At 48.0% G+C, this 71750-nt stretch overlaps 2 protein-coding genes across 2 annotated transcripts; both read right to left on the reverse strand.

Moving 5' to 3' along the window:
* Window positions 1–11989: 11989 nt before the first annotated feature.
* LEMD1 (LEM domain containing 1) lies at window positions 11990–34488 on the reverse strand (the record flags this gene model as incomplete). The annotated part of the gene is given in 5 exon segments (XM_082858242.1): window positions 11990–12250; window positions 23252–23332; window positions 30256–30329; window positions 33715–33837; window positions 34407–34488. Coding segments are annotated over 5 exon segments (621 nt in total).
* Window positions 34489–53925: 19437 nt separating this feature from the next.
* On the reverse strand, window positions 53926–54027 carry BLACAT1 (BLACAT1 overlapping LEMD1 locus; the record flags this gene model as incomplete). Its single annotated transcript, XM_082833643.1, has 1 exon — window positions 53926–54027. One exon carries the CDS (start codon window positions 54025–54027, stop codon window positions 53926–53928), a length of 102 nt encoding a protein of 33 aa, XP_082689769.1.
* Window positions 54028–71750: the final 17723 nt, after the last annotated feature.

The following is a 71750-nucleotide window of genomic DNA, read 5'->3' on the forward strand; positions in this document are numbered from 1 at the left end:
ATTTGGGGAATCTGTGTGGTAATGATTCTGAGAGGAGATGCTCCAATTTCCACTGAGCTATGGCCAGATGAGTTTTGCACAGAAGCTGCTGGGCCTTTAAGATAAGGAAGAAACATACCTCCTTACTAGGCCTAAAGGCAGCCCAGAAGGACTCTTGCTTTGTAGGCTCCTGTTAGACAGATAAGAAGACCAAACCCGGGCCCCCAGCCAGCAATCCCAGGGTCAGGCAGTGTTTAACCAGTTTAATTGTCGTGTGAACAAAATGTACCACTGCAGCACTTTGTAGAATTTGATCTCAGAGGAGCTGTCTCTCCTCCCATCCCTGCCTGATGGCCTGAGCAGTAAAGAGAGCTGATTAAGCATCCTAGCTCTCTCTCATCTGGCTCCCGTCCGACTCTCCAAGAGCAAGAAACAACTCTGCCCAGAAACAGGCCGGGAGTATCGGTGTCATTTAGGCAAACAGACAAGGAAGACATCAAAGGAGAATGACAGGAGGATGATTAGGAGCTACAGGGGACAAACACCATGTGGCTTTTCCCTTGAGTTTGTCTATTGTTTGCAAAACCCATAGTATTAAGACACTGTGCCCATCATGGGGATTGTGGAAAAGAAAAGCAGAATTTTAACATTCAGAATTTTAGTCCTCCTATTAACATTAATTGGAAGACAAAATTCACCCTCTCCTTTCCCCTTACATTGTCCACTTATGTAATAAAACCTTTTTCAATCTCAAAATCTTTTACCTAGAAGTCTCAGCTATCCAGAACAAAAATGTATGGCCTTGACTTTGTAGCAGAGGTTTAGGCCCTCACTTTGAGCCCCTTTACTTACATTTTATTTTCAATCCTTATTAAGAGCGTATTCCCACTTGAATTTATTAGATCCCATTTATTGGTTCTGCTGGCACTAGACTAGGTGTTAGAGACTGATGATTAAGACATCGTCCTCGAGCTCTAAGAGGCCACAGTCTAGTTGAAAGCTGCCCATCTACAACTTACCATGAGACGAGTAGACAGGCCAAGAAATTTAATAAAATAATAATAATAACCCAGTCAATTCTAATAAGTCTGGTTAGAGGTTTTCTCCAATCTATAGCAGATTAGTCAGAAAATTCAAATGCAGAAAAGAACTGTTCAAGATAGTTGACAGCCTGGGGCAGAGGAAAAACAGACAAAGCCAACAACTCAGAGAGCACAGCAGTCTGGGACCATGTAGTGTGGGGCAAGCTGTCTTATAGGCCTATTAAGTGTCCCTATTTTACTAGAGAAGTAAAATATTAGTAGTAATAACAGTATGATTTACTGCTAGGTGCTGCACCATGTGCTTCAGCATAGATTATTTCATTAGTCCTCACAACAATGCTGAGATAGATATCACTTCCCATTCAGCAGAGGATGGAAGGCTCAGCAAGGCCAAGCAGCTTGCAAGGACCCTCAGCTGTTAGGTGTGGGGTCAGAATTTGAACCCAGGTCTCTCTCTTTCCACTTCATCCCCAAAGTGATGCTTGTAGTTACAAAGTCAAAGACACATAAGATTTCGCAGAGAGAGCATCTCATTCAATGTCCTCATTTTACTGAGGAAACATAAGGGGAAGTCATTCCAAAATATGCAAAATTATACTTATATATATTTTACCGAGGCATAATTTAACCTATATTAATTTCAGGTGTACAGCATAATGATCAATATTTGTGTATATTGTGAAATGACCACCACAGTAAGTCTGTTCCTATATAGTTATAAAAAAATGTTTTTTCCTGTGATGAGTGCTTTTAAAAACTACTCTCTTAACAACTTTCAAATATGCAATATAGTATTGTTAACTATAGTCACCATGCCCATGACATTTATTTTATAACTGGTAGTTGTACATTTTGACCCTCTTCACCCATTTTGCCCACCATGCACCCCCACACACACACACAACTCTGGTAATGACCAATCGGTTCTCCATATTTATGAACTTGGTTTTTTTGTTTTGTTTTTAAAATTCTACATATAAGTGAGATAATATTTGTCTTTCTCTGTCTGACTTATTTCACTTAGCATAATGCCTTCTAGGTTCATCCATGTTGTTGCAGATGGCAAGATTTCATTCTTTATTACGGCTGAACAGTACTCCATTGTATATATATATACCACATTTTCTTTATCCAGTCATCCACCAATGGAGATGTAGGCTGTTTCCATATCTTGGCTATTGTAAATAAGGCTGCATGAACATAGGGGTGCATGTATCTTTCCAAATTAGTGTTTTTGTTTCTTCAGATAAATACTTAGAGGTGGTTTGCTGGATCATATGGTAGCTCTATTTTTAATATTTTGAGGAATCTCCACACTGTTTTCCATAGTCACTGCACTTATTTACATTGCCACCAATAGTGCACAAGGATTCCCTTTTCTCCACATACTTGCCAACACTTGTTATTGCTTGTCTTTTTGATAGTAGCCATTTTAACAGGGGTGAAGTTATATTTCGTTGTGGTTTTGGTTTGCATTTCCCTGATGGTTAGTGATGTTGAGCATCTTTTCATGTTCTTCTTGGCCATCTGTGTGACTTCTTTGGAAAAATATCTATTCAGGCGCTCTGCCTATTTTTTAGTCATATTGATTTTGTTTTTTTGCTGTTGGGTTCTATTAGCTCTTTATATATTTTGGATATTAACCCCTTATCAGATATGTGATTCACAAATATTTTCTCCTGAAAAATTGTATACTCAGATTCTTTGCTTAAAAAGTGAAGAAAGGTATAACATTTCATGAAGATTCCTATAAAATATCGTCTTCATAACCCTGTCACAGGTTGGGTTTCCTAGAAGCAGAGTCTGAGGCCTGTAACTTATTGCAGAAGTGCTCTTCAGAAAACCTGTAAGGGTCTGAAGCAGGATAAGGGGAAAGAGCCACGTGGAACTTAAGCTCCTGTGGTCTCAGGTACAATCAAGCCCTGGCCTGATCCAAGGTGGATGGGTGGGAAGTGGAGCGCTCTGGAACACAATTAACATCACAGAGGTGTCTTCTCCCCACCTTGATGCCGCAGGGCTGGCCTTTTGTCTTTCCCAATCAGTTAGTCTTTGGCTGCGGGCTACCCTGGGTGGGTCTGACTGGTCAGGAGAAGCAGCCCCCATCAGCTGAGGACAATGCTTAGGAGGAGAGTGGTACCCATGAGCCTTTGGCAGCCAACCCACACAGCAGGCGTGGGTACACTGGGCAAGGGAAGGGGACCCGGACAGAGCACCAAAGCAGCATCCACTCACACAGACTCCGGACAAGTTATAATCCTCTGTTTATGACTCTGCTTCTCCCACTAGATCGTCCTTATAGCCCAGCTCCTAGTACAGGGCCTGGGACATAGTAAGCCCTTCATAAATGTCAACAAAAAGACACACCATTAGGAAGGAAATTGCCACCGCTCCCAAAGAGGCAAACGGAAGTTATCTGGAAAAAGTTGCAGCTGAATGAGGAATCACTGGGCATAAGGCCATGCTGGACCACAGGAGTAGACAGTGTGGGACTCGAGGGACATTGTTCCAGCTAATGATTAAGAACTCTCCAGACAATAGGGGCTTCTTAGACAATGGGTGAATTTCCAGGATGTCCGGCCCCCTTCCGAGAAGGAGGGAGATAACAAAATGTAAAAAAGGTGTCTGTCAAAGACCAATCAGGCAGCTGGGGACAAGTTCCCTCTCTGGTCCGAGCCTAAGCCGGGACCAATCAGCAGGAGAACACAACCAAATCTATAATTTACATACGGGGAAGTGGGAACCTATAAAACTGACATATTCGCGCCCAAAAGGGTTCCTTCTTCGACCTCCTACGTGAGGACCAAGGAACCCCGGTGCACCGGCCTTCAATAAACCTCTTGCGTTTTGCATCGGCTTCCGACTCTTGTTGTTTCCTGGGCGAGTCGAAACTCCTAGGAGACCGCGCAGGTCTAACAACAGGCAGAAAGACTCACTGAGTACAGAGCCACAACCTTCCCATCACCAGCAGGATTTGCTGAGAATGCAGATCTGTTCATCTAAGCAATACTTCTGCTTCCCCACTTTGGGAGAGCACATCACATCAAAAAGAACCTTCTGATGGCTTCTCACAAGCGGGAGACATCTGTGCTGTCACTGAGAATTAATTGTAGAAAACCTCGCCTAAGGAAATGCCCAGATTTCTCCTTTTTTTTGCTACCAGTTTTGGTATAAGCAAGAAATAGACTGGCAGGTGATTAACGATGTATTCCCTACACCTCTCCAAATGGCCTACTTTTGCAAGCAATGTCCCACCTTTAAATAAAGCTGCTAGCAAATGCAGAAAACTGCCTATGTTCTTCTGCCAAGTTGCAATATCGGGCTTATAAGTGAAATAGAGTACAGGAAACCTCTACCATCTACATGGCTGTTACTACTCTGATAACATAAAATCCCTTTACCCTGAGGTCTCACGTACTGGGATGTATCGATATTTTCCACAGTCGTCAAAAATCAAGAAATATGCATGATATCATCTGACTTCTGAATATGCTAAGGACAATGGACACCAGATATAGCGAGGAAGTTGATCATTTTCAAAACAGAAATGAAGAGATGGAAGGCATCAAGTGTGATGGGAGAGTCAGGGACTATTTCACTAGGTCTCCATTAAGGAAAGTAAACAAAAAAATGATAGAGTTAGTGGAGTTTGGAGCTAGAATATGTACATAAGTGCCCCCCACATCTCTGATGGACCCTGTTAGGACCACCACAATGTTGACGCCAGCATACACGCCTGTTACAGGTGGAGTATATCCTGCCTGTTCTGGCATATTCTGGTTGGGTTTCCGTGGGCACACAGTGGAAAGTCAAGGGACTTATCCAGATACAGCTTGTCTTGGCCACAATGTGGTATTGAGGGAGAAGCGGGGAATGGGATGCAAAGAAGAAAGGAAACCAGATGATACAGATGGGCTATCCACATGGAGGGAGAAAATTAGAGGCCTGCAAGCAGAATAGAATTTGTCTGGCCCACAGTTTTGTGGGTTTAAAAACTTTTTTTAGATTAGTTGCCAATTTGAAGAATTCAGAGATTTCACCTAAGTATCCAGAATTTTCACTCTTCTTGAAAAATCTACCCACATTCCTACATGGCCAGTCTCGGCTGGGCTGGGGAGCTGCTGCTGCCTCCAGTGTGATGTGCATCCTGCAAGTCACAGGGCTCGCTCACTCATTTACACAATTGGCCTGGGCCTGTGGATGTTTGAGTTTGAGAACCCCTGATATTGTGCATTAATGCTGCGAAAAATTGCCTCGTTTCTTTCTTATTCTTTTAAATGGTGGCAAAATATACATAACACAAAATGCACCACTTGAACCATGTTTAGCTGTGTGGCTCAGTGAACCTAAACACCCATACTGCTGTGCAACCGTCACCACCATCCAGCTCTGGAACTTCTTTTATCCTCCCAGACTGAACCTCTGTACGCATCCAACAGCAACTCTCCAGTCCGCCTCCCTCCAGACACTGGCAACCATCATTCTGCTTTCAGTCTCTATGAATCTGATTAGCCTAGGTAACTCATAGAAGTGGAATCGTACAGCATTCGCCCTTTTGTGACTGGATTATTTTACTTAGCACACTGTCTTTAAGCTTCATCCATGTAGTTTCTAACTTAGAATTCTTGTGCTCATTTTACAGGGGAGGAAACTGAGGTCCCAGGAAAGCCCTACATGTCCACAGGTAGCTGGGGGCAGAGGTGGGATTGGAACTCGGATCCCCTGAGTTCCTGGCCAGTCACCTTCCCCTGTGTTGTCCTCCTTAGACTAGGTTTCAACTCTCCAGCACCATCAGTTAGAAAGACGTGCTCTTCGTGGCAGCAGAGCCATCCTTACCCGGGCAGGTTGCAAACTTGCCCTTCTTTTTCGCTTGACATCAGTCTTACGAAAAGCAAAAGAGCTGCCCTCTAATCAGAACAGTAGTGGACATTAGTAACCCATTTTCCACAAGAGGCCAAAAAACCCTAGTCGAAACAACAAGAACCAAAAGGCAAACTCATCCTGTCCCCTCAACATATTTTCAGCTAATCCCTCAACTCCAAAGAGGATTTTAACAGTGGCTCTCTAGGAACTGGAGTCGTCACAGCATTCTCCCGTTGCCAGGAAATGAGGAGACGCGTCCTCACCCACATCGGCAGTATACCTAGAATAGCCCCCTTCTGGCTCTCCAGAGAGTGATTCATTAGGCAGGGTTGTGTTTAGGTTACACCCCCACACGAGAACATTCACGGGAGTCATCATTCTTCAGTGAACATGGTCCTGTAACGCCGGAGGGCCCGTGAAAGCAATGCTGCTTGGTGCGTAGCTACAACACCTCTGCATGTTTTTTCCTGCTCTCCACTCACCTGCTTTGCCAGCAGGAAATGGACAGGAAGCTGTCTGTGTGCACCAGGCAGGAAGAAGCCTGGATGGCAGTTGTGCTTACTTTTGTGTACTTTCTTAATGGGTGCATTTCTTCTGGAGCGAAGCTAGTTCAAAGCTAGCATGGCTTCACACAAGCTAATTGGCTTCCCTTTCATTTTCTGCCATCCAAGTTTCTTGGGGGAATCTTCCTCAGAATCAAATGCTAAGTTGCTTTGCCACTTTCTTATTTTAGTCTTGAGATTATTTCTTGATTCGGGAAAGAGTAAAGTTTAATTTTACTTCAAAGATCAGCCTCTTCACTTTAATCAACAAGACTTTTCTTGGCTGGGGGGTACGGGTGGGGTTTGAGGACAGAAGGAAAAAAAAGCAAAAAAAGACAACCTCCCAAACATCAGTAATCCTTTTTCTTGCATGTAAGAATCATTATCAATATTCTAGATGTGAATAATGTGGTCTAGCACTTCTTTATTTATGACTGTGGCAATGAATATAACTTGGTGCTTAACCAATTATTTTTAAGAGGTGGTAGCACACTGTTTCTTTGAATGTTGAAAACCAGAAATAGAGACTTTAAGAATTTCTTCCATCTGCCAGCCTGAATTTTGGCTGGGTAGAGATTTCAACAGCACACGTGATAGAATAGGCCTCGTTGCCCCATATGCAGAACACATGCCCACAAAATCCAATGCCCCGCGGGACGTGCAATTAGCTGAATCCTGTTTCGCCAGCCAGCACTTCCCTTAACTGCTTGGCAATCAGAGGGAGAACATCCTCTCTGGGTGGCAGGTCTTAACCCGAGGTAAATAGTGACATTTACCCGCATGAACACTACCCATGCCCAGGAAGGACAGACTGTTAAGGGATAAACACACATAATGAGGTTGACGGGGACGCCTTTCAGCAGCAGTTTGCTCATTTTAGGAACTTCTCCTCATAGGAATAAGTAGGAGGTGATATCTAGGTTATTGGTTTTGTGGTTTCAAATGTCTATTTGGGTTGGAAATGGCTTGAAAAGGAAGTGGGCTCATTCTGGATGGAGTTAAGACTTTGAGAAGAGATTCAGAGATGATTAAGATACAGTCCCCAACCCAAGGAGCTCCAGAATTTGTAGGGAAGGCAGACAAGTAGTTAGAACTGGAAAAATAAAACACCCTGATGGCTGGGAGTTTGCCCTTGACGAGGGAATAAATCACTATACCAATTCCCTTCCTATTGCTGAGACTAGTGGGGGAGGGAGCCCTGCCTGGGAATTTGATTTGGCCCAAAGTCAAGAAAATCTCAGGGTTTCCCTGATGGCGCAGTGGTTAATAATCCACGTGCCAATGCAGGGCACACGGGTTTGAGCCCTAGTCCGGGAAGATCCCACATGCCGCGGAGCAACTAAGCCTGTGCGCCACAACTACTGAGCCTGCGCTCCAGAGCCTGTGCTCTAGAGCCTGTGAGCCACAACTACTGAGGCCCTCTGCCACAACTACTGAAGCCCATGTGCCTAGAGTCCGTGCTCCACAACAAGAGAGGCCACTGCAATGAGAAGGCTGTGCACTGCAATGAAGACTAGCCCCCGCTCGCCACAACTAGAGAAAACCTGCCTGCAGCAATGAAGACCCAACGCAGCCAAAAATAAAATAACTTAATTAATTTTTTTTAAAAAAAGAAAATCTCAGTGTCATGGCTTCTGCTTCATCAGTGGGTAGCTGAAGGTGGAGTGGGAGTGGGTAGATGACTATGTGTTGGGAAAGGCACCAAAGTAGGCCCAGTTCTTTCCTCCCCACATTTCAGTTTCCTCATTATGTCTAAAATTTCAGAAAAGCCTGTTACACACCCAGCTTCCCTGCATCAACCCTCTGCTGAGGTCAGCTTGGTGGCAGCAGCTTCTGAGAGATGGAGGACAGTGGTCCTGGGAGGACAGTAGCCCCACTCCCCATACACACTTTCCCCAGATTACCAGGGAAAAGTGAGCCTTAAAGAAAGGGTCAAGAAATACTTGCGTCACATCATGAATATTCACAAGACATGGCAGTGCAGTTTTAGAGTTCTCTATGCAGAGGGGTTTCAACAGCTCGCCTTCACTCCCCCCCACAACCCGATTTGCACGGGGCAGCTGCAGCTACTCCTTCCTTCCCTCTCCGGGAGTCCCATAAATGTGCTTCATGTCGGCTCACCAACACCGGGGAGCATCTCCCGACTTCCCCTCTGCTGCCTTTGCTCCTGTAGCATTGCTACATTTGCTGCCCTTGTCAAGGGCACACATGTTGAAGAGCATGTCAGAGTGTGCTCCCTCCCTCCCACGGATGCTGAGCTACCCACTCCTGTTGCTGCCAGGGCCCAACACAGAGAACTGCCCTGCGCGCCCAACGTCCCTCAGGGGGCTGGGCCACCAGCTCCTTAGGTTTGGTACCTCTTCAGAAGCCCTCTCTCCCCAGCTCTCGGGGGAAGCTGTGGAAATTGATGCGGAAGACAATCAGTGAGGCAGGGACGGTCAGTTCTTAGGAGAGTTCCTCTTCTGCGTTAGCCTCGGGATTAAAGTTAGGACTCTTTAATATGGCCCCCAAGACCTGCCATGATTTGAACCCTGCCTTCATTTCCAGCCCTATCCCTCACCACCACCTTCATTTTCCCTAGTGGTTCCAAACTCGCCTGTTCTCTTTCACATACCAATCTCTGTAAACACTGTGCCCTTGGCCTGGAGACAGTCCCTTCACCTTTAGCCTCACCCACTTTCCTCCCCCTTCTGTTGACTGAACCCTACTCATTCTGCTGGATTCAGCTATGATAACACTTGCTCTAGGAAGCCACCCATGTCCACTCCCAACATCTGAGAAAGTTGCCCTCTTTTGCTCCCAGGGCCCCCTGTCCTACCATCAAGGAGATCACTTAACACTGCAATGTCTGTTGGCATCTCCATCTACCCTACCAGTTCTTTAAGAGCAGGGATTTTCTCTTATATTGATTTTATTTACCATTCTATTGAGGGTACACAGGAGACAAATTATTGGACGGATGAATAGTGAAACATTTACTGTTTACAAACAAACTTGTATGCCTGAGTGTCTTCCTTTAAGACACACTTTTCTCAAAGAGGGAAGCAGTCCCCAGTGTGCATAGACCCCTGATGGACCTACCCTACTTGTCCTCTGGCCTGACACTCCTAAGTGGACTCCAGGTCCTCAGGCTGGCTTAGGCTTGAGCTAGGATTCCTCCTACATAAGCATCTGATGGGCAGGGACCACAGCAGTGCTTCTCAAGCTTTTATACATACAGGAATCCTGGGATCCTGTTAAAATATAGACTCCAGCTTGGTAGGTTGGGGTAGGGCCCGAAATGCTAATACTACCGGTTGGGGGACCCACACATTGAGTGGTAAGGCACTAACTAGAAGTCTTGTGCAGTCTCTTTAAACTGATTCCAGGATTCTGATTTAAAAGAACTAATTGGCAAAAATTCAAAGTACTGAAGAACCCTGTCTAGGAGGTTTATTTATTTTTTATAATGCTTGATCTTATTAACAACTGAACATGTGGCTGTCACTATAGGTTGCTTTCTCCTATTCTTATGCCCAGTCCTCTTCTCCCTTGTCTGAAATAGATGCTGCAAAAGCTCGAGTGCCCACTCTTCCAGGCTCTCTTACTGTTCTGGATGAAATACGTAACACAGAGCTGGTGATGGGATGTGGTGAGCCCTTAAGTTCTGCCTTAAATGCTAATGCAATGGCCTGAGTTGCAGAACTAATTTCAGGAGTTCAAAGATAGCAGGCCAGGGAATTCCCTGGTGGCCCAGTGGTTGAGATTCCGTGCTTTCATTGCCGAGGGCCTAGGTTCAATCCCTGGTCAGGGAACTAGGATCCCACAAGCCTCGCGGCATGGCCAAAAACAAAAAACAGAACAAAGATAGCAGGCCAATGTCTTTGTGATTCTCTTTGCCTTCCTCTTATGCTTTTTAACTCATGGTCACAGAATAGCTGCTGATGCTCAATGAGATCCAGCATCTCTAAATATCACCAAATATCTAGTCAGTTTCAAATTTTCTTGAACATAATTTTTCTACAGTTCGTTTATTTGAATCAGGCTCATATTACATTTAGTTATTTTTAACAATATTATATGCTTAAACCCCAAATTTCTTTTTATGAGATAAAAATAAATCCCTGTTTGTTTAAGCCAGTTTTCCCAGAGTTTTTACGTTCCCTGCAGCCAAACTGTAATACGGTATACAATTTGTTAAAATTAAAATTTCCTCACATTAGCAAATTAACACACCCTGCTTATAGAAATCTTTAAAAACATGGAAACATAGAAATAAGGAAAAGAAAATCAGAGTCCCATCATTGAAGTATTGTTAACATCTTGACATATTTTCTTCCAGTGTTGTTTGTATAGTTGCGATAATACAGTAGTAACAAATTTCTGTCCCTTTTTGCTTACCATTAAAAAAAAGCATTTTAGGTGTGATGAAAATATTCTAAAATTGATTGTGGTGGTGGTTGTACAACCCTACGAATATTCTAAAAATCATTGAATTGTACACTTTAGTTGAATTGTATGGCATGTAAATTACATCTCAATAAAGTTGCTATAAAATTTTTTATATAAGCATTTTCTGTCATGATAAACTAATATTTTTAATTCTTGCATAGTCATCTACCAAGAGGCTATACTTCAACTTATTAAAGCATTCCCCTATTGTTGGATGTTTGGGTTGGTTCTACATTTTGGCTGCCATGAAAATTGCTACAGTCAACTTCCTGGTACCTAAGACTTCTCTGTATCTAGAATTAGCTCCTCCCAGAAGCCAAAATATTATGCCAAAGTGTAACATTGCTTAAGCATTTATTGAGCATTTATTGAGGGTTTACTACCAGTCAGGTGTGGACCAAACTAAGTACTTTATATGCATATCATTTCTTCAAATTCTTCATCACCCTAAGAGGCCTATTTTATCCCTATTTTCAGAAGTTGAACTGAAGCTCAGAGAAGAAACGAATTCACCCAAGGTCACAAAGCCAATAAACAGAGGAGCTCAGGTGCCTACTCAGCTCTACCTGCTCCCAGGGGCCATGATCATTACACTCCCTCACCAGGCCTCAATTTTTTCAAACCTTGCTAAGTTTCAACGGCAAATATGTGATCTGGTTCTAAGTGGTTTTCCTTTCATTACTGGTGATGTTGGCTAGTTCTTTGTGTTTGCCAAACCAGACAATTCCTTTTTTGTTAATTACCTGTTGTGGCCTTTCCCATAATTGACTATACAATTTGATGAGTGAATAAAATGTGATCCACGGCTTATTGCCATGGTTAAAGAGAAAAACTCCAGGCACAGTTTCCTTTCTAGAGGTCTGCACAAACATGAAAGTACCTTTAATGGTAGCCAACCTGACTCGGGGAATTTCCTACTATCAAGCCCTTTGACACAAGTGCCTTGTTCTCTCCCTCATTGCTTCTACCTGTCTGAGCCTGGCTACAGATCCTTGAGAGCAACACAGTGCAAGGGAAGACTACCTGGCTATGGGGCTGGGCCCACCCCGTTAAGAGTAGCCTCTCTTCTTTCCTGAAGCAAGAGGGCTTGGAGCAGTTCTCAGGCATGCGCTCATCACTCTGCTTCTAAAGCACTTAACCAAAGAGTGGCTTCCCTCCCACAGTTATGTAGACAAATATCACAGTGATGAAGATGCCAAACACAGCAAGTTTCAAGCCTGCTGGAAACGTTTCTATGTTCCTGCTCCCAGCGCTCCTGTTCACTATGCAGCAGGCGTTCTCTCTGATGTTATTCCATGCTTTGAATCTGACGTTTGATGCTCTCGCAGCACAACTGTGAAAACAGTAGTGGCTCTTAGGATTGTGTACAACTGCTACTTGAGCACCCCTTAAAATCTGTGGGCCTTTGGGCCCAAGGGAGTAACCACAGTGGGGCTTTAGGGAAGAGTGCCACTCATTTAAAACCTGTGCTAATTTCAATGAGTAATGTTAACAGGGTATCACCAGGATGTGAGATCTCTAAAATCCCACAGAGCATTTATTTATCACCTACTGTGTAACGTCTTTCAATGCTGGTGCAAGGCCACCTTAGGGACTTACAGATCCCCTGGTCCCCAGTGGGGATGGGTACAAGCTGATGGGGGGCATCAGTTCACTGGCCCTCTTCCTTCTCTCTCCACAGGTATAAGCACTGCCTTTCAGGGTGGAGATGGGAACTTTTTTTTTTAAATTTTTTTTAATTTATTTATTTTTATTTTTGGCTGTGCTGGGTCTTCGTTTCTATGCGAGGGCTTTCTCTAGTTGCGGCGAGCGGGGGCCACTCTTCATCGCGGTGCGCGGGCCTTTCACTGTCGCGGTCTCTCTTGTTGCGGGGCACAGGCTCCAGACGTGCAGGCTCAGTAGTTGTGGCTCACGGGCCCAGTTGCTCTGCGGCATGTGGGATCTTCCCAGACCAGGGCTCGAACCCGTGTCCCCTGCATTGGCAGGCAGATTCTCAACCACTGCGCCACCAGGGAAGCCCGGAACTATTTTTGAAATCTGTTTATTTTGCATTTAAAAGGGCAAGGGGGTACTTTCTGATCTGCTAGTCAAATCCTGGAAATCGGCCCAAGTTTATTCAGAAGTAAGGGAACTTTCCAGAAGGCTTTACTCTCTGACCCATAAAATGTCCTGTCTACTTGCTCTTTTGTTTTTTCTTCTCTTTTCCCTTTACCACAAATAGGAATAAATGTCTCTAAATGACTACAAATCAAGAAACTTGGGATGGTCTCAGCTCACCGTGATTTATGGCATCCTCCTCAGCCTCTCTGGCCTGTTTGCTTATCTCTAAACATGGGTGGTGAACTGGACAGTAAGTAAGGCCCCTTCGGCTTCGAAATTGTGAGATATCACCAATCTTTCTTCTTTCTCAACACGTTCTTTACAGACTCAAACCCTTCACAGAAATCTGAATAATGAATTTTGTTCCCAGAGTTACATAAGACAATAATATCTCCTCATATGTTAAGAAAAGCATTACCTTCTTCCCTCAGAACGCTTAGAATCCAGGCAGAAGCCTCCTAGGGATTTTGGTTTACTGGTGGGAGCCTTGGGTCTCTAATGAATCAAAAAAAAAAAAAAAAATATATATATATATATATATATATATATCAAGAAGAATTTATTGTTTCCAATGTCTTGTACAAAGAATCTTTTTTTTTCTAGAAAAAGTCATATACTCTGAGAACTGATAAGTTTTTGGTATATCAGGTTGTTTAGTACTTCAGAGCACAGACTGTCACTTTGCCTTCTTTTATTCAGTAATTAGTAAAAACATCCAAGTTCCGCAGAGTAATATTTTACCTCAGTGATTCACACACAATAGACATGCCAGTGACGAAGGTCACATGATGCCAGCAGCATTCTGTTCTTAAATAACTCTTTCTTTTGCTCTCTTATTTGTACTTTTTTATTGCTTGGAACTTATTTTATGAGCCTGCACCATTCTTATATAAAGAATAAAGTTATTTTAAAAACAAGTTGGCCAAAAAAAACAAAAAACAAGCTGGCGATGAACGAGGACTAGAAAATAATTTAAGAAAGTGAAAATGTTCTGTACGAGGGGTAGAAGGAGAGACAGTCGTGGCTTTTTTCTTTTTTCCTTTTCCCCCAAATTTCTTTCATGATGGTATTTTTTTCAGTAAAGTGAAAAGGTATAGCTCTTTAGGCCTTTGTTTCCTCCCTGTGAAATACAGTTGCAAAGATTAAATGATTTAATATATGCAAAGTGATGAAAACATCTCCTGGCACATAGTAAGCATTCAATAAACATTAGTCATAATGATTGTAATAATGATAATTGTTATTAATTTCATGTTGCTGTTTCTCCTCATATGTCTGGTTTTCCTTGACAGTCCATTCATATTTAAGATTCAGACCTTATCATCCTCGAATGTCTGCAGTGTCCAGGGTGACCCCTAAGAATGTAAAGATGTGGTATCAGATGATGTTGCTGACTGCTGTTTATCAAGTTCCAGGTCCCATTTCCCATGAATTCACTGAGCCTCCTAGACCACCCTGCCCCCATCTGGTAGGCACTCTCATTGCTCCATTTTGAAGATGATGTTTGAGGCACAGAAAGGTTAAGTAACTTGTCTAAGGTCATACAGTATTATCAATGGAACTCTACACTAGACTCCTCTCCACCCTTCAGTTTCTAAAAATAATTTCCCTCCTACAAGAAGTCTTCTTTATTACTCTATCCACTCAGATCACTCATCTGGTCTATATTTCTTTGGCACTCATATACATGTTCTGTACCTGACTTTATTGACCTGAAGTTTTATTTATTCATTCAACAAACATTTGTACCGTGCTGCTGAGTACCAGTCCCCACGCTGGCAGTGAGGATTTCTGAAGGGACCACCACACCATCCCTGTCCTAAACAGCTGACCATTGAGCATGGGGATTTTGTTAAGTATTCTGCACTGACTTCCTTCTCCCCAATCAGACCATCTGTTGGATCTCACAGAGCTGTTTTCTATTTCTCTTTTTCCCCCTGTTTGATTGAAGTAATTGACACACGTCACTGTATAAATTTAAAGTGTACAACATGATGGTTTGATTTTCCATTTCTCTTTAATCAACCCATAATATCTACCACTGGGTGTAGATATTTGCGCCCCTCCCAGGGGCTCAGGACCCCTAAACACAACAGGAGCCTCTGACACCTGCCGTGCTGCCAGAGGCCTCATGATACTGCCAGAGGCTGAGGGCAAAGGAGACAGGCACCAAGAACTCTCAGATATACAGGAGCATGATGGGACTTGCCTCAGACAGGGAAAGGACTGACCGACACTAGCATAGAACAAGAACAGAAGGAAAATCAAAAGGAGACATTTTTTTAATGTAATTTAAAAATATATTTTTATTTATTTATGTTTGGCTGCATTGGGTCTTAGTTGCAGCACGTGGGATCTTTCGTTGCAGTGCGAGGGGTTCTCTCTAGTTGTGGTGTGTGGGCTCCAGAGGGCCTGGGCTCAGTAGTTGCAGCACACGGGCTTAGTTGCCCATTAGCATGTGGGATCTTAGTTCCCTGACCAGGGATTGAACCCACATCCCCTGCGTTGTAAGGCGGATTCTTAACCACTGGACCACCAGGGAAGTCCCAAAAGGAGATGTTCTGACAGCAATATTGAGAAAGACTGACTAGGGTGTGATGGAGGGTAAGACAGGACAGGGGGCACCTGGGCATTCATGTGAGTCACAGAGTTACCAGGAGAAACGAGAGCCCTGGTCTTAGCAAGTGTGTCATCAGGACACCCCAAAAGAGCATGTAACTCTAATGAGTCTGGACAATCACCTCCAGGGTGTGTTGTATCAGCAGGTGTGATGGTCTCAGCCCAAGGTGGGGTAGAGAGGGCATGGCCTGCTCTACAACCATTTACTACCGGTCACCCCTTCCCAGCCTAGGCCAGCAATGATGAGTCAGCTACTGCCTTCACCCCTTCCCCTCTACTCCCTGCCCCACCCTCTTAAAGATGTTCTCAACGGTGGTTTAGTGATACCCGGGCAGGGTCTCTGCAGATGGTGGGAGCTGTGCCAGGCACAAGAGTGCCACATCTGAGGGAGCACTGTTCCCAGCATGGACATCTCTGCACATACACTATATCAATTTCCTGGAAGAAGGAAGCAAAGACTCTTGAGGTAGAAAGACTTTGAAAATTCCCACATGCGTGGGCTGTGGGGATCTGCTCACCAAGAGACACCTCAAATGATTTCCAAGGGTGTCGGAAAAATCCTTTATAAGCACATGCTTTTCTTTAAAGCTTGTAAATTACAGAAAGTCTCAAACATATACAAAAGTAGACAGTAGTAAAATGAACCTCCACGTACCTGTCACATGCAACTTCTTTTTAATTCTCTTAAATTTAAAAATAGATATGTTAAGTAAGGCATTAGGGTAGAAATCTGTTGCAAAATCAAATTATAGGATTTCACAGCTCTTAGGCAATCAGATACTCCCTCCCTCTCTTTCCTCTTGCCATAAGGATGTATAGGTCTTTGATTTCCTCTTCTTCTATAATTTATTGCCCTTACTAACATTGCTAGAGCTCTCCTACAGTATGTAAAAGGTAGACATTTTGATTTTCAAAAAAAGAGTAATTATGGCCTATCAACATGACTCTGCAGCCAATAATAATAATTATAAGGGCTTCCCTGGTGGCGCAGTGGTTAAGAATCCGCCTGCCAATGCAGGGGACACGGGTTCGAGCCCTGGTCTGGGAAGATCCCACATGCCGCGGAGCAAATAAGCCCGTGCGCCACAACTACTGAGCCTGGGCTCTAGAGCCCGCGAGCCACAACTACTGAAGCCCGTGTGCCACAACTACTGAAGCCCATGCGCCTAGAGCCTGTTCTCTGCAACAAGAGAAGCCACCACAATGAGAAGCCTGCGCCCCGCAACAAAGAGTAGCCCCTGCTCACTGCAACTAGAGAAAGCCCGCGTGCAGCAGCGAAGACCCAATGCAGCCAAAAATAAAATAAATGAATAAACAAATAAATTTATATGAAAAATAATTATTATAATGACTATTTAACAGGGAAAAGGTTATCGATTAATGTTAAACACAGTAAACAGTATAAAATTGTATGTACACAGTGATGGCAACTGTGTAAATACATACTGCATATGCACATAAACAAAACCTAGAGAGAAAAAAATTAAATCAGAAAAAATTAAATCAGTTTTTGCGTCAGGTGGCATATTTGTAGCTGACTTATTTTTCATCTTTAAACAATTCCTTTAATGTTGTTGTAATATGATTTTCACTATAAACACCATTTACAATGGCACTAAAAAATATTGGCGTTCATTAAAGCAGTGGCTTAGTGAGAGTAAATGGCACCCATGGGGAAATGGAATTCTTCTGCTCCTTTCTCCCCATGCTCAGAGCTAGATTCTGCAAACATAGCTGTTTTTTTTGTTTTTGTTTTTGTTTTTTTGCGGTACGCGGGCCTCTCACTGTTGTGGCCTCTCCCATTGCGGAGCACAGGCTCCGGACGCGCAGGCCCAGCGGCTATGGCTCATGGGCCCAACCTCTCCGCGGCACGTGGGATCCTCCCGGACCGGGGCACGAACCCGCGTCCCCTGCATCGGCAGGTGGACTCTCAACCACTGCGCCACCAGGGAAGCCCTCCAACCTGAATTTTTTATGGAACTTGATAAACATTCTAAAATTTATGTGGAAGAACAAAGGGACAAGTAAAATAAAGACACCATTTAAAAACAACGACAAGGTGGGGGAAGGGGTGCTACGGGAATTAAGACATTCTGCTCTCAGCACAGGCTAGATGAATTAATCAGAGACCCTATTGTATTAATCATAGTTTTTATTTTCTGTATTTTATGCTTTGACATCTTGGGACCTTGCTAATCCTTGAGAGACTGCCTCTCAAAGGGCTAGCTAGGGCCTCCCTGGTGGCGCAGTGGTTGAGAGTCCGCCTGCCGATGCAGGGGACGCGGGTTCGTGCCCCGGTCCGGGAGGATCCCACGTGCCGCGGAGTGGTTGGGCCCATGAGCCATGACTGCTGAGCCTGCGCGTCCGGAGCCTGTGCTCCCCAACGGGAGAGGCCACAACAGTGAGAGGCCCGTGTACTGCAAAAAAAAAAAAAAAAAAAGGGCTAGCTAATTCCTAGAGATAGTAAAGCAAGCCTTTCATATGCAAACCAAACAATCCAAAACGCATACCCCAAACACCTTCCTACCTAACTCTCACACACCAAGCCATTATTTCTCCTAGTTGGCCAGATATTGGACAACTAGGGACCACACTTATAGCCCAGAGCCCACTAAAATTATTCAAACTAGCTAATCCTAAAATGTTTGCCTTGCTTGACCCACTCCTTCCTGCAAACATCACACTAAAGGCGTGAGCCCATGCTTTCTTTCACTCCTACCTCCTGCCTGACCCTGATACTTCCCCATGTGGCCCTGCATGGCATGATGTGCGGGTTCCTCTTGGGAGCTGTAGGTAATAAACTCTTCTTTCAAAGGCAGTTGTCTCCATGTCTATCACCTTACCATACTTGATTTAAACAAATCCTAGGTACGTATTAAAACACCCATGTATGTATAGAAATTTGATATATGACAAGAGTTAACACTGCAGATAAGAAGAGAAAGGACAGACTGCTCAAAAATGGTTTTGGGAACAAGATGGCTTAGATGTGCTTCTCCCAGTTTCTTTTGCTAAGTACAGCCAAAAACCTGGATGTTATATACAAAGCAAACATAAAAAGACTCTGAAAGATGGAGAGAAGCAGATGGGCTAGGGACCTTGGGACCCGAGGGATGACATGTGGTGAGTGCTCTGAGCTTTCTTTTTACCTCACAAATCCTGGACTGGGTGCTGGAGAAGCCGTAACCTGGAAACATCAATGGGTTCAGACAAAAAAGCCCCCCAAAAAGCCAAAGGACAAAGAAAGGGAAAAGGAGCGGCCTAGCAAGACAGAAAACTTTTTGACAGTAACTGCTCTACTTCAGCCAAATGGCACACTCCACCCCCAACATAAAGGCACATGGGAAGCTTGGATTTCCACTTCCATGTGTCAGAAGCCCCCTCCCCAGCTGGGTGGTGTCAGTGGAGGCCGCGTGGGAGCCCCTGCAGCAGCCCAGCAATGATAAGGCACACATACACACACCAGGGCATCAGTGGAGGCCCAGTGGGGGAACTGGACTTCTACCCCCACGTGAGAGCAAAGAGTTGGTACCCCTCTTCCCCACCAGTGTGGAGTATGAGGAGGTCAGCTAAAGCAAAAGATTTAAGTAAGATCTGGAGTCTCATAACTCAAGTGAGAAAAAACAATAACAGATGCCAACACCACGATGACAAAAATATTAAAATCATCTGACCAGGATTTTAGAGCAACCACCATAAAATGATTCAAGGAGCAATATGAGACATGTTTGAAACAAAGGAAAAGTATTAATTCTCTGCAGATAGTACAATATATACAGAAAAACCAAATGTAAATGTTAGAATTGAAAAAAATTCAACAACCAAAACAAAAAATTTATTTAGATGGGTTTGACAGCAGAATGTAGAAAACAGAGGAAAGAATCAATGTCCTTGGAGATAGACGTATATAAATCATCCAAACCAAACAAGAGAGAGAAAATAGACTAAAACCAAAACAAAAACAGAGTCTCAGAGTCTTAAGGGATTAGAAGATCTAATGTATGTAATCAGAGTTCCTAAAGCAGACGAAGATGGTCAGGCTGAAGAAGGTATTTGGAGGGCTTCCCTGGTGGCGCAGTGGTTGAGAGTCCGCCTGCCGATGCAGGGGACACGGGTTCGTGCCCTGGTCCGGGAAGATCCCACATGCCGCGGAGCGGCTGTGCCCGTGAGCCATGGCCGCTGAGCCTGCGCGTCCGGAGCCTGGGATCCGCAACGGGAGAGGCCACAATAGTGAGAGGCCCGTGTACCGCAAAAAAAAAACCCAAACAAACAACAACAACAACAAAAGATATTTGGAGAAATAATGGCTGACAACGTTCCAAATTTGGCAAAAAGCAGTAATCTACAGATTCAAGAAGCTGAATGAATTCCAAACAGGATAAACCTAAAGAAATCTATGCCAAGACTTGTCATAGACAAACTTCTGAAAACTTTTGTGATCTCAAAGGACATCATCAAGAAAGGCAACATACAGAATGGGAAAAAAAATATTGCTAAATCATATAGCTGATAACAGTCTAGTATTCAGAATATATAAAGAACTCTTACAAGTCAACAACAAAAAGACAAGCTAACTTGTTAAAATATAGGCATATGGCTTGAATAAACGTTTCTGCAAAGAAGATACACAAAAGGGGAATAAGCACATGAAAAGATGTTCAATATCATTAATCATTAAGGAAATGCAAAGCAAAACCACAATGAGATACTACTTTACACCCACCAGGCTGACTTTTAAAAAAAAGTTGGAGTGGAATAAGAAGTGTTGGCAAGGATATGAGAAATTAGAATCCTCATATATAGGTAGTAGGAATGTAAAATGCTGTAGCCACTGTGGAAAACAACTAGCCATTACTAAAAAAGTTAAACATAGAATTACCATAAGACCTAGCAATTCCACTCCTAAGTATATATCCAAAAGAACTGAAAACACGTACTCAAATATTTGTATGTGAATATTCAAGGTAGCACTATTCCCAATATCCAAGAGGTGGAAAGAATCCACATGTCCATCAATGAATGAATGAATAGCAAATTGTGGTATATCCATACAATGAACTGTTAGTCATAAAAAGATACAGATACATGCTGCAACATGGATGAACCTTGAAAACCTTAAGCTAAGTGAAAGAAGTCAGTCATAAAACATCACATACTGAATGATTCCATTCAAATGAAAAATCCAAAAGTAAATTGACTGAAATAGAAAGTAGATTAATAGTTGCCAGAAGGGAATTGGGGAATAACTGCTTAATGGGTACTGAGTTTTATTTTGGGGTGATGAAAATGTTTTGAAACTAGATAGAGGTAGTAGTTTCACAGCATTATGAATGTCCTAAATGCCGCTAAAGTGTTCGTTTTAAAATAGTCAATTTTATGTTATGTGAATTTAATCTCAATTAAATTTTTTTCTGATTCCTGTCATTGTACTGTGAAGGTCCTTATGTCTTTAGTCTAAGGAAATACATACTAAAGTTTTGGGGAGGGAGTAAAAGGTCATGATGTCTACAATTTAGTTTGAGAAAAAAATAATAGATAAAATTACAAAAAAAATGTGGTAAAAAGTTAAGACTTGGTAAACCTAGGTTAAGGCCACACAGGAACATTTTGTTGGAATCTTTCTGTAAGTTTGAAATCATTTTTTTAAATTACATTAAAAAAAAAAAAAGACACCAAGGGGGAGTTCCCTGGTTGCCTAGTGGTTAGGATTCTGGGCTCTCAATGCAAAAAAAAAAAAAAGTCACCAAGAAAAGAGTGAAAAGATAAGCCCACTGGTGAGGGTTGTTAGTAATGGGAGAGACTCTGCATGTGTGGGGGGCAGGGGTTATATGGGAAATCTCTGTACCTTCCTCTCCATTTTGCTATGAACCTAAGACTACTGCAAAAAATTCTTTTTCTCAAAAAAAAAAAAAAATCCCAAGCTACTAGAAGATATGTTCTATACTTAATGACTAACAAAGGATTAGTATCCAAAATATATAGAGCTCTTATAAATTAACAAGAAAAGGGTAAACAATAGAAAAATGGGCAAGAGAAATGAACAGGCATTTCACAGATGAGAAAACACAAATGACCAACAAACATGTGAAAAGATGCTCAACTTATTAATAATAAGAAAAATACAAATTTTAATCATAATGAACTACCGTCCTCCAACCACTACATTGACAAAAATGAAATCTGGCAATACTAAATTTTGAAGAAGATTTAGAACAATGGAGCTCTTAATGTATTGCTGGTAGGAACATAAAATGCTGCAGCTTCTTTTCAGAGCAATTTAGCATGCTATGTTAAGTTGAAGAGAGATATATCCTTTGATTCTACTACTAGTGGAGCAGTTCCACTCCTAGATCATTCATTCAATCAAAAGAAGATTTCTTGTACATTTACACAATGGATCATTTGTCACAATGTTTGTAGCAGCATTGCTTGTATTAGAAAAACTTGGAAATGATCCAGATGTCCAATAAATAAAGAATGGATAGATATATTTTCATAATAAGTATATAGCAATAAAAATGAATGAACTAGAGCTACAAATATGGGATGAAGCTCACAACATAATACTGAATGATAAAGGAAAGTTACAGAAGAATACTTACATTACATTATAATTTAAATAAAGTCCCAAATCATGAGAAACTAATGTCTGTGGATACTGTAAAGAAAAGGGAAAGAATGAAAACTAGAAAATTGAGATCAGTGGTTACCTTGGGGGAAAGGAAGGAAGGGAATATGATCAGGGAGGGATACATTGGGATCTTCAACTGAATTAGCAATGATTTTTTTTAAATCTCTGGAGTGGGACTCTACTCATTCTGTGATTCTTTATAAATTTTTGGATGCGTAAGATATGTTATAATAAAATGTCAAAAAAAGTTTTTCAGGTTTGAGATTTTTTTTGGTCCACTTGGGAGAATTCCAGGTACCCATATGCATATGTGTCAGCCCATTTTAACTCTCATTATTTCTGTAGCATGGTTTAATGTGTGAATGGAAGAGTCACCAACGAGTGCCTCGCAAGGACTTTCTTTGCAAAGCAATCATCAGAAAGAAAGTCTTTGCTTCCATGGGTGAACAGATGTTCTGGAGTCCTTCTGCGATATAAAAAAAAGGGACACTGGGGGGAGCTGTTTCACTACTCAGGTGCCTGGTTGTTTTTCCGCCCCTCTGGCAGCTTGATATACTGGAAAGGGCAATAGAATGGAAACTGGGAGACTGGAATTCGATTCCAATTTTTCTTCTAACTCTCTGTGCTTTGGGCAAGTCATATGCCCTCTCTGCTTGTTTCCTCATCTATAAGATGAACCATATAGCCTCCTCCAAGAAGGCTTTCAGATAGTAAATTCCATAATCAATAATTATCTATAGTAAATCATGGCTGGACCCATGAATTGCGACGAATAGTGCCTGGTGCTCACAAAGCCCTAACAAGTCCCAAGAGATTAAAATAACTCAGGGGTCCTCATGTGAGAGGTACAACAGGAAATTCCTCTCCCTAAAATGGATACATGTGTCTATACTCATAATGCAAATTATAAATTAGCTAAAGTCAGTAATGGTTATATTAGATGAAAGGGAAAGGAAAGCTGTGTTTCCTAAACAAATTAATATTTTTCCTACAGAAAAAGACCACCACTGCTCATAATTCAGTTTTATGAAAATAAATAAGTTTACCTTTATTATCATCTTAGAATCATTGTAATCAGAATTTGGTTTCACTATCTCTTCCTGCTGCTCTTGTATTTCAAAGCTGGGTTCTACTACACAGAAAGAATCAGCATGTAATCAATAAGATAAAGGTATATTGATCATTAGGCATATTTAAGCATATCTACCAGGAGGTCAGTATTTTTACAAGAAGAATGTTAAATTACATTCCTTGTAAGGATGGCATTTAGCTCCCATTAGCACATGTCATAGGTAAGAACAAAGGGCTTATTAAGTAGTTATAGAATATGTAATTTACTCTTCACTTTGATCCAACTGTAATATATAACTACTGTTGGGAATAAAGATGCTTTTCAATTAATTAAGAAACTATTGTAGAGATGTTTAACCTGATCAGGTCTCCTAAAATCTTGACATGCAACTCAAACCACACATTTAATGGTAGTCTTAATGGTAGTATATTCCCTTGGTACATTGGGCCTTCTGATTGCAGCACTTGAGGTAGGCCCTGCACATGATAATTATAGGCCTACAAGGTATATTATCAGCAACAATAGCAACTGAGACACAGAGAGTAAAAATCCTATTAAAGTCCTGGCACAAATACAATGAAACAGACCTCAGAACTGGAAATGAAAAAGAGACATGAAGCTTTCTTTCTCTTCCTTTTCCTTCCCTGGAATGTCAGTGTGTCCTGCACTGGAAGTGTGGCAGAGGGGACATGGACTCAGAGTGTCAGCATGCCTGCAGGACAATGAAATGGGGTAGGGAGCTATGGATATGGAGGGGACTTTGGGGCGCCTGGTGGTTGAAGAACAAGAGCAGTAGGGGAGGGGACCGCATGGAGGCTTTAGTGTGCGCTTTGTCCAAGGAGGACAGTAAGGGGAGGGCCACATAGAGGTGCTGGCATGTCCAGGGGTCAAGGAAGTGATGATGGGGACCATGCAGAGGAGAAGCAGGCTACTATGATTGTGAGATTGGTTACACTGAGAAAATTAGAAAATTGAGCAAAAATGTAAACATATTGAGGCTAATGGAAGGCAGGTTTCTCACTGTCAGAGAAGTGACTTACAAACACAGAAAGGGGAAAGGTTAGAAAGAACACTGCAACGCTGGATTGTAATTGGAGGTCAATATGGACTCATGGTTTAAAAATACATAGAGAGAGAGATATAAAAATAGTGATAGATGCATATGTGTATGTGTACATATACACAAACATTTATTTTCTAGCTCTGTCCACTGAGAGGGCCTAGAAGCAACAACTCTCCAGCAACCAGGAGCTCACTGAAGGCCTAGATCTTGGTTTCTGAATTGATATCCTGCAGTAAAAGGAACCAGCGTTCCTGCGGCAGAAAAAGCCCAAGATGGGTCTGAAACATCTTGTTGGGCCAGAAATTAAGGAAATGCTCAAGGAATGATGAGGACACGTCAAAAGGACACAGTATCCATCTTTTTTTTTTTTTTTTTTTTTTTTTTTGCCGCATGGCATGTGGCATCTTAGTTCCCTGACCAGGGATTGAACCCACTCCCCCTTCAGTGGAAGCGTGGAGTCTTCACCACTGGACTGCCAGGGCTCCCACTAGCCAAATCTGGGACAAATAAGCATTAGGATAAATAATCATATCAACAGATACAACCACTGAAATGAAGAGTCAACGAACTCATACTAGTATGAATGAATGAATGAATGAACAGACATATGAACAAACCAACCAACCAATCAACCAACAAATAAATAAATAAATGAGGGTGAAGGGAAAGTCTTCCTCACAATAGAATACCAACTAATAAACTTAGAAGAAATAATAGAAATAGAAACTTCCAATGGGCCATCATGATGATGGAAGTTGAATTAGGCAGTCACTTATGGGTACTGGGCTAATGGATAAGGTTTGATGAGGTGTCATTTCAGAATATCTCCCCACAAAATACTGTTCCGTTCCAAAGGGGAAAATGATGACTTTATGGAGGAATCTGAGAGACACCAACTTTTCCAGGTGATTAAGGCTGGCATTACCAGCAGTGAAACAGAATGAGAAGAGCACAGCATCATTTCTGAGGAATTCCTGCCTGGATGCATGGCCTCTATGAATAGTCAAAAGAAAAATCAGAAAAATCACCTGCAGAATGAAGGGCCTATGCTCTTTAAAACAGTCAAGGGCATTTGACAGGGAAAGACTGAGGCACTGTTGTTCCAGACTGAAGGAGGCTGAAAAGACCTGACAATTAAAGGCAACACATGTTCCTGGATTGGCCTTGGACCAGAAAGCGAAAGATATTATTGGAACAGTTGATGAAATCTGAATGGGGTCTGAATATCGGATGTTAGCATTGAATCAATGTAAATTTCATTATTTGGAGTGTTATACGGTGGTTATGTGGGAAAGTATCCTTTGGGGGTAGCAGAATACATGCTGGAAGGCTGAGGGGCTTCATGTCTACAGTTTGCTCTCAGTGGTTCAGAAAGACATAATGGTAGGGTACCTGCATGCGTGCACACACACACAAACACACACACACTAGGGACCTACTGTATAGCACAGGGAACTATACTCAATATTTTGTAATAACCTATAAGGGAAAAGAAGCTGAAAAAGAATATATATATATATATATATATGTATAACTGAATCACTGTGCTGTACACCTGAAACTAACACAACATTGTAAATCAACTGTAGTCCAATAAAAAAAAAAGTGTGGTAAAAGGTAACAATTAGATTATCTGGGATATGGGAATTCTATGTACTATTCTGGCAACTTTCCCTAAGTTTGAACTTATCTCAAAATAAATTGTTCAAAAAAGTGTTTAAAGGGGCACAGGATGGATTTAAACCTAAGATTGAGAAGAAGGAATCCTATATACTGGGAGGGCACATATGACTTTTTTTAAATGCTTGGTCTGCCTCATTCAACACACGGCGCCCACAGAGAACAATCTTTAGTTACATCTGTATATTTAACTATATAAACATATTTGTAGGCACCTGTAAATCACATTCTATGGCACTTGGGAGTTCAGTACTAAAGATTCAGTTTCCATTATATTATTTTTCACTAATTATATTGCTTTGTATTGCAGATAATTAAAGATCATGCTTTTTATATAATAATAATATTAATGATAGAATAATACTTATTGCACTTATACAACTCTTATTATATGTCATCACTACTCTATTTTACATATTTCTACTGAATCCTCACAACACTCTAGGAAGTTGAGACTATTATTATCCGTATTTATAGATGACGAAACTAAGACACAGAGAGGCCAAGTGTCTTGTCAAAGTTAGTGGCAGAACTGGGATTTGAACCCAGGCAGTCAGACTCTAGAGTCCATATTTTTGGTACACATATTCTTTGTTTCCAGAGCTCTATTTAAATTTCTTCAGGACAGAAACTACAGCTCCTTTGGCTCCTATTTTCTTCCTGAAGAAGGTCTAGCACAACGCCCTGTACACAATAAATTGTTGTTAACTCACAGGCTGAGATCCAGGAGTGGAAGCTCTGCTACAACCATTCCCTGGATGGTCATCAATTTGTGATGACCTAAGCATCGTCTCTCAAGAGAATACAACAAGGTATGTCCAGGAGATGCCACAGACTAGGAAGTCAGAAAGCGAGCTCTTCAACATCAGTGTAGGGTAAAGTTTCCTTTCAGTTTGGCCAACAGGGACTGAGTAACTCCCTCTCCCCCCATATGTTGAATTAAACATAGAGGATTCAGACATAGGTTTTTACCCTCAAAAGTTTACAGCCTAGAGCAAAAGCTCCTGGGCCGAGGGTGGAAGTAGGGGTTGATTGAAAAGGCAGATTCCTAGAACCAGACCCACAGAATCCATTTTGAGAAACTCCTAGTGGAATGTAGTATAGGACAGGTGGCAAGATGAGAAGAAGGCATTCCAGGATGGGAGAACAGAATGAACAGAGGTTCTGGCAGGAAACAGCATGCTCTGTCTGGGAGAGAATAAGGAAACACCCAGATGGGGCCAGGAGCACACACCTGCCCGGGTCAGCTGCCCTCTGGGTATTGCCTGCATCAGTCCCCCACAACCAGCATGCACGTCCAAACACTTCACCCTTTGGAACCACTCCGAAACCCGGGGTGACAATATGCCCTGTTTTGCCAGGACAGTACTGCTTTACTTCTGTTATTCCAGAGTCCCTTCTGGCTAGTCTCCCCTTTCATTCTCAAAAGTATCCTGTTTGGGATGATAAATTATATGGTCCCTACTGCCCCCAAACCCTATTTTCTTTCCTCTTTAGGGGAAGGGGACTTAGAGCCTGAGTTATACACATTGGCTTAACTCCCTCCTCCATCAGTGGAAACATAAGCTGTGTTTAGAGTCTATCTGATGAAAAAAAAAAAACAATTAAAAAAAATAATGACCTGGCTTTCCGGTGGTCTTAATCACCAAATCAAATGGGCCATATATGTGACTTGATAAAACACACAGAATATGAAAAAGTGTCCACAAGTCGACATAATCCAAATCTCAAAGTGGTTTGTATTCCACTAGAAACCTACTAAAATGAGAGGAAAATGTGTGTTCATTGGTGTTTCAAAGAAATGCAAATACTACCTTTGCAGGTACTTAGAGGACTGTTAGGTACAGACCACTGCTTTTAAGTAATTAAGGTCTATGGTGTTCGACAAGTGTCTCAATAAACACATGTTCTACCACCTTTTACATGGAAATTTAAGTGCTTATTTACATTTACTTTCAGATTTAAAGTTGAACAGATGTCTTGGGGCCCTTCTGAGAATCAAAATGGCTTATGTAAATCCTTCAGATCAAAACATTTTACGCCATCACAAACTTTCTATTAAATTCTATTGCCAATTCAAAATATTGATGTGGTTTTATTTCGGGCTTATGTAAAGCAAAGACTGAAGGGCACTGGTCCCACCTGATGCATTTTTAAATACTCAGGCTGCTGTTTCTCCTGTAAATGTCTTTGCAGGAACTATACAAAAGGGTTTTCTGTGGAAACAAGGTTTAATGAACGGAAAGGATTCCTTTAATGAGCCATTTAGAAGATTTTTAAAAACCTTTTAGAAAATTTATAAGATATCTGAATTCCTTCATCTAATTTGAATTATGTTTAAACGGGAAGTTAAAGCTAGAGCGTACTGCAGGAGTGTTTACTTGGGGGCTCCTTCTCATTTGGTATTTAAACTCAGCAGGTAGTTTAAATACTAGATCACATTTGTAAAGTTAACCTATTTGTCACTAGAGTGTTTGATGAGGTGAGCTTTGGGATCCTACTATGTGCAAGAGCCCGTGACAGCCAATGAAGGGAATAAAAGGCAACTGTAAAGGGATGCACAGGATTGGCCTTTGAGACGTTCCTTAAATGATCACAATATTTTAACAGGAAGAAAAATGGGGAGGGGGTGGGAAAATGAAAGGAATTCCAGGCATAAAGAACAGTTGAGGCAAAGGCACGTGGGAAGAAAGTGTGAGAGATGCAGAAACAAGTAATTATGGTTTGGATCCGACGATGAGGGAGATAAAGTTACAGGAGACATTGGTGTCTCCTCATGGTGCATAGTAAGTTTGCCTCTTGTTGTAAAGTCTCCAGGCAAATTAATAATGTGATTCAATCTCTGCTAATAGATTTGGACCTGAATTGGGAAAAGTTGGAGGAAGAGGCCAGTTAGGAGGATTTTGCAATTGTTAAAAAAAAAAATTTGTTTTTAAGTAGCTGAATGCAAGCTAAAATAGCAGCAGTGGGAAGAGAAGGGGGGATAATTTTTTAAAAACTCGTAATTCTAATCCATGGAACTTGGCAATTGTTTATACCTAAGGGGCTGAGGGGAGGCTTTGAGCCTGGACAGTGGGAAGGCAGTAAAGCCATCAGGATAAACAGAGGCCACAAATGCAGGTTGGGGTGAGTGAAAATGAGCTTGATCCTGGATACCCTGAATGTGAGGTGCTAGAATATAACCACAGGGGGAAGTATAAATACATATATCTAATCTTTGAAATGTTCATGATGACAAACATTTGTTGGGTGAATGCGGGAAGGAGGGAAAGCAGGAGGGGAAGAGGAGGAGAAGGAAGGAGTTCTCCAGGACAGAAAGCAACTGGATATGCAGGCCTAAGCCTAGGAGGGGTGTCCTGTGTGGAGGTTCTATGTGGAGTCACGACATAGAGGCGGGAAGTGAGGAGACAGCAAGGGAAACGATGCAGAGCGGAAGGAAAGAGGGCTGAAGACAGACCTCAGGCACAAGCTTCTTTAGGGGCCAAAAGACAAAGACTCAGCACAGAACAGGAAGAGGGTAGAACCAAGAGAGCACAGAGCTGCCCAAATCGAAGAAAGCAGGTGTCTCTAAATAAGGAGGGACAGTGGTCAGAAGACTGAGAAAGGCTCCCTGGAGTTGATGACCTGGAGTTCATTATGTGAGCTAATGATGCGCCAGGTCCAGGGCGAAGAGCGTTCCCGGCCTTTCCCTTCCCAGCCACCCTGTAAGCGGGCGCTGCTATTAAGCGCTGCACTAGGGGAGGCTTAGATCTGTTAAGGTCGCACAACTAGCAAGTGGAAGGGCAGGGTCTCTAAGCCAGCTGGGCTTACCCAAACCTGTTACTCTCACACACCTGGTCTTGTGCTTCAATGACTGCAGTGTCCGGGGGAGAGAGAGAGAGAGAGAGAGAGAGACGGGAACAGGAACTCACAGTTATTCCATGCTCACTGTGGGTCTATACGAGACCACGGGTGGCAAAAGGAGAGAGAGGGGACAACAGCTGGAGGGGAGAGAGGGTGGCTATCTCAGGGTGAGGAGATGGCGCAGGAGGACACTGTGACTCTGGGTCCTATGCTAGAACGTGGAAATAGTTTCAGAAAACAGAAATCTTCATTAAAATGAGCTGTTTTAAACCAGGATTTTACCATTGTAACGGAATGTAGTGACTCTCTATTTCCCTTCTTAATACACATGAAAAGTGCTATTTTCTATATTTAATATATGTGTAAAAGTATTCATGCATTAGAATTGTACATACTTTTTTGGGTCCCTTGTTTTTTTCTGATGAGAATATGATATTTCCTTTCGAAATGATAGTGGCATTAAGCTCTGGATCACGGGAAACAAAAGGAAAATAGGCCATGAGAACATACGAGCTAGCAAAGGGAATACGCACCAATGGTAGGAGTGAATTCTCTTAACTGTAGGGCAAAGATTTTTGTGAGGGGAAGAAAATTCACTTTGCCTTTCTGAGGGAAAAGAGCATTTCTGCAGTGGCCTTTGTGGAACACACAGGCCTTCCCCTGGGGGCACAGGGAGGGCTCCTACCCGGGAGGCTGTCACATTTGTGCGCCTCCGCGAGAAATACATTGCAGAGCGTGAGCTGGCTGCTCATCTGGGAGCGTTTTTAGTCTAGTCATTGCCCCTTCAAAGCAGCTGTAAGCCTCATGCATCCCTGACTGTCAAGATAGGGAAGGAGGATTTCTTCTGTATCCCAAGAAGCATGCAGGGGAGGGCAGGCCAAACCTGTGCAAAAAGGCTTTAAAATCAGGGGAACCACCAGGAGCAGAGAAGGTTGTTAATCAACCCTCGGCTTCAGTCTGTGAAGAAGCATTTTGATAAACTTGGAGCAGTTGTGTGCTGTTGGACATTCAGCAGAGGTTTTAATGCAGGGGATTTTATTAATTTATTTTTATTTTTTGCTGCATTGGGTCCTCTTTGCTGCGCACAGGCTTTCTCCAGTTGTGGTGAGCAGGGGCCACTGTTCCTTGCGGTGCACAGGCCTCTCATTGCGGTGGCTTCTCCTGAAGCGTGGGCTTCAGTTATTGTGGCACGCGTGCTCGGTAGTTGTGGCATGTGGGCTCTGGAGCGCAGGCTCAGCAGTTGTGGCGCATGGGCCTAGCTGCTCCGTGGCATGTGGGATCCTCCCGGACCAGGGCTCGAACCCATGTCTCCTGCATTGGCAGGCAGATTCCCAACCACTGCGCCACCAGAGAAGCCCTAATGCAGGGGATTTTAAATGAGGTCTCCATGTCACAGATATTTGGGAAGTTTGAAAAGAGGTGAGATCATTAACGCTATGTCCACCTAGTGACAAAACAATGAGTGAAAATGAGAAAAATCGAATCCACCCATTGTTTGGATGACCTAATGCTCAGCCTCAGGTCTGGAACTGCCCTGCCTCTCCACCACAACCCCACCCCAGGCCTGGATGTCTCTGTGAAATGCCCAAGGCTGAATTCCACAAGATCCCATGAGTTCCATGACAACCCCTCCATTCTAAAGGCACTAGGGTCTTACTGAGGGTCCTCAGCGGGCAGATTCAAACATCCAATTCAGACCTGACCTTGAGAAGCAGGTTTTCTGTTTGTATTAACCACCGGCCATTGACGTTGCAGAATAGCATTACAAGAGTAGGACTGAACCAGAGCTTCCCCTCTGACCTGACTGCCCGCAGTTGGCTAGCATCAGGTAGACTGTCTAAAGCAAACCGAAGGACCAGCTTTCTCCTAGCCCTCGCATAAATGCACCTCTTCGGAGGGCTACATGCTGGGAACTGGGATGGCTTGAGACCACAACAGCTTGCTTGTGCAGGTCTGACCTGCAGTCCTGGGCAGTCGTGAGCAGTGAGTGTACAAGCCTTCCTCTCTGGAATCTTCTAGTCTGACACTGCTTTTCATCAGAGGGCTGGTCTAGTCCCCTCAGCTCGTATCTTTGGCAGGGAACAGAGGCAGCCCCAGGTCTGGGTCAAGACTTTGAAGGCATCCCACATCCAGAAAGGGTCTGGGGTCGTCACTTGCCTTGAGGTACCCCCATGCTAACTGTTCTGCTCAGGGGCCAGTGGGGTCTGTCCCCAAACTCTGCTGCCATTTCCAAATGAGGCCATGCCAGAATCTCGGGGAAAGCTCTCAGTGCCTGCGCCACCACCAATACCAGGCGTTACAGGGGACTTTTCAGAGGGCCCCAGGCACTTACATTGTTTGTTGAGCTCTTAATTTGAACTATATGAAACTGCCATTTTTTGTCCAGACATGGACAAAAATGTCATCTGTTCATCCTCATAATAGAAATTATGAGAAAAGTGTAGAGTATGTGGTTGAAAGAGCACAATTATGACAGCCAGACCCGGGTTCAAATCTCAGTTTTGTCACAGTATATTCAATATATGCGAATTCCTGCTGTGTGCCTAGTACTGTTCTAGGACCTGGACACGTGATGGTAATGAAGACAGATGGGCCTCACTCTTCATGGCACATTCTAATGGAAGCTTATCTTTGGGGGCTACTTCCTAGCTATATGATGTTGGGCCAGTCACCTGGCCTGTCTGAACTTCACCTAAGTATTGTGAAGGTTAAATGAGATAATGCCTGTTAGGCCAGAAATGCACTGATGGCCTTCAGTAAGTGATAGTTTCTGTTATTTTACTGTGGCTCACATAGGACTCCTAATAAATATTTATTGGATGAAAGAGCCTCGGAATGCATTGTGGGAATCTTCAAGCCCACCCCTAAGAGCCCAAACTGGACACCCCTGCAGGAGAACGGTGCACCTGGGGCAGGGGCCACTTAAAGGGAAACCCACGGATCCCAGAGTTCACCACTCCCGCCCTCCCTGGGACCTGGAAGAGACCAGCTGTGGTCAGCCCAGATTAAATCAGGAAGGCAGTAGGCACAGGAGGAGTTTGGGGAGGTGCAACCTAGTTCATATTTCTTTTTTTTTTAATTTTTTAAAAAATTTATTTATATTTTATTTTTGGCTGTGTTGGGTCTTTGTTGCTGTGTGCGAGCTTTCTCTAGTTGCGGCGAGCGGGGGCTGCACTTCGTTGCGGTGCGCGGGCTACTCAGTGCAGTGGCTTCTCTTGTTGCAGAGCATGGGCTTTAGGCGCGCAGCAGGCTTCAGTAGTTGTGGTACGTGGGCTCAGTAGTTGTGGCTCACGGGCTCTAGAGCGCAGACTCATTAGTTGTGGCGCACAGGCTTAGTTGCTCCATGGCATGTGGGATCTTCCCGGACCAGGGCTCGAACCGGTGTCACCTGCATTGGCAGGCGGATTCTTAACCACTGCGCCACCAGGGAAGTCCCTAGTTCATATTTCTTAATGGATGTGCGATTGTTTAATCTGAAGAAAATAATTGTCAAATTTATTGATTGAGGCAAAGCAGAGGTTGAGACCTCAAAAGAGACCTGGAAATCACCTGTAGGAACTTCCGGTTTTAGAAATCAAACACAGAGTTGGCTCTGTTTAGTAAGAGAACGTGCAGAATGACCAGTCCTTCCCCTGACAGTCTACCCTACTGAGGCACTGGCATGAATGTAGACATGGAGTTAACAGATTCCTTTTGCAGCCCAAGGGCCTATTTTCCAGGCTCTGTGTGCAAAGAGCCCGTAGGGATATTTCACAGGTCACCCTGCCTACCATTTAAAGCTGCACAGATCATGCCGGACAAGGTATGAGTAAGCGCACAGCTGCTATCTACAGTACAGCTTCTGATGGTACCTTCACTGTCATCACAGTCCTGAGCTCTGTCCAGTTCTCTGGGTCCGTTCATCTCGGGTGATGCACAGGGAGTTGAGACCAACAATTGCACTAACTTCTTTTCCTTCACTTTTCTGGTGGAAGCTGAGGAGGAACGTGGAGAGCAGTTAAGTTGCTCTGTTTGTGTATGTGATCTCACTGGATTCAAAATATTTCACAGTTCAGGTCCTTATTCTTGTATCTTACATTATTGGCTAATTATGGCTTTTACAATAAGGTAGACCCCACAACTACTCAACTCACTCCTTTCCTTCCACCATCACTTAAGGTGGGGCCTCTGTGGATTGGTCACGGAGTCAGGCATTGGGTACATTGGGGAACAAGACAGACGAAGTTGTACATCCTATGTGCGGGAAATATGGACAGTAAGTACATAAACAGTTAACACAGTGCACATGCTAGAAATGCATAAAGAGCCCAGGGTGATATAATCAAGAGTAACTGGTGTTTCACTACTGTAAAAAAAAACAATCCTTCCTCTTTGGCACCAAATTTACTAATCTGTGAGTAAGAGCTGGGTTTTAAATTTTTTTCCTATTTCTATTTTAATGGTTTTTATTGCATAGGTTCCTTCCACTGTAAATAATTCTCAATCTTTGGAGGTAGCTTATAGGTAATCATTGAGTAGTCTCTAATACTTGCTGCATACATACATAGTATTGGGCCAGGTGAAAATCCAAACTTGTCAAGTTCGTTCTGTAATTCATCGTCACTCAGACACTTCACATCCACCATGGTGATAAAAGTTTGGTCTCTTTTCTGACAGTGGAATCCTTGAAATAACAAAACATTAAGTTCCTTAAGACAGACTTACAAATGAGAACTAAAACTTGACCGGTCCACAGAAGTGTTTACGACCCCAGCTCCCCAATCTTGGAAGCACACAAGCAGTAAAGCAAAAATCACCACTTTCTGCCATTTTTCTGTCATAAATCTCTTCTGGATTTAGTGGCCTCAATGAAAATCTTTGGATGGGTGTCACTTTCCCCAGCGTCTTTGGGGTTCAATTATTTCTAACTTTTCTACTCAACTAATGGAAGAAAAATCTTCTGCACGAAATGAACAAATATTTCCATTACTGCTTAGGAACTCTAAGTTAAGACCCAAGCTCTGGGAAGAAGTTAATTAAACATGAAAGAACTGAGAGAGATTTTTCAGTGAGTTAAATAAAAGTTATTTATCCCTGCCCTCCTTTTGATGAGAGCACAGAGAGTACAGAGCATTCAGTTATTGCAAACAGTAGTCTTTTCACACTTGTAATTTAACTCTGAACATAATGAGATGGTAGTTTTTAATTAACCACCAGCAGACTTTGTAATTGCTGAATTGGCATTTGAAAAAAGTCAGCTCTTCATTCTCTGGCACACAAATTGATTTATATAGATTTAGGCAAGTCTTGATATGGCTTTCCAAATCTGCACAGCCTCAAGTTCAATCAGTTTTATTCCGTTGATCCCTTTATCCCCTAAAAGTGACCCCTCCACCTACTTAACAAGATCCTAAAAAGACAGACGCATTTGTCCAACCTTTTAACAAACCTTTTAATTCAGGAGTTTATTTATTGTACCTCGTTTCTATTACGTTTCCAGTCTTTTAATCTTGCAGTGAAAATGACTGCAAGACAACTACTCAGCATAGGAGGATCTGGACCAATTTTAAGTGCTGACTTTGCCTTTATTGGTGGTCAGTCAATGTCCGATTAGGAAGAACATTGTATACAAGCTGGGAAAAGCTGCGAATTGTCGTGTATAACAGGGTTGTTCAAGAACACCTAGCTTACCAGTTCTCCACCTTAAAGCTATACTTTGACCAGAGTCACATTCTGGCACACAGTAGGTTCTTAGTAAATGTAAGTTTCCTTCTTTCCTAGGTGTTTGGGAAGCTGAACTGACACTTTCAGGCCACTAGTAAACAACCTAATGTTATGAAGGAAAAGGACACTGCACCTCAGACTTTTTTTTAACTGGAAGCTAGCTTAGGCAGATCCTGTGACACTTGTTCCCAAGAACAGCTGTCTGTTGTTTCACCACCTTCCCAAAAATAACCTCCAAAAGAGCCCTCATCAGTTTCAAGTGACACTAGACGATTGCTTAAAGGGAACACACATATGGAAGAACAATATTCACATGGCATCCAACTGAATGATTAATCCACTTACCCATTTACATGGTTGTCTAAAGTCTATGAAGTTGGGTTGATTACTAAAACTGTGTGAGTTTCACCCAAGGGTTTCCACTAGCAACCAATCCCTTTTTGCCTGTTAGGTATTATGGTAATCATAATACTGACAGTGTGACATCAGAAGCCCCATGGCAACAGACTGATGTGAAAGTCAGATGACTCATTTAACCTGAGTTCAAACAGAAGGAGGCACTGGTCGACTTCACAGGCAGACTGCCATGGTAAAATGTCAAGAGACACAGAGAAGTTATCATTATGCACAGGGAGTAAGAAGGAGCTGCTACCAGACCAAATGGTGCCAAGAAACTGGGAAGATAAAGGAGAAATCAAACAGACTCAAGTGACTAGGCCGTTATCAAAAGACTTACAGTAGTAGTTGGGTAATTTGGCCATATTACTCTAGGGGACAAAAGAAAGTGGCAGAAACCCGTATTGACTTGTTAAGGAACTGCTCATGTAGGAATAAGAATCAGTATAGACTATAGATAAATAATAATATGGCACAGAATTTTGATGGCTTTGGCCTTTTCAAAGCACTCTCATATCTTCTCATTTCATCCTCTGCACACTCCTGTAAGACCCCCAGCACAGATATTATTATCCATATTGTTTCTGTTATTGCTGCTTTATTTTGTTTAAGGAAATTCCCTCAGACAATTAGCTTGGGTATTTCAAAAAAGACTGCTAAGACTTTAAAAACAATTATGCAAGACAATATAACTTTGTGAAAACACAATGCTTTCATTAAATACCAGAGATAGGAGGAAATCACTGGAAGGGGTGAAGGGGACAGTGGAGCCAGCCTGGCTAGAGTCAAATCCCAGCTCTGTCTCTTACCGCTGGGTGACATTGGGTGGGGTAAGTTACTAACCTCACTGTGTCTCCTTTTCTTCGTCTGTAATGGGGATGAAAACTGTACCTATCTCACAGGGCTGTTATAATACATATAAAGTGCTTGGCACATAGTAAGTACCATATAGATGTTTTCCGCTGTTCTAATTTTTCATGAGCCCTACCCTCAGAAAAATTCTACATCCAGTCTCTTTCTTAGGAGGCTCCATCCCACTTACACTTGCCCATGGGAGTCTATCATTTCAACACTTTCCAGATACTGGGAAAGGACGGACCATCTTTGCATGCATAGTCAGGGAGGCTCCTTGGGTGATCCCAGGCTGTGGTTCCAAGGGCTATGGCTCTAGAGTTTCTGAATAGAGCATCCGTTTCCAAACAAACATGCAACTCGAACATTTGCCAACATCTGAACACTGGATTTACCAAACAAAGACTTTGAAAATTGACACATTTGTTTCAATCAAAGCAAACAAATGATAGGCTTGGGTTATTAGGATGCACAAGCGTTCTATCCACATTTCCCAGAACTGCTTTCAACAAAAAAGCAGCCAGCAGGTGGGACTGCTTCCATTTAAACAGACTATTGGGATGAAACTGGCATTTCTAAAATATTTTCTTGGTCAGGCCTGTGGGGTTTAAAACGAAGCTGGGTTGACAAAGGATTCAATCAGATGATCTGATTGGGTTGAGCCCCCTATTATTTGCAAACCATTCTATCTGAAGTTATTCTCTTGAGGATCCCACTGGCATATCCACGATTCTATTCTCAGTGTTATTCTGTTTAAGAATTCCTGTACTCTGCAGTATCCTGAAATACTTGGTTTTGACGTTTATAGCACCCGTTTTCCTTGGTTTTATCTGTGAAGTCCTGGTCATTAGCTTGTTTTTTGTTTTATCCTCTCCACGGCTGCAAAGATGTTTTGTTCCATTTCTCCAGGGAAACAAGTTTTAATTGCCAATTGACTAGGTATTCAACATGATAAGGTATCTAAACCCTGAGAGCTTCCTCCTTTCATTAAAATGTAGATCCAATTTCTTTTCCCTTAATGCCACATGCTGTTATTAAACTGAAATAACGGAAATAGTAAAAGCCAGATGTCACTTCAGTCTCAGGTTTGACATGGGGCACAATTTCCTCTCCTCAAGTTTAATCTGCTGTTATTTACTAACCCCATCCTTTGGAAGAATGAACAATTTAAATGTAAATGCAATTTACATAGGGGAGCAGATAGTAGATTTGCAGTTTCAATTGCCAATAACCATTTGCAAAGGGGGAAAACTGCAAAGACCAGCAGCTGTCAGGCTGAAGTCTGCATCGCTGGCAGAGTCTCCTGCAACTTTCCTCCCGAATCCACCGGGACCTCTGAACCTCAGCTGGGCAGGTACAAGGAAATGGAGAACTGAGGCATTTCCCCAGATATTTCAAGCTGGACTTACTATTGACTGGGGGAGAAAGAAGGAAGTTTGAGTTTCAGTGAGCTAATCCAGTTGGCATCATTGTTGAAACCATCAACTGACCAATTTATTTCAACAAATATTTATTGATCATCTCCTATGGGACAGACTTTATGCTTGGCCTAAATTAGGGGAGAAAGAAGAGAATACAAAGATACAAAAGCTACAGTCCTTCTTTTAAGGAGCTCATTTCCTTAAAGAGAAAAGAAAGCAAATAACTACAAGAAAATAAGCTGTAGTGCTCCAGGAACCCAGAATTGGAAGGTTCTAAGGGTTGAAAGTTTCATTTGGGCTTAGACTTCTAGAATGAACAGTAATTTGCCCTGTAACAAGGGGGCTGGGGACAGTCATCCTAGGATGTGGTGAGCGAGATGGAAATCAACCAGGTGGACAGGTCTGGCCACTTTATGAAGAGTTCTGTGGGCCAGGCTAAGGACTTAATCACCTCTAGGCACATTTGGACGTTTGTAAGTGGCACATGGCATGACCAAATTTATGTTTGACACTAGGTAGAGGACGATGTGTTTATGTGTTTGATACAATTTCAGTTTGATTCTGAGTGGAGAACGAGTTGGTAGGGCAGAGTCTGGAGGCTACCTGGGGGAGTTATTGCAATAGTCCAGAAAAGAGTTGACTCCGACCTGGACCAGGCCAGTCTGTGGGAGGACAAGAGAGGAAGACACATGATTCGTGAATGATTTAGGAGCTGGAACAGCCCAGACAGGATGTCTGACTGGAGGTTTCCTCTTTGTCTCACTTGCACAGGCACCACCTGCGTCTAAATCTTTTGCCTCAGCCATGAGCCCGCTTCAAGGAACTATCTGGAGTTTAGTCGACACAGCACTGACACTTAAAAAATTATTCTGTGCTCATTTAGTCAGCCCTTGATTCTCCACACTCCTTTAAGGCAGCAGCAATGCAGATAAGCCGTAGCTCTCTTCTCTTTGGCTTTGGAATTAATTACACTTTTAAGAGCAAATTTGCCTTCCTAATTAATCTTTCTTAGGCTAATATTAAAATTAACTAATATTCTCAGAGCCCGTGACAGTCGGGCAGGGGAAGAGGGGAGCAGGGGAGGGGAGGGGAGTGTGGCTCAGCTCAGTCAGGCTGAGCAGCAGGAGGAAGCTACGCCACACTGAGATCCCACGTGGACCTTCCACGGAGGCCACGAGCTGGGCCTGGCTCGTTGAGAGGTGGCTGTGTAGCTAGAGAGTCAGATCCCTTGGGAGTTCAGTGACTGAGCACCTACTACACACCCGGCACCCTGCTAAGACTGAAGATGAGCAGTTGGATAAAGCGGAGTGTCTGCTTTCAAGGAGCCGCCTGTTTAATGGGGACAACAGAGGAGCGAACAGATTGTTTAATGAAATGCAGTGAGGGCTCTGGCAGAAGCATCCTCTCAAGAGAATAAGGCATGAACAAGGTTAATGGAAAAACAAAACCAAATTTGTGTGAAACAAAGAGAAGAAAGTCGCTTAATTGCCATTTTATAAACACAACAGCAAATATGCTTTCAATAAGATTGAGTGCATACAGTTTCTTCTTTCAGCACCCAAATTAGTAAATGCTGCTTATGTGAAGTACAGTAAGACATGATCTTCCCTAGTGGTTTTCAAGCTATGATACTCCAGCCCCAAGATTTCCTCTAACCTGCTATGGAGGGGTGGGGGGCACAGGACAGCCCCACTCCAGGGCAGCCAGAACTACTCCACCCGTGCCAGCTTTACATATTGGGCTCCTACGAGGATTGCCTTTAAAGGCAGAATTTCACTGCTACTCAAAGTTAGGAAGCTACCCATCTACCCTGTTCTCTGTGCTGCTTCTTAAAACCAAAATGGATCTATCTTCTAGTCCTGTTATGAAGACAAACCAACCCTTAGGTGCTGACAAATTATTATCTTGAGGGCTCCCTTTCTGGTATCCTATAGGTCCTGTACAGGGAGATTTATTGTGCATAACCCAAGTGCAAGAAACTTTGGGTAATCTGTGGCCAATAGAAAGACATCTAAAATGTGGTTTTTGTTCTCAAAGGGATTACGTTCTAAATGGAGAAACAAACAAAAAACACGTAAGATAAAAGGTAAGAAGTCAAAGTTCATAATCAGATACCAACACAGTACCCAAAAACGCTGTAGAAGTTCAGAAGCAGAGAAAAAAAATCACCCCTGGTGAGGGGTGGGAGGTGTTCCGGGAGAGCTTCCTGGAGGAGGTGGAACTCGGAGTGGGACATACCGAACAAGTAAAGTCTGGATATGCAGAAGTAGGAGGATGGGCATTACAGGCAAGGACAGACACATCATGAACAAAGACCTGGAGTAGTGATGGGGATGAGAGCAGTCTAGCTTCAGCAAAGGATTCGCTTTACATAAGTGGATGGACACGCTTGGCCCAGATGAGGCCTAGGATTTCCTACGAGGGTGTAGGGCCTCAGGTCCCTTATGCCTCCAGGATCCTCCCATTCTGGGGCCCTCTGATGCCAATGATGGGTTGCCCCTAGAGGCCTCTGACAGGGTGCTCAGTGATGACAGCAGGGCCATCAGAAAGACTAATCTGACAGTGCAGGGCAAGGTGCACTGCAGGGGAAGAGAGGCCAGTAGGGAGCGAGACGCGGGGGTCCTTCACCCTAGTCTCCCCATGGAATGATAATAAGCAGTAGTAGAAGGAATTCAGGGAGGCTGTGGACTGCCAGAGTCTCAACGAGGAGCTCAGGACCCTCCAGAGGACCTCAGAAGCAAATGCAGAGTGGTTCAGTGCAGACTCTGGGGCCAGACTGCCTCTGTCCCTATCCTGGACCTGCCACTCACTATAAGCTCTGTTACCCTGGGCCTTGGCTTTCACATCTGTGAAATGGAAATATAATAATAGTGTACTCTTCATAGAATGACTGAGGACTGAGTTAATGCACCTCAAGTGCTTAATACACTATTTTCAGTAGTGCCCATAGTAAGGCCTCAAAAGTGCGGGCTGTGAGTAAAACCCCATTATTCTGCCGTGGCACCAGTGTCCTATCCCAGGGTTCTTGGTGGGGAGGGGACACAGGTGTGATAGGGCATCCCTCAACCTTATTTAGTATCATAGCCTACCTTTCCCTGTGAACTAGGGGAAGCTGAAAGTATATAGCTTGTCCTCCTATAAAGACCAGTCAGGGATCTGCTTTTCCTCTAAGGACATTTGAGAGAGAGAGAATGCACTGGAGGGAATGGGCTCACACCGCAGGAGGAGAACAACCCACAAAAGAACAGTCAAATTTAATAAAAGATGACAAGCCAAGATGGAGAGGGCATGGTGGGACATCCATTTCTGCCCTTAAAACCCAGGAGAAGTGAATTCCCACGGCTTAAAGGAAAGTCTGTACCAGCAAGGGTTTGAAGACAGGCACAGAAAGATCACCAAGGAGAAGCAGAAGAAGAAAGAACAAGCAGGAGCATAAAATGGAGCCAAGAACGAGGCTAAGAGAGACGGAGACTCCAATGGCCTAAATGTACATTTACTGTCCTTGCAGGAGGAGCTCCAAGCTGACCCAGCTTTCCAGCAGCCACATGCACACAAATCTACAATTCTATACTCATAAAATGAAAACAAAACTACTGTTCCGGAGAATTCTAACTGTTCCTGGTACCAAGAAGTGTGGATGGGGACTTCCTTGGCGGTCCAGTGGTTAAGACTCCGCGCTTCCACTGCAGGGGGCGCGGGTTCGATCCCTGGTCGGGGAACAAGGATCCCACATGCCGTGGGGCATGGCCAAAAAAAAAAGAAGTGTGGATGTTTCACGGGGATCCTCTCAGTGTGCAAAGCAATGAGGTGACCGGCAAAGGGTGAGGCTGGAAGACTCAGGGGCTGGTGAGTGAAGGGCACGAGAAGAAGGACCTCCAAGGCTTTACCCTGAGGACAGTGGAAGCCACTGAAGGTTTTATGATGTGTTTTTGCTTCCACAGTTTTCAAATTCAATTTATTTTAAAGGGTTTCCAGCAGAAATAAATTACAAGCAAGTAGAGCGAAAGTATAATGAAATCCACACATACCCTTCACTCTGCTTCAACAGTTGCCAACATTTTGCCTGTCACCGAAGGGCTTTGAGCCGGGGAGTGGCATGAGGACATCTGTTTGAGGAAGATGCCTCTAGATGCGATGGAGACAATGACAGGAGTGGCGCAGGGACAGGGTACCATTAGCTTGTGGCAACCCATTCATTCATTTACTCGTTCATTCCTTCAACGAATATTTCCTGAGTCCTGCCACGTGCCTGGCACAGTTCTTGGTGCTGTGGACTTAAGGGTAAATAAAGCAGAAGGGGTTCCTGCCCTGCTAGAGCTTATGCCTCTTAAGGGGAAAGCACATAGACAAGCAAATGAAGTGAACAAGAGAATTTCAGAGTGTGATAATGAGACTGACATGGGACAGAGAAGGACTTGGGAGGGAGGGGTCTAATTTTTAGAATGGGTGGTCAGGGAGGGTCATCTGTACCTGGAACAGCAAGAAAGTCAGGGTGGCTCGAGCAGCATCAGTGAGAGGGTGGTAGAGATGAGACCGGAGGGCAAGGTGAGAAGGGATGACAGCTTGGACTAAGGTGGTAGCCGTGGAGATGGAAGCAAGTAGATTTGAGGGAGATTTAGGAGGGAGAGCCAACAGGATGTGGTGATGGATCGAATGGGGAGGTGGAGAGTGGGGGGGGGGTGTCAAGATGACTCTTTGGCTTGAATTGAAGGATGATTTCTGGCTCGAATATCTAGGTGGTCAAGGGTGCTGTTCACTGAGTCAGGGAAGAGGAGTAATGGGAAGGGTCCAGACCCCCAGGTGGCCCCCTCACAGCCTTTCAAAATGAGGGCCTGGCAAAGTGAAGCCACTCCTACCACCAGCCCCAGTCAAGACACCAACTAGCTGTGTAACTTTTGGATGAGACAGTTCCTCGGGCAATTCTGAATGATCATCACCTCCACCCCTCACCCTCCAAAGCAGGACCAACCCACCTTCCCCTCCAACACACAGACAAGTACAGAAGGACGCTTGTGAGCCCAGCTTAACCTGCTTGGCCAGTAAAGGAGACGCCACAGCGATGATATAACACAGCCGCAGGGGAAGGGGGAGCACTGAGCCCACCCAGTGAAATACGGTACCCGTGGTGATGTTTCTATCACGAGAGCAGGGGTCCTCTGAAGCCTGCCATTCTGAGGCTTGGCTCATTTCAGTGTCCCCTGTCTCAGGAGGATATTAGGGCTGCGGCTTAAAGGGAGCAGGATTTTGCTGGGAGGCAATATACAGGTCTGCCTAGAGGAAGTCTGGAATTAGAACAGTGTTACACCCACACCCTGTGACTTTGCATGGTGCATCGATTTACCAGAAGGGACATAAAAAGTGGCCTGTGAAGACAGCTGGGTGGGGGAGGGGAAGACCCTAAAGTGCAATCTGGACAGGAGACCACGGGGGCTAGGGCAGGTGTCTGTTTCTGGAAATGACTCCTCCACTCTCTTTTGCCTGCTTTTTAGCTATTATCTATCCTTGCCGCACCTTGCCCTAGAAGGGCATTTTTCCCAGCTGTCTCTTGGGGGAGGGGGCCGGCAGGGACGGGCATTCGGGGTCATTGTCTGGGAACGAATCCTGGACAGCAGGAGGCCGCTGTTCTCACTCCTCATCCCGTCATCTGTCACCCAGCGAGGGCAGCCGGCCGCCAGGCTGCGGATTGCCTAATGAAGACAGAGAGGTGGCTCCGGCTGTGTGCAGGTGCCGCTTCCCCATTAACAGAGGTGACATTCCGAAACAGTACTCATTACAGAGCAGACATTGGACAGGGCTGGGACACATACTGATGGCAGCAGAGCCAGCCAGCGTCTGTCTCAAATCCCACTGCCCCTGAGAGAGCGAGCGAGAGCCAGAAAGAAGCGTCACAAGCGTCAAACCCACAGGCCCTTCACTTTGCAGAGAAAAATGAATTCTTGCCTTCCCTGACATTTAACGCTAAGTCATTCTCTCCACTGCTTGCAGACCCAGGGGGCCTTAGCTTCAGGCCCACCCAAACGTTGACCAGTCCTGATGAATGCCCCAGCCCCTTCCTTCCTGGGAAGGGCTCTGGTATGGATGGCTGTGTGTGGATGGGGGAACTGGTCCTCAAAATGATACCTGGATCCGGAGCCCGTGAGGTCTTGCTTTAGAGTTGGAATGGGCCCAAGGTGTAGCTAGGAGAGCTGATGGCTAGGCTAGGGAGAAGAACTTCCAGGCTGAGGTTATCAGGGACTGGGGAGGGTGGACAAGCAAAGCCGTGGAATCTCCTTCCCACTGAACCGTAAGAGCAGGACAGATCTCCATCCTGGCTACGATAGGATGCGCGGTTTCCCTTGAGACTGGGGGAGCCTTCCCATCAGCTCCGGAGAGGCAGAAATGGCAGATTTAGGTTTCCGCGCCTACCAAAGCTCGGTGCAAAGTGGCGAAAGGAAGAGGCTGCACCCACGCACGCACCGCCTCATGTACAAGCATCGTCAGGGAGCCCCAGCACCCCGAGCCGCTCTGCGCGAGCGCACTAGGCCCGCTGCGCCCGCCGCCCCCGCTCCCCAGCAGGGCGCCCCCGCCCCCGCCCTGCTTGATTTTAAACCCGCAGCAGACGGAACTCGACTTAAAATAACTATTTTGACAGTTCAGATGTAAATATGTGAGCGATGCGTGGGGCTGTTTTTCCTTCACACTTCCCCTCACCCCTCGCTCCCTACGGCAGCCCCAACTCTGTTGAGGCGGAAATGATGGGAGAGCGCCGCCTGCAGGATGCTCCCCAAAACGTGGCCAGGGAAGTGACTCGTCCTAGACCGCTCTGCCCTGGGGGGACGGGGAGAGTCAGAAGTTAGAGGAACCCTTGCTGACTTTCACCACACCACACTACTGTGCTAGAGTCAGTACGATATGTGAGATATGCAAAATCTCCTGCCACTTTTAATTCTTTCAACTAACCCCTTCACTTAACTCACTGAACTCCTGCTTTGTGCCAGGCACTAAGTAAGCATTTTAGCACATGCTGTCTTATTTGATCCTCAAAAAACATGGGGCGAGCATTATTATCTGTATTTTACATATGGAAAACAGAGGTTTGGGGAGATTGAGTTGTCTAGGCTGCCGTAGCTAGCGAAGAGAATTGAGATCAGAACCCATGTCCTGTGCTCTTCCCCACCATAGCCAGTCGAGAGGAAGGAAGGTGGAGGCAGAGATCCACCCATTCTATAAGGAGGGAAACCAGAGTTTAGACAGACGAAGTCACACGTCTTTCTGGCCACTAACAAGCATCTTAGCTGGGGCAGATCCAGGACAGAAACACAGCATCTTTAGGACCGCCAGCCCATGCCTCTCTCCCCAGTCTGGACCCAGGCTGTGTGTTGGGACATGATGGGACATCCTTTGGAAAGAGGGTAGGAGAAAAGGTACTTGGAGAAAGAAAAGAGGAGGAAGGGAAAAGGAGGGAGGAGGTCTAGAGAGTGAAGGAGCTTAAGTAGGCATAGACTGCATAGCCTGGCCAGGCAGAGCTGTGAAGTAGGGGAAGTTCATTGTCAGAGCTCCCAGCTACCCCTTTCTTTGCCCCCTTTTCCCCACCAGGTGCCCTCTCCCCCCACCAACCCATGCCGCCCTGGGGCCAGATGCCCACTGATACTCCCATGCTTTTCTCCCATCCTAATGAAACCTGCTCCGGGAGGGAATCCAATGTATTCTTTGATGCTGTGGGGCAAATGCCTGATAACTGCCCAGTGTTCACCATCCTCCTGGATGACAAGCCCCAGGGAATCAAATCCTGAAGTAAAAGAAAGGAAGCACTACTGAAATGTCAGACTCCTGGAGAGAAAAGGAATTTGGGAGCAATAGGGCCCACCTGTGACAGGAGAGGCTACGTATAGCACCTGTTTGCAAGGTGATTGCTGGCTTTGCATGTGCATACAGCTATGGGCAAATGTCGTAGAGGTTAGCAAAGTGGAGAGAGAGGTCCTGGGATCTGTGCTTTGAACATGCCTTCTGCTCCATCCTTCAAGTCTCAGCTTAAATTCCACCTCACTGCGAAACCTTCCCTGATCCCTCCCCACTCTCCAAACACTTTGCTTGTACTCTACATCTTGCATGTCACATCCTTCAAGCCTTTGCATGTTGCTTTTTATTAAATCGTGAGTTCCTCAAGGGGCAGGGCAATGTCTGATTTCCCTGTGTTTCTCCTACAGCTCTTCCCAGAGGGCTTTGCACAGTCAGGACTCAATATTGATGGGACGGATTGAACTGACAGGCGTGCACAGCACACATTTCCCCACACAAGGGGTAAGGACTGGGATACTGACAGCAGAAGGGCCAGGGGCAGGCACCCCAGCTGACTCCTGGAGACTGAAAGGTGTGGGGCACTTATTTGTCCCAGACCATCAGCGACCACTATTGAGTGCTTATGTCCTAGCACTGTGGTGGCTGCTCCGGGAGAAGGGGCAGCCCCTCCCAGGAGCAGTCAATCCACCCTCTAAACTATGGAGCAGCATGTGACACTTCAGCCTCATCCTGCCCCGGCTACTCCATGCCTTACAGGATGCTGGCTCTGGGGTTAAACCTGATGGCTCTAGCTCTCTGGCCCCCTCAGAGCCTCTTGCTTCAGTGATAATTTGGATTTGCTGGCCCTCCAGTCAAAGTGGAGTTATGATATAATAATTCTTTTAAAAGATAGTTTTTAGGGGTAAGACAGGAATAAAGACACAGACCTACTGGAGCACAGACTTGAGGATATGGGGAGGGGGAAGGGAGAGCTGTGACAGGGCGAGAGAGAGTCATGGACATGTACACACTAACAAACGTAAGGTAGATAGCTAGTGGGAAGCAGCCGCATGGCACAGGGATATCAGCTCGGTGCTTTGTGACCGCCTGGAGGGGTGGGATAGGGAGGGTGGGAGGGAGGGAGACGCAAGAGGGAAGAGATATGGGAACATATGTATATGTATAACTGATTCACTTTGTTATAAAGCAGAAACTAACACACCATTGTAAAGCAATTATACTCCAATAAAGATGTAAAAAAAATTTTTTTAAAAGATAGTTTTATTGATATATAATTCACATACTGTATGATATAATCATTCTTGTTCCTAATATTATGGCGTCTTACAGCATCTGTCTCTCCTTTAAGTCTGAAAATTCCCATTTGTTACATCACTAGTCTTGAGAAGTACAACTAAAGGTCTTTATTCTCCTGAAAAAATAAAAGCATCTTTATATCTGTGTGGTCATATTGTAGTGCTGAACCACCTTCCCTGTTCTCCACCTCACCTCCTCCAGCCAGCTTTATCCCACTATTTCTGTGAGGTGCTAGGAGGCAGGAGGCCAGCCTTCCCCAGTTTCTAGATAGCACAAGTGAGGCTCACAGCCCCAGGGGCTCAGCGTATCTCCTGAAGCCACCTCCTAGGCCCCATCACCTCACTTTATGTTCACACTCTGCTTCCTCCCAGTCTCCCTTCTCCACAACAGAGCTGGTGGAAATAAATGTTTAGCTTCTGCTGCTGCCGTGTATCACAGTGCAAAATAAACACTAGGGTAGATGCCCCATCTACTCTGACAACATAATTCATTTACTGCAGAGGGATATAATAAAGTCTTTATTACAGCAATTAACAGAGCAGCATTTGCCAGCATGCTTTTCAGAGGCAACCAGAAAAGCTCTTACTCCAGGTGCATAGATTTCGGAAACCATGTATCTTGGGCCAAAATGAAACCAGTTAGAGGCTTGGTGAATGGGTCCCAGCCCCTCTAGAAAAATTAGCCATCCAGGAGTCAGTTCACCTCAATGCAGGAGCCCGACACAATATGATTGTACTTTACTGGGTGAAGACCTGGATCTGTCTCCAGGTTCATGGTCTTAAGGACATGCATGAAATGCTCCCTCCAAACCCACCCACCCCAGCTGTTGGGCTCAAATCTCACTGACCATCAAAGCATATAGGTGGGGAAGGTTAGCACCACTGGCTCTCAGGGGTACCTTGCCACTGAGGTGGGTGGTGCATAGGGAGAGGACCAGAGGCTGGGCCAGGGAGGGAGGCTAAGAAATCCTTTCATTAAACCCTGCTTCAAGAGCATCATCAAAGTTTAAGACCTCAAGCCTCTGGAAAGAAATGGCTGTTGGGGGGTGGGGGGAGGGAAGGAGAGAAACTCATGAGTCTGCTCTCCGGCCTGGAGAATATATGCTAACTGGCTTTGGGCATAAAAACTGGACAAAGGCATGAAGGAAGCCCAGTTGCCCCAGTTCTTTGGTGGAGGGGCAAAGGAAAGGGAGGTACCGCTTTAGATTCCTTAGTGATGTTAAGTACATCTGATTACTAATAAACCAAACTTAGCTCTCCAGCCCCCTTCAAGGGGCCAGGGGTTGGCTTGTACCAACAGGACATTCTTCCAGAATGTCCTGTTGGTACAAAACCAGAACCAGCTCTGGTTTTCCCAAGAAGGGCAGCAGCCCCAGTGTCATAGCTTTGTGGGAAAAACTCATTGCAAGCAGCAGCTCTTCCTTTTTTCTCTGGAACAGACTATCAGGAAGACGATGGGGAGTTTTGATCTCCTTAAAAACATAAAACTGAGCACCTAAGCCACTAGAAAACCAAAGGCTCAAAAGTGCAGAGGCAAACCACTGTCAGACAGTTCCCCTGGTTGAGGGGTGACCCAGTGGGTTCCCGTCTCCTCCGTTACTCTTTTCCCCTCTCAGGCCTCTGGGAGAAGGTACTGCATTGAAGGATGAGGGCAGAAGCCAGCCTGGCCTCTCTGGAACAGAGAAAGTCAGACCTTTGAGCAACATGAACAATGGGATAAAAATAGCAGTGTTGCCATGGCAACGAAGGCTGGGAGAGTCCTGAGGATCTCTGGGTCCTGCCATCTTCCCCTTCAGCCTTCCTCCCGCCTCTCGGATGGAACACAGGAATAAGCTGAGGGAGAAGGGAAGACTGCCCAAGGGGAAGGAGACAGACCAGTAACCCACTAGGAAACCCTTAAACTCCAAAGCCTGAGGCTTCTGCCAGAGCCTGGGCTCCCAAGTCTTGGGACTCCTGGGTTTTAGAATTTCTTCCTCAGTATAACAAGTTCATCCAGGGATGTCCAGGGTACCCCCCACACTGCACCCTCCTGGTGGATGGTCCTGACATCCTGGGCTCCCCTGTGAACAGCCAAGGTCACTGTTTAGTCTTCATGGTCTGTGGTTCTGATCCCAGATAGGACTGGCCACAACAGCCCAGCACAGGGCGCACTGACTTGGGAGTATGGCCTGAGGCATAGAGGATTAACTCCCACGACCCTCCATTGTTCACAACTTGGCCTTAGGGAGCAGTTTGTATTGGGAACAGGGTTATGGCGGGGACAGCTATCTCTTGCTCTTGCTTTTGTGTCCGGGGATGGAGCATTCACTCTTTGGGAACAGCTTCTGGTTCTTGGTTCTCGTGGTGTCAGCCCCATCACCAGCTGGACACAGCAGCCACCTTCAGGGTGAACACCACGCTTTCTGGGCCAGCGTGCAAGGAGCCCACCAAACACAGCAGCCCGAGATTTTCTTCTCTCGTGCAATCGCATCTTCATGGTTGTGGAAGACACTTGTGTCTGTCTCCAAAAGTTCAAGCCACACCTGGGCACATCTGATCCAATGTACCCTTGCAATGTATGCCTTCCTGTGAGGTAGGGAGGAAATGGGTCTTGTCGCCACCTTTTACAGGGGCTGGGAGAGAGGAAGCAAGTTGCCGAGGTCAGGAGTCAGCCATGGGGGAGCTCTGGGAGACTGGGGGCTGCAGCTCTCTATCCAAAGACGGTCATCAGCCCATCCCACCCCCGGCACATCCCAGACCCCCGGGCAAAATGCACATTCAGTCTGTAGATAGCAGATTGCAGCCTGAGGCACTTCCCCTTGCAGAAGGCAAGGTAATAAGGTGGGGTGGGTCAGTCAGCTTGGAGATGGGCTCACCAGCAGCTGTGCAAAAGGGTTACGTAAACTGGGGCAGCGAGCGGGTCCTTGAGTTCCATCTGCAAGGTGTGTGTGTATAAGAGAGACCGTGCACAAAAGTGGCACTTGGCATGGCCCCAACAGGGCCTGGAATTGGAGTCCTGGCTACAAGAAGGAGAGACAGAACTTCAGGGCATCCTGGTTCCCTGAGCGGGGAGTGCTGGGTAGGATTCTAGCAGGAGAGGCTCTGGGTGCCTTGGCTTTCCTTCTCACTCCTCCCACCCTTTCCTGGATCTACCATATCACTCCCATCCACCCTCCCCGCACATTTGCTGCATGCACAAAGCACACCAGCTGGGGCACAGGAAACCTGCAACCCCTCTGGTTCCATAGCCTTGAGCCCCACTGAGGTTCAACTTCCCAGACCCACAGAGCCCTGGACTCTGGAGGGGACTTAGAGGACATTAGTGCAGTCCCTTCTTTATAGTTGAGGAAATTGAATCCCAGAAATAGGATATAATTAGCCTAAGGTTACGCCATCAGTGACGAAGCAGGGCTAGAACCCAGGAGAGCTGGTTCCCGGCTCAATGCTCTTTTCATCCCACTGTGCTACTTTGTGCATAGTTCGGTTGGTTAAATTATTGCTGTTGTTTTTTTTTTTTCCAAAAATAAATCTTCCTATATATTCCCATTGACCCATATGCTACATGCAGAAAGCCCTTCTCTGGGAATGGAGAAGGAAATGACATTCTAATAAAAAAAGACCTGAGACAAGAAGTTCCTCGGGATCCCTCCGGCCAGGGTCCCAGACAACACTCAAGTCGTAAGAGCCTCAAGCACCCTTCACGTCTCTTTATCCCGCCACACAACAGCCCACATAACTAGAGAGGAAATGAGCCGGCGGCGTTCTCCCTTTTATAGATGGGAAAGCGAAGCCCTCTCACCTGTCTGCGAGGAGGACTCAGTGCCACGCAGCAAGACTGGGAGGCCAGACCCCTCCTCGGAATCGTCTACTCATGTTGCCACCTGCCTCACCCCTGGAGCTCTTCGTCCCCACCTCAAGGCAGGGTCTGGGAGAGAACATTGGAGTGGAGGAAATTAGAAACAGGGAGGACAAAACAGTGCAACCTGACCTCTGGGAAGGCGTGAGACTCAGGGCAGGAAACGAGGCAGCCAGACCCCACCCCCAGCCCCTAAAAGGAACAGGAGGAAGAAAAGCCTGGGCTACAAGTCAGGTGCTTGGGGCACGTGGTCTGTGGATGCGGGGGCTGCTTCTGCCTTTTTGGGTTAAACTTCTCCCCTGGGCTCCCCTTCGAGATGCTGAGAGGGGCCAAGTCCCCATTTCCCTGAGAAGGAAACTGAGGGACGATAGATTGTGGGGTGAGTTGGCTAGAAGCTGCTGCCGCCTCCTACTCAGCTGCAGTGTTGGCCTCAAACTTCGCCCTGGATGAAAAAGGGGCCACAGCTTGGAGGCCAAGGGCAGCTGTCTGCAGATACAGCTGGGCCTTGACCTTGGGACCTCTCCATGTTCCCATAGCAGGGGCTCAAGATATCCAGTATCCCTCCGGAGCCAATGGAGTTCCCCTGGGGGAAGCAGCTCTCTGAGCTGGCTCACTGCCAAACCCCTGCAGCTGAAATGCCTGCCAAGCCTGAGAGCACAGGGGAAAGCTCTCATTCACCACCCCTCCCGCATATGTTTCCCACTCTCCTGACCTTTCCTCCAGGTGAGCCCATGTGGTCAGGACAGAACACCCAACACCTCTGTCTCCAGGGATACAATTTCATCCTCCACCACAGGAGTGACTTCGCTGGGGCTGCAGCCTCGCAGGCAACTGCTAGAGACGTACCTGGCCTCCAGGTGGGCTCTCCCGCCCGTCAAGGAACCCTTGAAAGCGTTTCTGCCCATCTCTTTGCCTCACCGAGGCCTCTGCTGTCCAAGAGGCTGAAGAACCAGGGGGTTTTTCTTCTGTCCCTTGTGACCCCACTGGCCTTTACTGCTCCTTCCTCGAGGGAAGGACTTCTGTTTATAATTCTTTGGATATAAAAGGAAATAACAGATTGCAGAAGGTTGGGGCTGGGCAGTAAGGGCAAAGGAGGGGGTTGGAGGATGGGAGGAGAGAAATCTTAAGCTGTGCTCTAGCTTTGCAAAGAGGACCTGGATACCACCAAATCCGCCAAAAGCCCAGGAAATGCCCCTGCGTGTGGGACTTGAGGGAGACCGGCAAAGGCTGCCAGGATAGAATGTGCCCTTGCTTCTGCATGAAACAGTGGAGGAGGTGTCCTGTCCTCCCTAACTACCCAGAGAGGTCCACATTCCAAGGAGAGGGGTACACAGCCCCTCCTGTCCTGGGGCCCTGACCTCCTCTACCCAGGTCACTTGTTATGTTTCAGAAAGGTTATTCTGTCCCTGGATGGCAGAGGGGCTGTGACTTTGTTCCTGGGTTGAATTGTTCCTGTGATGAAGTAGAGGGCAGACTTGCTAAAGCTACAGAATCTGCCTAAAGTGTCTCGGCCGCTGGCGTTGCTGCGTGACCCTCTAGCACCTGAGAGGTCCAGGCACAGTGACAGAAGGCCGAGTTTCATCAAAATGGGAGGCAAGGAAGGAAGCGAATGGTTTTTTGTTTGCTTCCTACCTCCTGGAAATAGGCTGGGAGTGGAGACAGATTCTGACCCTGAAGGTTGCTGGAGGTAAGGAGATTAGGGGACAAGTCAAGGAAGGTCTTAGAGGGCCCCCTCCTCCCAGAGCGTCCCCTAAAGGCACCACATGCCAGCATTTCCCCCTCTAGGGCTTCTGAGAAGAGAAGGCAGGGGCAGGTGAGTGAGGCAGGAGATGGGAGAACAAAGGGAGGGCTCAGTTTAGTTCAGGAAAGGGATCACCCGGTCTGGCCCCGGAAGGCAGTCCCTGAGGAGGGGAGTCAGGGCCTGGGAAGGAGGCCGCCCACATCTGAGCTGCTGCCGAGGAGACATAGTGGAGATGAGTGGGCAGAGAGGCCGGGCTGGAGGGAAGGCTGCTTTCTGGAGTGTGGGAGAGAGCAGTGCGGAGGGAGACGCAGAGCCTGCTGTGAGCTGGGGCAAGGTGAGGACAGACATCTGCCCAGCCCCTCACTGGCCCTGCACAGCCACGCCGCTCACAGCCAGGCGGCCTCCCTCAGGCCTGGCCCAAAGGGACGCTGGGAGGGGACAGACGGTAAAGGACTCATCTCCTGGCCACATTCCTGTGGACTCGGCTCTGGGCTCTGGAGGCTCGCGCCTCAGGTCCTGGCATCCTGGGAGAGACTCCATCCTGGGCTTGGAGCAGGTCTGTCTCACACATCTACCTGCCTGAGGCCTCTCCCACGGTCAAGGCTGCTGGGAGTTTCTCTGGCAGAGCAGCCAGTTTCCCATTTAGCAACAGCTCCCCTGGCCCAAGGCAGCATGTCCCTCATGGGAGTGGTTACCCTGAGCAGAGTCCCAGAGCCCTCGGGACCTCAGGACAGAAAGAAGCTCCGTTCCTGGGGCCTCCCTGGGGCTTCTCAGTCTCTGGAAGGCACACGGCAGGTCCTGGGCTTCCCCTGGTGTGACTGGGGCCTCTCTTCAGGGAGGTCTCAGGATTGGAAACCCAGGGGCAGGAGGAGGCCAGGGCACACAGGAGGCTGATGCTCACAGGTTAGACGGGGTCAGGTGGTCGGGTCGCCTGAGAAGAGCCCTGGCCAGATGGAAACTTCCTGCTCCAAGCCTCAGACAGAAGCAGGCGCCTCAGGCCTAGGACCTGCTGGGGGCTGAAGAAGGGGCCCTGGCTCCGCTCACACCGCCGTTTCCCGCTCTCTGTGAACTTCCTCCTTCTTCCTCTTCATCTTGCAGAAACCGTGGAGGCCACAGAAGCAAGCGAAAGTGAACTGGGGCATGCCCTGGGCCAGGCTGGGCGCTGCTCACCAGAGAAGATCTGCAGGGAAAGGCAGAGGAGGAAGAGGGGGCAGGAGAAAGGCAGGAGAGAGAAGCAAGCTGGGGTTAACATCCTGGAGCCCTCCTGATGCTGCCCAGGCCCCGCTAGACCTCTCACACCGCTGGCGGACGGGGCGCGCCACCAAACAAAGGCCTCTTTGAAACCTCAGTGTTTCCCGGTCGGTGGAGTTGATGTCATTCCTCAAATTGGAGCCTGGGTGAGTCCAGGGTAGAGAAGAGAAGGCCCCAGCTGCAGCTACCTTTGTCCCCCTCCCGCCCCTCTGCCTCCCCTCGTCACCACACACCTATGCTTGGGAACAGGAATCAAGCCAGCTCAAAATAACTCTGTCTTGTGCCACCTTGCACAGGTTAGAGGTGGCGGGGGGGGGGGTTCCCACTGGATCCTTTAGATCACACAGTCCGATAATCCAAGTGTGGGACTTTGGGGACCTTGAAGGAAGTCCCTCATCCAGCACAGCCTCTACCCTGACACCTGGAACTGAGTCTCAGATTCCTCCCTTCCCTAACGGCCCCAATTTGTCTGAAACCCTTAGGGAAATCTATAGGGAACATAAGGCACTTGCTTTAACCACTCCGGGCAATACAAATCCCCATCCTCCTCAGTAGAGAACAGACAGCACAGAGTTCTTTTAGCCAACAGGCTATTTTATTGAGCACCTATGCTGGGCAAAGGGCTTGGGAGGTAAGAATGTAAGGGTAAGGGTATGCCTTCTTCCCTGGCACAAAAGTCAGTCTGAGGTAGGGGCTGAGGCTGGATTTACCCCAGCTGGGCATGTTGTCCCCCACCTCTGGCTGACACGACCCTCATCACAGGCAGCAGGGGCCCCTCTGGTATCTGCTGCATGGGAGGGGGCTTCAGAAGACCAGCTCTCAATCTGTGAAAGTATCCCTTTCTCCAAACACTCACTGAGGTCTCCTTGGCCTCAGCCATCCGCAGATGCCTCCAGCTCACTTCTCTGCCCTTCCTCTGCCCCTGGGCCTGCCCTGGAGGGAGCAGAAATACATTCAAGTCAGCTCCAGCAGGGCAGCCGGGACCAAAGAAAGCACACCACATTGAGGTCATGCCTGCATCCTGGGCCTGGTTTGATCACTTGTCTTTCTGGGAAGAACACCAGGGACAGCCCAGATGCTGAGAGGAAGGGGTTTGGAATAAGGAAGCATGAGCCATAACCCGGGCCCAGCCCCTCCCACAATAGAGATTGCATAGAATGTCCAATGCCCCAGATGCTAGGCACACCTGCAAAGCGTTTCCATTGTCTTTGAGGAACTTGGCAGGGCCCGGCTGGTGGCTCTCTGAATAGTTCCACAGGCTTGGCCAACCTGGCTCCTTTGGACAAACTTCCTTCATGTTTCTCCAGGCAGAGCAGAGGGCCCAGCTGGTAGGCCCTCACCAAGCACAGTGCCCACAGCGGAGTGGGTCCTGTCAGGATTCTCCCCTCCCTCCCCCTCTCAGTGTCCTGGTAATCCAGCTAATGACTGTAATTAATAGGTGCAATGCATTTCCAACGGCCAGCTGGGTGGGCAGGAAGCCCAGCTTGAGTCAGCATGGGTAGGTAGACTGGTTATTTAAATACCCGCTTTCTAGCACCATCCACACACCCACTCTCCTGGAGTATATATAGAGAGCAGAGAGCAATCTCCGGGATATATATAGACAGAGCCAAGACACAACTACTATATTTCTAGATCTATCCACTGCAGCTGTCTCTGGATCCCTCCCGTGACAAACCCAGAGCAAGACCGGGATCTGAATGGGGGCTTAGGTGGCCTGGGTTCTATCCTTGGCTCTGACGCCGGCATGCTGTGTCACCCTAGGCAAGTGACTGTGCCTCTCTGGGCCTTCATTTCCTCATTTCAGTGTTCCAGGAGATTAATCAAGGTTTAACACTTAGACCCCAAAGCTAAGGCGCTGAAAGGGCACTAGGAATCCTAGCCTGATTAGGAAGAAGGGAGGGAGGGCTGTGGGTTTCCTTGTGATCAGTAATTGTTAATGCATACACTTCCTTTGCTGCAGCAGGTGGGGTATATCAAGGGTACTATCGACAAAGCATTCCCACAAGTACAGGAAAAGTATTTGGGGAGGAATCAGTAAGCACAGCACGTTTGATCTGGGGAAGGAATTCACAACTAAAACAAGTCCAGCAGGTAGCTGTGACCATCAGGCCCCCATCACCACCCTCACAGTCTCTGGTCCCAGGGTTCAGAGATCGTCTTCCGTCCCCACCCTACTTCCCATCCAATGCCTGCTTTCTTAAAAACAGCAAAACGTACACAAAAACACCCCCTACATTCCCCTCCCCCTTGCCAGGCCAGTGACTGTGCCTCCCAGGGATCCTTCGGGAAAGATGAGAACGTGCCGAGTTTTCTGTTCACTGTGACGACAGTGGGGGCTGGGAGAAGGAACCAGGACCTACACATCAGAGGAAAGGACGGTCAAGTGAAGCCGCTCAAAGCTGGGCTAGGGGCTGCAACCTGGCTCCCGAGGTGTATCTGAGAGGTGTGTCTGAAAGCCAACTGCTCACTGGCAGCGCTGGGTCCTCGTTTCTAAGGGCAGAGAGTATACCCAGGGAAGCTCAGGTCTTTGACCTGAAGTGCCTGGCTATCCTCCCACTCTCTACCAGGGAGTGATGGGAGTGACAGGGTCTTCACTGCAAGGTGCACGACTCCAAGCCCTGGTGGCCCACAGGTCCCCGGGTCAGCCCCTGCACTGGACAGACCTGGGGCAGAGAGCCCCATCCCACTTTCAGGCCTGCTGTGAGCCCCCTTCCTTCTCCCTCAGAATCCCTCTGCCCTACCAGCAGGAACCTGGGGACCCCCTTTGCCTGGGCTGTGGTCTCTGCTCCTCTCTCTGCTCTGGGCCCTCTGCCTTATGCTCTTCACACTAGCTGGGGGGGCTCCCTGGAGAAGTCAGATCCTGAAGAACCTCCTCTAACTGTTTCTACTTGAGGGGAAAGGGGTCTGAATGTCTGAAATGAACAGTCTGGGAGTCTCAGTGAAGCCAGTGGACTGACTGGGGGCACTCCCCACTCGCCCCCCCGCCCCCCGCTCATCCGTGGTCCATGCTCGCTATGGAAACTTCCCCTCCCACTCTGCAGCTTTCTCCTTTAACCTTAATTTCCATGCCCAGGAGGGGCTAAGGATTTGAAAAACAGCCCCCCAAAACCCAGAATAGGAAGGAAAGGGAGGTGAACACTGAACAAACGGCTGCTGTCCCACGGTTGGTTGCATCTGACTGCAAGCTGTTGGCCCTGGTTTCTTTCACATCCTCCTCTCTGGCCTGGCCCCAGCTCAGGTCCAGATGAGATGGTGTGGGGTACGGGGTCATTAAATACCCTCTGCCGGTCAGCTTTGTGGAGGCCAAGCAGAAGCGCTGTCAAGCCACAAAGGATCATCCCCAGCCTCCCCGCTGCCCCCTCCCCAAGCCTCTCACCCCCACTTCTCCTCTCTTAGAGGACCCTGCAGACACCCTCCAGGGTCCTCCGATTCTAGCCCCTTCAGCAAAAATGGGGCAGTGGGTCAGAGACTGCTTGAATGGTGGAAGAACCAAGAGGAAGAAGGGAGTCAGGGCTGGCTAGAAACTAAGGTAAGGAAGAAGCTGGGGCTCTGGGCTTGCAGACCACAAACTCCTAGGTGTCTCAAATTTTGGCAACGTCCTTCATCAGAGTGGGCGGCAGTAGGGGTTGGAAGGCTAGGGAGATATTTACAAGTGTTGGGACAAGGCTGGGATTCTCTGACAGACAAAAAAGGGACATATTCCTTCCCCTGCCCCCCACCCCGATCCCCTCACCTGCCGAAGCAGAGTAGCTTCCAGCAAGGCCCTCCCATCTCCACTCTGCCCCACTGCCACCTCAGGTAAAGGGCAAAAGAGAAGTGACCCAGAGAGGAGGGGTGCCCTCAGCCTCTAGGACAATGCTGAGCCCCCGCCCCCTCCCCAGCTCCCCTTAGCACCCCGCCTCAGTAATTAAAATATGAATTCACCTTCCCTCCCCGAGCCATTCATCACTGCGAAGGGAAGCAGCTGCGGCTTAGGAGACCGGATTTGGGGGATTAGCTCCGGCGGTGGAGCAGACACACCAGGAGAAAGAATTAAAAAGGGAGTGAATTGGGTTTTCTCTCCCCACCTCCTCCCCTCTCCCTCTCCCTCGGGCCTCCTCGGAGCCTCACACCCCACCCCTTTTCCCCAAAGCCTGGCCTCGTTAGGTTTCTGGGAACTGTAGTCTCCAGCACTGTGTTGATAAACAGGCAGGCCAGGGGTGGGTGGTGGCACAAACTACAGATCCCAGGCCTTCTTCCCAGGGTTGGCAGCAGCAAAACTGGGCACAGGCTTCCAGTCTGGGAGAAGCCCAGTTCTCCTTGGAGATTAACTCCTTCTTGGCCTGCTTGAGACTGAGTTCCAGCCTCTGGCTTACTGAGTGCCTGGAATCTGGAGCCAAGGTCCCCTCTGCATTCGATGGCTTGCCTAAGCCAATCCTCCCCGCTTTTCTCGCTTGCCCACTTATGGAGAAAGAGGGAAACTGCCCCCACCTTTCAAAAGTATGACGGCAGCCTCGCATTTACCAGTGGTTCTGGGGGACTTGGGGGCTTTGGGAGCTCAAGGGGTCAAAACACTAAAAGTCTTGAAATGTCTTTACCCTGTCTTCCAGGGTCTTCCAGGCCTGCTTGTCTGAGGCTGGCCCATCACAAGGGTCATCACAAGCATGACTGGGGTCATCAGCTTGACATGGTGACGTGGTGGTCCAGACCATCGGTGCTATAAGGGCCCCAGAAGTCAAACGTTAGTGCCGTGCCCTTCTAAAGATGGGAGAGAGATTTTTTCAAGAGTCTTTGCATTTAGAAAGCAGAGTGTTAGCAGTCCAACTCCATTTCCATGGGACGAATACAACCAGAGAGATTCACTCGAATCACAGCCGTGTTAAACACGGGTCCACTCTCCCAAGGCAGGCCTTATGCTGGGTATCTCTGAAGACTGTGAAAAAGACTTAGATGGCTCAGAATATTTTAGGTTTCAGCTGTCCGCAGGCAGGTGACAGGATATACACAGCCCTCTGATCTGTGAATCCTCCGGGAGGGGGCATGAGGACAGCTTGCCTATTCAATTCAGTTCAACAATTATGTGAAATATATAACTGCATATCTCCTCTAGGCCTGCCCCAGCGGCAGTGGCCAAGAGTCAAAGAAGAGAAAGGAGCTGCAACTTTTTAACCCCAGAAGCACCCCAGGCCCAGGCGCAGCAAGGTAGGACTGTCTCAGGTGAGTTGTGGGCTTGGTCTTGTGCCCCTGCTTGCGGCAGCTGACCGCTTTTACCCCACCCACCTGTTCTCCCAGTTCACAATTTATTCAACAAACGTTTACCCAGCAACCCCTACTGAGAGCCTTGCCTCGCTGGAGCCTCACAGAGGCATAATAATCCTTGAAGGGGTCATCTGTCCCCTCCTTCCCAGGCCCAGCCCAGTGCCGGGGCCTTCCTGGCAAACTGTGCAACAGGACTCCTGGGAGGGACTCAGCTGTAGGCGGGAAGGGGGCACTGCTTCAACCTGGCTTTTCAATTAGGGCATGGGGAGCTAGGGGGAGCAAATCAGGTGCCTGGGTGTCCTTGTAGGAATAGGATAGGCTCATTCTGAGCAGGGGTGGGCAGCGGGACAAGGAGGGAGGTGGGGGGAGGTACCAGCCACCTCTGATCTCTGGCCAAGAGAACCCAGAGGGAAAGTGGGAAACCCTGGCAAATTCTCATCCCTGTTCTTGTACCATCTAAGCTGGGGCAAGAGGGGAAATGGCTTGGATGAGCCCCAGCAAAAACCCAGCTGGCTCGGGCTCTTTGCTTCTCCTGTTGTTTTCATGTTCCCCCCTCTGCTCCTGCTGGAAAAGGAAAACCTGTGATGGACAAAGGGTGATTAGAGTTGGACCACAGGGCCATTTGTGGACATACATCAATAGAGACCTGGTGAGAAGAGGCCCTGGTGTGAGAACAGCACTTTCCCATGCATCTGCCTGTTGGCTCTCCCAACACCCAGTGTGATGTGGCAAGAGCACGGATTCGAATTCCAGCCCTGCCTCTTTCTAACCCTGTGAACTTGGGCCAGTTTCTTAGCCCCCTTGTGCCTCAGATTTCCCATAAGTAAAATGGGATAATGATAGTATCCTTTTCATAGGGCTGTTTCCAGGATTAGATGAGTTAGTACAGGTGAGATGGATTGAATCATGCCTGGTAAATGTTGGCAGGGGAAATTAAGAGCTCTGAGACATTCTAAATCTGATTCTCAATACCAAATATAGTACCCTCTGATTCTTCAGTGGTCTTAGGCAGACCGGGGGCTGGAAGGAAAGGGGAGGCGAAGGTTGTTCCTCTGCTGCTCTAGCCAGACTGCCTTATTTGCATCCGCTAGAGTCTTCCAGGATGGCTGGGAAGGAGTTAGGCAGATTTAAACGTGAGAGCAGAAATAGGCATGGGGACCTCGGCCAGATGAGTGGCAGGCAGGCAGGAATAGGGAGAGCAGGTACCATTCACAGACCCAGAAGGAGGGAGGCAAATGACTGGACTGGGCAGCAGACCAGAGGATGGGGACCCTGGGCTCCAACTTGCAGCCCACGGGGAGCAGCTGCCTTCCTAGTTTCACTCCGTTGCCTGAGCTCTCTCATTTCAGCCACTGAGAAATCCCGAGGTCTCTCTCACACAGAAAAAGGTTGAGGATTCCAAGCTGACCACAGAGACGTGAGCAAGGCCGAGAAGCAGAGGCTGTCCGGGAGGCACGGAGCAAAGGCCTGAGTGCTGTGCTGTGTGGTCCAATGCCCCCGACTCCAGCCCCCAAAGCTCTGATAAAAGACACGCCTCAGTAACTTGGCAAGGGGAAAGGAACCAACTCAGAAATCCCAGCACCCCCTGAATGTTTCCCTCCATCCTAAGGGAATTTCCCTCTGGAATCACTCATCCAGCCTCTTCATCTCTGAGTGAGAAGCCAAGTCCAGAGAGGGGAAGTGACTTGGCCAAGGTCACACAGCTAAGCCTCGATCCCGGGTTACCAGATCCCCTGCATGCACAGCCCCCAAGCGGAGCCCCCTTTGGTGCCCCCTTTGTGGCTGCTTCCTAGCCTGGTCCTGGGGGAAGATGTAGGTGCTGCAGGAGTAGGAGTGCGCCCCTCACTGTAGCCCATGGCTTTTAGCCCTACATGAGTTTGGAACAGTAATCACATAGGAATGAAAAGCCATAGGCCACAGCAGAGCTGAGGGGGTCCAGCGGCAGGAATCTCAAAAGGACGCAGGGAGCTGGGCGTACCTGGGGAGCCCTCACTCACCTTCCCACCAGCCCCACCCACACACCCACACTGCCTCCCAGGAAGTACCAGGCCCCCCAGGTCACATTCTCTTACCATCCCCCACCACCTGCCGGGGCCCCTGAAGCATTAAAGCCACCGCAGTAATGAGTTTCCAGTTCTCGCCCTACAAAAGCCCCACACAATGGGCCTCACTCCGGGGTATGAGGAGGGGTGGCTTCCTGGCCATAAAGGACCTCCTCAAATTTCCTTAATTAGCCTCCAGCCCCCCGCCCAGGGTCCTTAACTACCTCCTCCTCTAGAGAATAAGGCCGGATCTTTTCAAAGCTACTGCTGCTGGTGCCCAAGACCAGCCCCATATTAGGCTCTCTCCTTACAAAGCTTAACCCTTTCTAGTCCAGCCACAGGAAGCAAAGAGGGCCGAGGAAGGCCTGGGCTTAGAGGGGTGAACGAGTGTCCTGAGCACCCCCAAGGCTGGGGGCTGGCCTGCACTTCCTAGATTAGTCCAGGTGGCTACCAACTGCACCCATTCACGCGTGACACAACAAGGGCGAGAGTGGTCGGAAGAATCTCTGTCTTCAGACCTAAGTAGAGGCAGGAAAAGGGCCTGACCTTGAAATCCCCACCAGCTGAGGGCAGCCAGCTTTGGAGCCATCCCTGGGCAATGCCGGGGGGTGGGGGGTGGGTGGGGAAGGGGGTGGGGGGAGGGGAGGGGGAGGGGTGGGGGCCTCTTGGCGCTCTGCCTCCCTCATTGGCAGGATATGGTGGTTGGTACAGGCACCTCTAGGACTAGGGTGAAGAGCTGAGTCGAGGTGAACCAAGGTCTCAGGACCCTGGAAAAGATGTGCTCTAAGCACAAGTAGTCTCTTCACTCCCTCTCCTATGATGCGTCAGTTGTGGGCATGCATCAGCCTCGGAGAAAAGGAGTTCAGGGAAGCCCCAAGGGATTCAGATCCCTGCGCATGGCCTTGACCTCTCTCAGGGACCCCCAACAGAACGGTAAGAGGCCTTAGGACCAGATCAGGCCCCGGCTCTGCTAGGGAGCAGCTGCAGTCCCCACCTGAGCCCTCCCCCCACGGCTCAGAGGCCCTGGATCTCTGCAGGACCCTGGCTGGAGCAACCTCCTTCAACTGGGCCATGCACACTCCCCAGCAACACCACACAGCACACCCCAGTCTTGCCCAAACTTAGGGCCAAACTTCCCACCTGAACTTTGGGTCATTGGCCCCCAACCCCAGAAGCCTTTAGTTTTCCTTCCCTTCCTCTCCCATGGGTCCCCAAATCCCAGACTCAGGACTTGTAAAAAACCGTGGGCTCCAAGCAGAATGACCACAGTCCCCTCCCAAGGGACACTGGGCTCTGGGCGGGGGTCCAAGGGCCTGCTCACCTGGTGGGCCCAGCGAGGGCCCCTCTCCCTCGCGGTCTCCCTCACATTCCCGCAGAGCCACTTCCTGACTTCCAGGCAGCCACTCACTCCTCCACTTACCCCCAGAAGCTCCAGGCCCAGCCCTGAGAGGGCAGGCCTCCTCCCTCTTCCCGCCCACCACAGGCCTGGTCTGAGCTGTGCCCGACTCAACTTGACTCACTAGTGAAGACCTGGCCGCCCCTCCCCCAGCCGGTAGCCGGTGGGTGAGGGCAGGCCGGGCAGGCAGGGGAGGTCAGGTATTCCTTCAACCCTTACTTGGGCCTGGGTAACAAAGGTCTCATTGAGCCTGTGGCTGTCTGGTTGGTGAAGCACAAACCTCTTGCATCTACTCGCTTTTGATCTCACTCCCTCTGAACCAGCCATGTATTACTCACGTCCCCCTGCTGGGCTATTGGTGTGGAGGGGCTGTTTTGTCTCCTCCCTCCCTCCCCATCTCTTTTCTCTCCTTCCTTCTCCTGCTGCTCCCCTCCAGCGTTTTTATGGTTTAATTTTTGGCAGGAGACCTGAGGCGGCTCCCTGGAGGCCCCCTCTTCTGCCTGACTGCCCCTCCCCATCTCTGCAGGCCTAGCTCCTCTCCACGCTCCCCCCGCCCCCCACTCTGTGTCCCTCCACATCCTCTGCTCCCGCACTCGGCCCCGCCTTCTATTTCGAAGATCCTCAGACCAGTCTGGTCCTTCCCTCAGATTCCTGGCCGCAGCTGGGATCCAATCCTGGTTTCCTGGCCCCGAGCACAGGAAAGGCTCAGCCTGCCTGCCGGCCCCAGCCCACCTGACAAGCCCAGGGAAGCTCCAGAGCGGGGCAGCCTCTCTCCACGATGTTCCTGGGGCCAGAAGGACTGGAGGGTGAGGGGCGAGAACAGCTCTCAAGTCTCAGGTATTAGCCTGTCCGAGACCTCCTTGGAATGTGGAGTAAGGGAGAGAGGTCACCAGGCCTCACCTCCTTTTCTGCTTCCTCCAGTCTCGAGAATCTGGTTTCTAGTGAAAGGCCACCACTTGGTGAGAGCCCCAAGGATTCACCCTCTCAAGCTAGGACCAGCCCCCAGCCCCCACCCGCAATTCCTGTCTCCTCCGTGGCTGCCTCTGAGCCTTCCGCAGCTCTGCTGAGGGTGAGGACCAAGTGGGGCTCAGGCAGCTCAAGGAGCAGTGCATATAGGCCACCCCACAGGGTCACTGGTATGACCTCTCTCTGGCTTCCCTGGTCCTGTTCCCAGGAGAGGCCACTCCAGGGAAAGAGACAGTCACCTCTGAGGTCTGAGCTCTCCCTGGAAAAGCCAACAGATGCTAAGAATTCCCATGCTAGTGACCCCAGAGAGCCCTGCCAGGTCCCCCATGCCTACCAGCTGTGGCCACCCCTCCACCTCTGGGAGTTTCCACCCCTCCCTGGCCCCCAGGTATTCCCATTCAGCTGAGCTGAGGATTCGGGAAACTTCTCCTGCCCTGACAGAGGCCCCATTCTTCCTGCTGCTGGCTCCCATCGTCCCTCATGACTCCACACATTCTTGGGCCTCTAATGAGAAGCCGAGACAGCCCTTCCAGCCCTGCTGTTGCTGTCAGCACAGCCTGGGCCCGGCCACCAGCCTGTGGCAGGAATTGGGGGGTGGGGGTGGAAATAGGAGGGAGTAAATGGAGGCTGGAGACGGAACAGAGGAGGGGAGGAGACAAGTGGGAGAGACAGAACAGAGACGCTGAGAGAAATTATGAAAGAGGAAAGGAAGTGATATAGGAGAAAAAGGGAAAGGAACTAATATTTTATTGAGTGGAAACCATGTGTCATGCACATGCTAGGCCCCTGTTATTTATAATCACTAGGTGAATGCAAACACTATCATTATTATTCCCATTTGGTCGATGAGAAAACTGAGGCTTGCAGAGGTTCGGTGGGCATTTTGCTCTTAGAGAAGAGGGCAGGAGAAGGCTGAGAGAGAGAAAGGAGAGAGCTGGCAAAGGAAGAATGCTGACCACGAGGAAAGTGGAGGATTGCAGTGGAAAACAGGCAGAACAGGAGGAAGCAGAGAGGGATGGGGGAGCCGGCTGGTGGCTGATGGCTCGTGAAAGCAGACCTGAGGTATTCCTGACCTCCTGCCCTCCCCTCAGGGTTGTCTGCCTGACTGGAGAGCGGACATCCTGAGGCCCTGCAGGTGTGCTGTCCCCTCTCCACTAATAAGTTCCTTGATGCCCACATATGCCGGAGAACAGAAGTCCAGCCTGGAAACTGAAGCCTGTTTCACTGGGGAATAGGCTGCAGCAGCTCCCGTTCTGGAAGCCCCCGGTCCCACCATTCCCTTCGAGGGCACGCAGTCACCCTGGATCTCAGCCTACATCAGGGCACTGGGGCTGGAGATGGTTCCAAGCTGAAGGTAAGCCAGCTGGGGGACGCACTCTTTTGCAAGGAGAGGAGTGGGGACGGGGCTGGTGAGCCACTCACTCTCCAGAGAGAAAGCCACAGAGGAAGGGGCGAGCGGTGCAGACTGGGCTCAGCCTGAGAAAGGAATGGAAAACTAGAACTGCTCCAGTGCGGCCCAGTGTGCTCCCTGCCACAGAAGGATGTCAAACACAGGGTGTACAACCACTTCTCAGACCAAGGCCAGGCACACAGCAGGTGCTCAGAAATAGAACACTAGCGTGGAAGGGATTTTTGCACCTGGAAGTAAGTTAGAGCAAAACTTACGTCCCGTCAACTCCAAGACAATGAATCTACATTGGAGCTGACTTCGCCTCTCAGAGCTTTTCATAGACTTCTGTACTTTTGGGGGGCAGCGTGGAGCCCAGCAGCCCTGCCTCTTTATCCATAGTGGCAACAAATCGGGATGTTAGGCAGGTACTGAAAAGGAGGCACTCACTCTCACCTGGAAGAGAGTAAACCGGAAGCATATCCACGATTATAAAGATGTTGGTTGAATGACATGGTTGTGGATTTGTTGAATGAATGAATGATGAAGCTTGGAAACAAGGGCAAGAGATATCTAGGTTGCCCCATATTTCAGGCTTTGTGTGTGCCTGGAGTGCCCTCATGCCTGTACTCTCTGGGAGGAGGGTCCTTGTACTGGAGCAGGTTGTGGGTAGGAAACACACCCTGGCATCTGACTCTACCCACAGAGGATGGGGGGCGAAGTACTGTTGAAACTTCAGAGGAGCCTTAGGGGGTTTGATTCTGCTGCCTCTGTCCTAAATAGGCCTCCAGATTTGGAGTTGCGATTGGACTGTTGCAGTCCCTGGTGCAGAACTGACCCAGGAAAAGACTAGTTCCAGATGGACCTGGAAGTCTCCCATATATTGTCCTCCAGACCTGAGCCAGACGAGTGGTGTGATCGCCACCAAGAGCAGGATGACCATCCTATTTCTGGACCCTAGGTAGTAGCCTTCCCCATGGCTCAAATTTCCTGTTTCCCAGCTCCATCTCTACTTCAAAGTATGATCAGCTCAGGTTCCTGCTCAGTCACTGACCTAGGAGCCCTGGCCCCACTCTGGGAGGGGGGTGGGGCACAGGGGGTGCTGCTCTACTGAGCAAGAAAGCAGAGAGGTCAGGCAGGAATTCTCTTTTTCCCAAAGGCTTTTTCTAGTTGTCTCAGGAGCCTCAGTTCTGAGCCTTCTCAGGCAATCAGAGAGAGCTCCTTGCCTGGCGGCAGGGTCCCTGGGCTCTTAAGGAAGGAGAAGGGAGACCTGGTGATAGCCTCAGGCAATGAAGGCAGAGAGAGACTAGGGAAAGAGAGAGCCTGGGCAGAACCTGGGGGCAGGAGGTGGTCCCTACAGGCTTAACACCTCCAGCGCCTGCATCTGATCTCCACTAAGCTCCAGTGCTGGGCTGTGAGAGGGAGAACACAGGGAAGCGCTTGTGTCACCAGAATCCAGCCTCCCCAAGCACAGGACCCCCGCCACAGTTTTGCCTCTCAGAGCAGTCAAGCTGTTAAAGAAAAATACAATAACACGGGTCATTGGCAAACTCTCATTCATTTCAACCTGAGCCGTTTGTTAATGTCAAAAGGTTCCAGTGCCTTGCCCAGGCCCTATTCCTCCCTTGACCCCTTTTCTCCTATGCCCTCCTCAACTCACATAGGGCAACTGTGGTCCAGTCTAAAGAATTACACAGCTGGGCTTTTCCAAGCCCCAGTGGAGTACCTCTCAAAGGAGGAGGCAAGCAGAGATAAAGGGTGGGGAGAAGGTCTTTGGGCAGCCCCTCATTTAGCAAACATGCACTGAGCACATACAATGGGACAGGCACTGTGCTGGGCACTGGGAGACAGCACTCACTAAGGCACGGCCACCAAGCAGGCAGTCCTGTGGCAAGACAGGCCTAGATGTGGATGTACATGATTGCATTCAGAGCAGTCCTACCGCCCTGCCTCTGGTCTTCCCCACCAACCAGAACCTTCACAATGCCTTCTGGGGGTTAAACTGAACTTGACCCTCCCCCCTATTTGATGGTCAGTCCTTCCTCTTCATGCCTTTAGGAGAGTGGCCTCAGCTGGGTATTCTGCGTGTGTGTGTGTGTGTGTGTGTGTGTGTGTGTGTGTGTGTGTGTGTGTGTGAGGTAGATCTTTTTCTTTCTCCTGACTGTATCAGGCCCCATGGGGCGATGGGGAGTTGGAACTGAGTGACAGAGACAGAAGCGGTTCCCAGCCCCAAGCCCCAGCTGTGTCCTCCTGGAGGATGTAAGCAGGGTTTGCAGGCCACCAAAACTGCTCCCCAAGGGGGCTTCTTAGAGGACAATCAATTCAGAGCTTTCTGATCCTGGGGCTCCCATCTCGGCCTCAGAACAGCCGAATTTCTCTCCGAAGTCAGCTTAAGGGTTACTTAAGTTGGGCTAGGTTGTTCCCTGGCAGATGAAGGTACATTGAAAAACCACCAGGAAAAAGTATATTCAAACCTGAAGAAGAATTTGTCAATGAGGGTTGAGAGGAGAAGAGCAGGATACTAGTGCTTCCAAAAGAAGGCTGTGGAATGTCGGTCAGGAAGGGAGGGCTCTCCCTCCAGCCCCCAGGCGCCCTCTCCTGACCAGTTTGGTAGAGGCAGGGGCTGGTGGCCAGCCAGGTTCCCTAGGGGCACCCTGTCACGGACCCTTTCTCAGGAAAGGGAGCAGCCATCCTCTCCATAGCTGCCTCCCCCACCCCCACCCAGGCCAGCATTCCTGCTCCCTGGCTCGCCTCCAGCTCCAGCCCCTCTAAGGATGCCAGGGCCCTAGGTTGAGGAAGGAGGTGAGAGAAGGACTTAGGGCTAAGAGTTGACGGTTTTGCCCAAGGAAATGGCTTCTCCAGCCTCCCAAGCTGGTTCCTGAGGACTTCTGCCCCAGGGGTACCGGACACCTCTGCTTTTCCCGTCTTAGTGCCAAACAAATGCACAGGTGTCACAAAGTCCTGATCCCCGCCTCGTTTATAGCCCCTTCTCCGTCCCACCCCGTACCACGGGGTAAAGGAAAGCGGGGAGTCACCCAAAGCGGGTTTCTCCCAGCCGGGAGAGGGAGACTCGGCTCCCTCCTGAACCAGGGCTCTAGCTCCCTCTTACACTCCCCCCCTGAATCCCACCAGCAGCAAAAACCTTTAAAGCGAACAAAGACAATGGGGTCGGAGTGGGGGTCTTCCTTTCGGCGGACCTGGGGTGGCAGGTTGACGCAGGCTGAGGCTTGTCGGAGCTGGCTTTCAGGTGAGTGCCTGAACCCGCGTCCTGGGGTCCGCCCAAGGCTCAAGGACACCTCATCGCCCAGCCAAACCACCCCCGGCGAAAAGGAGGGTCCTCAGCCGCTCGGCCCTCAACCCGGCCCAGGGGTTTGCAGCACTCTCGGCCTATTTGTTTTCGCTCAGTACTCACAGTTCGGATGCTAAGCCGTCTCCTCTCTCGCACTCACTTCCTTTGTCTCTTTCTCTCTCTCTCTCTCCCTCTCCAATCTCTTTCTCTCTCTCTTCACTCCTTGTCTGATTCTCTGCTGTAGCTTCCAGTGGAGAAAAATAATTATTCTTCTCAATGGGTTCGCACGGGGCGCACGCACACACACGCGCGCGCGCACACACACACATACACACACCGCCGTGGTACCCAATCAATGCACAAATCTTCGGGGTCCCTTTAACCTCTACGGATGCTCCGGGAGTTAATTATGAAGCCTGTTTCGGCGCAGCATAAATATGCATTAAGGTATGAAATGACAACCGATGCGCTGAACTTCAGGGAATTGGCATTTAGACAGACTTCGTCTCGCCGCCTCCCATTCCCTCCATAGCCCCACGAGCCACCTTCGCAGCCTTGCCCCTTCCCCGGGCTCGCAGTAGCCATCGCGAGCGCCCACCCCGGGGCCAGGGAGCAACGTAGCGGCGTCGGCGGCGCGCTCGGTGCCCGGAGACTCCCTGGTGCGCCCCCTGCGGTCGGGGCAGATCCTTTGCGGGAGGTTCCACTCCCCCAACATCCTCGGGCCCGGCCCAGGCCAGCGCCCCCCCCCCCCCCCCGCACAGTGCCTGTCTAACAACAAACTCCGAGCTCAGTCCTTTGAGAAGCTGGCGAGAGCGGGACGGCTACCTGCTAGCTCGCCCGAGTTCCGGGCAGAGCGAGAAAGACCCGGGACGCGATTCAACTCCCCTTCGGGCAAAGCAGCCTGGCGCCCTCGGGTCCCGCCACCCCCGGCCGGTCCCGACCCGCACACGCAGACATGCATTTGCACACGCGCGCGCACACAGGCACGCACACACAGATGCACACACTCGCGCACAGACACTCCCGCGCGCGCTCACGCCCGCACACACTCAGGGTTATAACAAAGGAAGAGGGGCAGCGCTGCCTTACTTTTTTCTTTCTCTTCTCCTCTCTTTGGCAGCCCCCCAGCCCCGGGGTCGGCGTGCTCGACCCCCCCACACCCCGCCCTCCGCGCCCCCCGACGGCAGCAGGCGGCCGGCATTCCGGAGCAGCGCGTCCGCAACTTCGCGCCCAGGCGCCCGCGCCTCGCAGCCCGGCGGGCGGGAGACAAAAGCTGTGGCGCCGCCAGAGGCCGCGCGGCCAAGGTGTGCTCGCTAATTGTCAGGAAATGTGTGTGTGCGCGCAGGGAGCCGGCAGGGGCGGGGAGGGGGCGGCCGGCGGGAGGGGAAGAGAAGAAGAGGAGACTCCCCCCTCCCCAGCCCCCGCCACTCGCCAGCGCCCGGCACCCGAAACGGGATTAGAGAATAAATTATCTGCTCTCTTCTCATTGGGCTGTGGCTGAGGACGCCGTCGGCGGCGCGGGGCTGGGAGCTCGCCCGGCTCTTTGCATTCACCGCACAGCTCCGGCTCGCCTCGCTTCGCGGGCGCCGAGAGCCCCAGGCCTCGGCTCCAGACGCCAGAGGACACCAGCCGGCTGGCCGCGCCGCCCCTCCCCCGCCGCCCGGCTCGGCCCGACCCCTCTCTCATCCCAGTTCTGGCTGGTGTCTTGGGGACGGGGAGACTGGGGAAAAGAAGCCCAGAGGGTGGCGATCTCCGAGTACCCTACCCCTTCGCTCGTTTCATCTCCTCCCCAAGGAGAAAGGCGAGGGCAGCTGCCGTCAGTCACCTGAGCCAAGCCCACCTCAATGAGAGAGGACTTTGAGAGCCCTTGGAGAGGATCCCTTCGATGACTAAGTCCTCTCCCTTGGGGCCATCTCCTGCCCTCCACACGGCAACAATAACACGGAGGAGCTGGCACTCAGGCTGTTTGCTTTCTCCTCTCTCCAGCCCCATCAGCTCCTGCCTAATCCTGCTCCCCGTTTCCTGGACCTTCTGTTGGCCAACCTGGGAAGACAGCTCATTAACTGACTGCAAAGGAAATGCCCTCTGGTTCAAAGCAGCTCCCTGTCAAGAATTCATTCATTCATTCCTTCAGCAAGCAAGCAATGTTCAGGACCACCCCTGTGCCACAATGTGGGCTAGGCACCAGGAATATAAAGGGAAAAGATTCAGATGAGACAGTCATGTAAAAAAAATAGAACCACAACTGTGTGAGAGGGGCTGTAACAAGACAGAGGCAAGTTTTGAACCCAAAGGTAGGAGTGACTGACTTCAGACATTTATTCAACCAATACTTTAGCATGTCGTAAGTGCTAGGCTCTGTGCTGGGCATTGGGGATACACAGGTGAACTGATGGGCTTGGTGCCCACTTCCCTGGAGCTGACAGGCTGGTGGACAGGATGGGTACTGACTGGTGTGATGTGAGTTAATCAGGAGACACTGCGGGTAGGGTGGGGATGGTGAATAGCAAGGGCTCTTAATCTATTCTGGGGAGTCCAGAAAGGCTTCTCTGAGGAAATGAGATCTACGTGGAGGCCTGAAGGATGAAAAAGAGGTGAAGATGTGCTGGGAGGGGCACCGGAAGAATTCTGGGCAGAAGGAACTTGTAGAAAAGCCCTTGATCTGCTGGTAAGAGGCCCTGTAGAAGGCAGGTAAACGTCCACCGTGCAGAGAGGGAGGTGGGTCTGAAGACTCAGACCCTACAGGCTCATGTTCTGGAAAAGGCTCACTTGTGTGTTGTTTCTCATTCTAGGCCAACCCCACACCCTACCCCCATTTTACTTCCAGTCACTGTCTGCTGCAGTGACTGGTATGCCTGCTAAAGACAACGCTGAAATAAAGAACATAGGTGGTGATAACTCTGCTTCAGTCCATCACATCCCAGCCGCTTGTATCGGGTTGGCTAAAAAGTTCATTTGGCTTTTTCCGCACTATCTTATGGAAAACCCGAATGAACTGTTTGGTCAACCCAATTCCATGCTGGCCATAGGAGCCCCTAAACTCCTTCCCATATGCTGGGATTGTATGCTTTCTAAGAACTTCTGCATTTATTACCTCCAGACTCTCACAACAGCCCTTTGAGTTAAGTTTATTGGACGGTTAAGCTTATCCCCATCAGACAGACAGGGAAACTGAGAGTCAGAAAGGGAGAATGGCCTGCGTAAATGCCATATAGAAATTCCGTGGCCAAGCAGCGTTTGTGAAATTTCCACTAGGCTTCAGGTAATTTGTCGGCCTCCTCAAGCTCCTCTGT

Source organism: Leucopleurus acutus (assembly GCF_964270905.1).
Source record: "Leucopleurus acutus genome assembly, chromosome: 2".
NCBI lineage: Eukaryota > Metazoa > Chordata > Mammalia > Artiodactyla > Delphinidae > Leucopleurus > Leucopleurus acutus.